At 40.0% G+C, this 72089-nt stretch overlaps 1 protein-coding gene across 1 annotated transcript; it reads left to right on the top strand.

Annotated features, from left to right (window-relative positions):
* The first annotated feature begins 38403 nt into the window (after positions 1–38403).
* Positions 38404–68574, top strand: LOC131487851 (fatty acid desaturase 2-like protein FADS2B). Its single transcript, XM_058688997.1, has 12 exons — positions 38404–39007; positions 47595–47705; positions 49333–49538; positions 51034–51130; positions 55569–55694; positions 58502–58562; positions 61263–61339; positions 61534–61631; positions 62617–62713; positions 65006–65085; positions 66413–66528; positions 67960–68574. The coding sequence occupies exons 1-12, from the start codon at positions 38681–38683 to the stop codon at positions 68013–68015; spliced, it is 1452 nt and encodes a 483-aa protein (XP_058544980.1). The 5' UTR covers positions 38404–38680; the 3' UTR covers positions 68016–68574.
* The last annotated feature ends 3515 nt before the right edge of the window (positions 68575–72089 follow it).

Below are 72089 nucleotides of genomic sequence, written 5' to 3'. Positions count from 1 at the left end.
AGAAGGACAAGTATTAACTCTTCGTTAAATGTCTGGTAGAATTCCCCTGGGAAGCCATGGACTTTTGTTTGTTGGGAGATTTTTGATTACTGATTCAATTTCTTCACTGGTTATGGGTCTGTTCAAATTTTCTATTTCTTCCTATTTCAGCTTTTGCAGTTTGTGGGTGTCTAGGGATATGTCCCTTTCTTCCATATTTTCCAGTTTGTTAGCATATAATTTTTTATAGTATTGTCTTATAATTGTTTGTATTTTGTGGTATTGGCTGTGATCTCTCCTCTTTCATTTGTGATTTTATCTATTTGGGTCTTTTGATAAGTCTGGTTAAGGGTTTATCAATTTTGTTTATTCTTTCAAAGGACCAGCTCTTGGTTTCGTTGATATGTTCTACTGATTTTTTTTTTGGTTTGTATATCATTTATTTCTGTTCTAATCTTTATTATTTCCTTTATTCTGCTTGATTAAGGCTTTATTTGCTGTTTCTTTTATAGTTCCTTTAAGTGTAAGTTTAGGTTGTGTATTTGGGACCTTTCTTGCCTCTTGAGATAGGCTGAATTGCAATATACTTTCCTCTTTGGACTGCCTTTACTACATCCCAAAGACTTTGGACCATTGTGTTTTCATTTTCACTTCCTCATATGTATTTTTTATTTCTTCTTTAATTTCGTGATTAACCCATTTACTCCTTAGTAGGATGCTCTATAACTTCCATGGATTTGAAGGATTTAGAATAAAGCTAACAAAAGGGGTAAAAGATGTATTCTTTGAAAACTATACAAGAGTTAAAAAACAAATTGAAGATGACACAAAGAAACGGAAAACCATTTCATGCTCATGGATTGGAAGAACAAACATTGTTAAAATGACACTACTACTCAGAGCAATCTACACGTTTAATGCAATCACTATCAAAATACCACCAGTTTTTGCAAAGCTAGAACAAACAATCCTAAAATTTCTATGGAACCACAAAAGACCCCAAATAGCCAAAGAAATCCTATAAAAGAAAGAGAAACAAAACTGGAGGCATCACAATTCTGGATTTAAAGCTATAGTCATCAAGACAGTATGGTACTGCTAGAAAAATAGACATATAGATCAATGGAACAAAATAGAAAACCCAGAAGTGGACTCATAAGTGTATGGTCAACTCATCTTAGACAAACAGGACAGAATATCCAATGGAAAAAAGACAATGCTCTCAGCAAATGATATTGGGAAAACTGGATGGCAACATGCAGAAGAGTCAAACTGGACCACTTTCTTACATCATACACAAAACTAAATTCAAAATGGGTGAAAGAGCTAACTGTGAGACAGGAAACCATCAAAATCCTAGAGAAGAACACAGGCAGCAACCATTTTGGCCTTCCTTTGGAAAGGAAGAACTAAAATTGTCACTGCTGATTAAATGCTTTTATATATAGAAAATCCAAAAAAAATCCACTGAAAAATTGTAATAACTAATCAACAATTCAGTAAAGTAAAGGTTACAAAAGCAACATACAGGATCAGTTGCATTCTTTTACACTAATGATGAAACATCTGAAAAAGAAATAAAGTATCCTATCCACAATAGCATCAAAGACAATCAAATACTTAGGAATAAAATTAACTAAGGAAATCAAAGATCTGGCAATGAAAAATACAAGACTGCTGAAAGAAATCAAAGAAAACACAAATGGAAAGAATTTCATGTTCATGGATCAGAACAATTAATATTGTTAATCAACCTATGGATGTAGCCCGAGTGTTCATTGATAGATGAATGGATAAAGATGTATTATATGTATACAATGGAATATTATTTGGCAATTAAAAAAATGAAATCTTGCCATTTACAATAGTATGGATGCATCTTGAGAGTATAATACTAAGCAAAATAAGCCAGCCAAAGAAATGACAAATACCATATGATGTGTAATTTAGAAACAAAACAAATGAACACAGAAAAAGATAGAGAGACAAAACAAAACAAAACAAAAAACAGACTCTTAATTATAGAGAACAAATGGATGATTACTGGCAGGGAGGTGGATGGGATAATGGTTGAAATAGGTCAAAGGAATTAGGAGTACACTTATCTTGATGAGCACTGAGGGATACAGGGAATTGAGTCGCTATATTGTTCGCCTAAAACTAATATAACACTGTATGTTAACTACACTAGAATTAAAATAAAAAATTAATATAAATAAATAAATAAATAGAAATTTAAATGGGCAGAACAACTAAAGAGACATTTTTTCAAAGGAGTCAACAAAATGGCCAATAGGCAAATGGAAAGATGCTCAGCATCACTAATTGTCAGTAAAAAAGTTAAAACTACTTTTATCTATCTAAAAGTAGATACCACCTCACACCTGTTAGAATGTTATCATCAAGAAGACAAGAGGCAACAGGTACTGGTGAGGATGTGGAAAAAAGGGAACCCTTATACATTGTTGGTGGGAATGTGAATTGGTCCAACTGCTATGGAAAAAAGTATGGAGGCTCTCACCTAAATTAAAAATAGATCCACCCTACAATCTAGCAATTGCATTTCTGGGTATACACCTAAAGGAAATGAAAACAGGATTTTGAGGAGATATCTGTACTTCTATGTTTATTGCAGCATTATTTATAATAGTTAAGATATAAATGGAAACACCTAAATGTCTATCAATAGATAAATGGATAAAACAAGATGTAGTATGGAGAGGGAGCCAAGATGGCAGAACAGCATGGAAGTTTTTTGTATGCCTTGTGTCCATGAAATACAGCCAGACCAACACTAAACCATCCTGCACACCTAGAAAACTGATCTGAGGATTAACACAACAATCTGCCCAACCTGAAACACAGAATTCAGCAGGTACACCGCACAGAGAGGTGAACTTGGGGAGAGAGAAGCCTTGGAGGGAAGGGAGGTGCTTTTGCATGTGGAGAGAGGATGGAGATGGTGGGGAGAATATGGGAAAAGCACCCCTCCCCAAAAGCAGCTGGAGAGAAAATGGAAAATTGGAAACAGCCGCAGGGACTGAACTAAAAAGGGAGAAAGAAGAAAGGATAAAGGATAAAAGAGAGGGTTTAAATTCCATTGAGACTATAAACAGGGGGAGTGCAGAGCCTGCAACTCCACAGCTCTATACCTGGTGGTGCTCTGGTCGGAAGAATGAATCCCCAGGAGCAGAGTGGGGTCTGGGAGATTCTTGGGCCACATGGGGGAGAAGCGGTTCCAATGCTGGAAGGACATTTGGTAGAGGCTGTGAGGCTACCTGGTCCCAGCAGACCCCAAAGAACAGTCACATTCGCTGGTGCTGGAACAAGGTCATTAAGGGTGAAGCCTGGTGCCAGATGCTTGTTGTGATTTTCCATAATCTCTGAGACGCTGCTGCTACACCATCTCATGAACATTTTCTGGGGCGGGCTGTCACCTGTCTGCAGTCTCCGGGCATCGGCAGTAGCATGGTCCTGTGAACTTTCCTGGGTGCGGCTGGTATTCAGCCATTGCTCCATGAGACACTCCTCAGAGGGGTGGAATAGGTCAAAGCCACAGTCCCTCAGAAGTAAGGGGCTAGTGAAAACAGCCCCATCTGAGACAAAACTCATGAGAGAGGTACTACCTGGGGCGTGGTCACGGATAGTGTAAAAGCGAGGAGTGGACAAAACCTGAAGACAAAGGATGGGTGTGCAATTGCTGATCAGGGAGAACACAGTTCGGATACTAGAGACTGAGTAGCTGGGTGGCGCCATTTTCACCACTTCCAGGCATGTGCACATGCACCTACAAGCATCACAACAATCCACCCCAGTGAGCTAAGCGGCGCCATCTAGTGGAGAACGGGGCTGTTACACTAGGCCCCTCCCAACTGGGCCAACCTCACTCTTCAAGAACAGAAGTCTCACTGCCTGCTTAGTTTATGGACTATAAAGTCTGACTTCTAGGGGAGAATGAACTAATTTCAGTCATATTTCAGTCTGTTAGCAGGTCCATCTATTCAATTTTCTTTCTTTCCTTTTTTTTTCTTTTTTTCTCTTTTTCATTCTTTTCTTTTTCAATTGTTATTAAAAATATTTTTCTCTAATTGTTTTGCTATATTCTTTACTTTTGTGTAATTTTTTTCAAATTCTACTTTACTTCCATTATTTCAATTTAGTCTATTTCAATGTATTCATTTTTATAAATTTTCAAACAATTTCCTTTTTTTTCTTCTTTCCCCTTTTTTCTCTAATCTATTAAGCCACTTTCAACACCCAGACCAAAACACATCTAGGATCTAGCATCATCTATTCAACTTTTTGTGTGTATTTTTAATTTTCTAATTTTAATATTTTTTAATTTTAATTTTTCTACCTCATTAATTAATTTTCTCCCTTCAAAATGATGAAATAAAGGAATTCACCCCAAAAGAAAGAGTAGGAAGAAATGACATTCAGGGACTTAACCAACACAGATACAAGCAAGATGTCTGAACCAGAATTTAGAAGTAAAAACTAATCAGGATGAAATAAAAAATGCTATAACTGAGCTGCAATCACGAATGGATGCCATAGCATCAAGAATGGGTGAAGCAGAACAGAGAATCAACGATATAGAGGACAAACTTATGGAGAATAATGTAGCAGAAAAAAAGAGGGAGATTAAGGCAAAAGAGCATGATTTAAGAATTAGAGAAATCAGTGACTCATTAAAAAGGAACATCAGAATCATAGGGGTCCCAGAAGAGGCAAAAAGAGAGATAGGGATAGAAGGGTTATGTGAGCAAATCATAGTGGAAAACTTTACTAACCTGGGGAAAGACACAGACATCACAACCCTGGAAGCATGGAGGACTACCATAGATTCAGCAAAAACCTACCATCAACAAGGCATATCATAGTCAAATTCACAAAATACTCAGGCAAGGAGAGAATCATGAAAGCAGCAAGGGAAAAAAGTCCTTAACCTACTAGGGAAGACAGATCAGGTTTGCAGCAGACTATCCACAGAAACTTGGCAGGCCAGAAAGCAGTGGCAGGATATATTCAGTGTGCTTAATCAGAAAAATATGCAGCCAAGAATTCTTTATCCAGAAAGGCTGTCATTCAAAATAGAAGGAGAGATAAAAAGTTTCCCAGACAAACAAAAATTAAAGGAGTTTGTGACCACTAAACCAGCCCTCCAAGAAATTCTAAGGGGGACTCTCTGAGGGGAAAAAAGATGAATATATATATATATATATATATATATATATATATATCAAAAGTAAAGAGATTAGAAAAGGCCAGAGAACACCACCAGAAACTCCAACCCTACAACTATCATAATGGCAATAAATTCATATGTTTCAGTACTCACTGTAAATGTCAACGGGCTCAGTGCTCCAGTTAAAAGACATAGGATAACAGAATGGATAAGAAAACAATATCCTTCGATATACTGTTTACAAGAGAACCACTTTAGACCTTAAGACACCTTCAGATTGAAAATAAGGGGATGGAGAACCATCTATCATGCTAATGGTCAACAAAAGAAAGCCAAAGTAGCCACACTTATATCAGACAATCTAGACTTTAAAATAAGGACTGTATCAAGGGATGCAGAAGGGCATTATATCATAATCAAGGGGTCTACCCACCAAGAAGACCTAACAATTGTAAACATTTATGCGCCAAATGTGAGAGTACCCAAATATATAAATCAATTAATCACAAACATAAAGAAACTCATCGATAGTAATACCTTAATAGTAGGAGACTTCAACATCCCACTCACAGCAATGGACAGATCATCTAATCAAAAAATCCACAAGGAAACAATGGCTTTGAATGACACACTGGACCAGATGGACTTAACAGATATATTCAGAACATTTCATCCTAAAGCAGCAGAATATACATTCTTCTCCAGTGCACATGGAACGTTCTCCAGAATAGACCATATACTGGGACACAAACCAGCCCTAAGTAAGTACAAAAAGATCGAGATCATACTGTGCATATTTTCAGACCACAATGCTATAAAACTCGAATCAACCACAAGAAAAAATTTGGAAAGGTAACAAATACTTGGAGACTGAAGAATATTGTACCAAAAATGAATGGGCTAACAAAGCAGTTAAAGAGGAAATTAAGAAGTATATGGAATTCAATGAAAATGATAAGACCACAACCCAAAACCTCTGGGACATAGCAAAGGTGGTCATAAGAGGAAAGTATATAGCAATCCAGGCCTTCCTAAAGAAGGAAGAAAGATCTCAGATACACAACCTAACCTCACACCTTAAGGAGCTGGGAAAAAGAACAGCAAATAAAGCCAGCAGAAGACAGGAAATAACAAAGATGAGAGCAAAAATTAATGCTATCAAAACAAAAAAAAAACATTAGAACCAATCAGTGAAACCAGAAGCTTGTTCTTTGAAAGAATTAACAAAATTGATAAACCACTAGCCAGTTTGATCAAAAAGAAAAAAGGAACGGACCCAAATAAATAAAATCAAGAATGAAAGAGGAGAGATCACAACCAACACAACAGAAATAAAAACAATAATAAGAGAATATTATGAGAAATTATATGCCAATAAAATGGGTAATCTGGAAGAAATGGACAAATTCCTAGAAACATATACACTACCAAAACTGAAACAGAAAGAAATAGAAAATTTGAACAGACACATAACCAGCAAGGAAATCAAATTAGTAATCAAAAATCTGCCAAAAAACAAGAGTCCAGGGCCAGATGGCTTTCTAGGGGAATTCTACCAAACATTTAAGAAAGAGTTAACACCTATTCTCTTGAAACTGTTCCAAAAAATAGAAATGGAAGGAAAACTTCCAAACTCTTTCTATGAAGCCAGCATTACCTTGATTCCAAAACCAGACAGAGACCCCATGAAAAAAGAGAACTATAGACCAATTTCCCTGATGAACATGGATGCAAAAATCCTTAACAAGATATTAGCCAATCGGCTCCAACAATACATGAAAAAAATTATTCACCACGACCAAGTGGGATTTATACCTGGGATGCAGGGCTGGTCCAATGTCCACAAAACAATTAACGTGATTCATCACATCAATAAAAGAAAGGACACGAATCATGTGATCCTCTCAATAGATGCAGAGAAAGCATTTGACAAAATACAACATCCTGTCTTGATAATAACCCTCTAGAAAGTAGGGATATAAGGAACATACCTCGAGATCATAAAAGCCGTATGTAAACGACCCAATGCTAATATCATCCTCAATGGGGAAAAACAGAGCTTTTCCCCTGAGGTCAGGAAAGAGACAGGGATGTCCACTCTTGCCACTGTTATTCAACATAGTATTGTTGAATAGCCTCTGCAATCAGACAAGAAAAAGAAATAAAAGGCATCCAAATTGGCCAGGAGGAGGTCAAACTTTCACTCTTCACAGATGAACATGATACTCTATCTAAAACCCAAAAGATTCCACCAAAAAACTGCTAAAATTGATTCATGAATTCAGCAAGGTTTCAGGATATAAAATCAACACACAGAAATTGGTTGCATTCCTATACACCAACAATGAAGTGACAGAAGGAGAAATCAAGGAATTGATCCCATTTACAGTTGCACCAAAAACCATAAAATACCTAGGTATAAATAATAAACAAACAAACAAACAAACCAAAGAGATGAAAAATCTATACACTGAAAACTTTAGAAAGCTTATGAAAGAAATTGAAGAAGACACAAAAAAATGGAAAAAGTTTCCATGCTCCTGGATAGGAAGAACAAATATCGTTAAAATGTTGATACTACCCAAAGCAATCTACATGTTCAATGCAACCCCTATCAACGTAACACCAGCATTATTCACAGAGCTAGAACAAATAATCCTAAAATTTCAGTGGAACCAGAAAAGACCCCGAATAGCCAAAGCGATTTTGAAAAAGTAAACCAAAGCAGGAGGCATCATAATCCCAGACTTCAAGCTATACCACAAAGCTATAATCATCAAGACAGTATGGTACTGGCACAAGAATAGACACTCACATCAATGGAACAGAATGGAGAACCCAGAAATGGACCCACAAATGTATGGGCAACTAATCTTTGACAAAGCTGGAAAGAATATCCAATGGAATAAAGACAGTCTCTTCAGCAAGTGGTGCCGGGAAAACTGGACAGCGACATGCAGAAGAATGAACCTGGACCACTTTCTTACACCATCCACAAAAATAAACTCAAAATGGATGAAAGACCTCAATGTAAGACAGGAAGCCATCAAAATCCTCGAGGAGAAAGCAGGCAAAAACCTCTTTGATCTTGGCCGCAGCAACTTCTTACTCAACACGTCTCTGGAGGCAAGGGAAACAAAAGCAAAAATGAACTATTGGGACCTCATCAAAATAAAAAGCTTCTGCACAGCAAAGGAAACAATCAGCAAAACTAAAGGGCAACCAACAGAATGGGAGAAGATATTTGCAAACGACATATCAGATAAAGGGTTAGTATCCAAAAATCTATAAAGAACTTATCAATCTCAACACCCAAAAAACAAAGAATCTAGTGAAGAAAGGGGCAAAAGACGTGAATAGACACTTCTCTGAGGAAGACATCCAGATGGCCAACTGACACATGAAAAAATGATCCACATCACTCATCATCAGGGAAATACAAATCAAAACCACAATGAGATCCCACCTTATACCTGTCAGAATGGCTAACATTAACAACTAGTCAACAACAGATGTTGGCGAGGATGCAGAGAAAGAGGATTTCTTTTGCATTGTTGGTGGCAATACAAGAGAATAAGCCACTCTGGAAAACAGTATGGAGGTTCCTCAAAAAACTAAAAATAGAACTACTCTATGACCCAGCAATTGCACTACTAGGCATTTATCCATGGGATATAGGTGTGCTGTTTCAAAGGGACACATGCACCCCATGTTTATAGCAGCACTATCCACAATAGCCAAAGTATGGAAAGAGCCCAAATGTCCATCGGTGGATGAATGGATAAAGAAAATATGGTATATATGTGTGTGTGTGTGTGTGTGTGTGTGTATATATATATATATATATATATATATATATATATGAGTGTTACTCAGCAATCAAAAAGAATGAAATCTTGCCATTTGCAACTACGTGGATGGAACTGGAAGGTATTATGCTAAGTGAAATTAGTCAGAGAAAGACAAAAATCATAGGACTTCACTCATATGAGGACTTTAAGAGACAAAATAGATGAACATAAGGGAAGGGAAACAAAAATAATATAAAAACAGGAAGGGGGACAAAACAGAAGAGATTCATAAATATGCAGAACAAACTGAGGGTTCCTGGAGGGGATGTGGGAGGGGGGATGTGCTAAATGGGTAAGGGGCACTAAGGAATCTACTCCTGAAATCATTGTTTCACTATATACTAACTAATTTGGACGTAAATTTAAAAAAATAGAAAAGAAAATTTAAAAAATGTAAAAATAAAAATAAATGTCTTTTACATCTTTATTCTCTAAAAAAAATAACCTAGGAGTAAACATTTTAAAAATAAATATAGAAATTATGTTTAGCATAATGAAAACATGAAATATCAAAGTAATAGGATAAGATAAAGCTGCACTTACAGGAAATTTCTAGCACTCACCACCAACAGAGAACAAGATAAAATGTCTTCAATCAATGATTTGAGCTTTTACCTGAGTAAGTAGCTCAGGAAGCACAATGTGATAATTAGAATAATGCCTCCTCCTCAAAGCTTTCAGGTCCTGATCCCTGGAACCTGTAAATGTTTCTTGATTTGGTTAAGGAGGTTTCACGATATAATTAAAGTGAAGATCTGAGATAAAGTAGGACCTAAATGCAAGAAAGTGCTTTTATAAGAGAGAGATGTTGAAGAGGTCAGAGAGAAAGAGAAATAGAAGGAAGGCAATGAGAAGACAGAGGCAGAGATTAGAGAGGTGTGTTCCCTGGGCCAAGAAATTCTGGCAAAGCTGAAAGAAGCAAAAAATGAATTCTCACCTAGAGCCTCTGGGGAAAGTATGGCCCCGCTGCCATCTTGATTTGTGCCCACTGGTGGTAATGTGTTAGTGTAACCACAGTAAACTAGTACACAAAAGAAAAGAAACAGTAAAAATCAGAGTGGAAATCAATTAAGCAAAAGCAAAAACCACTTTTGTAAAAGCAATGGAATCAAAACCAGGTTCTTTGAGAGACAAATAAAATCAATAACCTTGTCAAATTGATCAGAAAAAAAAAAAGAAACAAGTTGGGGCACCGGGTGGCTCAGTGGGTTAAGCGTCTGACTGTGGATTTAGATTCAGGTCATGACGTCACAGTCATGAGTTCAAGCCCTGAGTCTGGCTCTGCACTGGCAGTGCATTTGGGCTCAGGTTGTGATCTCACAGTTGTGAGTTCCAGCCCTGAGTCAGGGCTGTGAGCACAGAGCCTGCTTGAGATTATTTCTTTCTCTCTCTCTGCCTCTTTCCCATTCATCTGTGCATGCACACACACTCTCTCCCCTGCTCTCAAAATAAATAAATAAACATTAAAAAAAGAAAAGAAGCAGATTACCAGCAACAATAATTACAGAGGTGACAGCACCATAGTTTCCACCACAGGTGAAAGTGGCCTGCATTAAAAGTACGCTCAGACTCCTGAGATGTTGCAAATGGCCTGGCTGTTGTTAAGGAACCCAGAAGATGCAAGACTGGAAGAACAGAGACAAAGAGCTCTGGGGGTGAAGCACACGGATAGAGCTATAAGTGTGTGTCCAGTGGATGCAGATCTTTGTGTCTTATATCAATGCCACAATATCACCTGTTGGAGATATCACTGACCAGGTAGACAGGATGTCAGCCAGTCTGTGTCCTCGGTCACCTCACTGCCAGCAATGGACCCATGAACAGAGCAGCCATGGTGGAGTGAAGGAGGCTATGCACAAACCCAGCAGCATGAGCCGTCCCTCAACATGGCTGATGGAATAGCCTTGCTGGTACTGAGGCAGCTACTGCTGAATGTTCACCGTCACTGAAAGACTGATTCTGGGCCATTGATATGGTCCCATCCCTTGAGGAAACTAACCAGCCACCTGGAACTAAATTGGTTATATCAGACCCCTTCTACATTGTAATAAGCAATAAATGTTTTGATCTTATTGGGATTAACACAAATTTGAAATAAAAAATTGCTCTCCAAGGATGCTTTCGCTATTATCAGCTGACAGGTCACAGAATGTCTACCTTATTGTTATGGGATGCTGGTAATGGCATCCCAGTGTAAGGGACACATTTATGATGATTGGGGAGAAAAGGCAAATGACCACGAAGCCAACGTGACCTCCCTTATGTCACATCATCCAGAAGTTACTGACTGACAGAACATTGGGATGGCCTCAGGAGTAATGCTCAGAAAACAGCTTAGAAATGATAACCTAGCATGGTTAGGACACTTTTTCCCAATGGTCTGCATACTCCAAACCAACAGTCATTACATGGTGTGCAGTGTCCCTGAGAGCTAGAATACCAACATTGATAGTGGAATCCAAAAGACGAAAGAAGTAGCCCCTATCTTAAACACAAAGACCCACTTGGGGAGTTTATGTTTCCTACTACTTCAAATTTAAGACTGATGGACGTTGCATTTCTTTGCTTGAGGCCATTCACTGCTACCTGCCTGGCAGGTCCAAAGCAATGGGGGAATTAACAACCCCAAGAGCTGCCTCCAGCCTGTGGCTGATAGGAGTTGGTATAGAAGTAACCCAGCCCCTGGTCACTCCGAGGGACCACCTCTGAGGTTTGTGTTCTGAACAGGCTTCCAGCGTGTCTTCAACTACTGCAAGCTCCAGGTGCCCACCGTAGTAGCCTCTTTTTGGACAACCTCCTTTTTCTGTCTCAGTTCCTCACTCCTATACTGGTGCTTCCTTCACCTCCCAGATAAATTACTCAAACTCAAATCCCTGTTTCAGGTTCTGCTTCTAAGAAGCACACACTGGGAAACCAACCTGGCCTGAGACACAAGAAGATAAAAATAATAAAATATAGATGGTTACGAAGAAACAAAACATCTGTATTTTTTTCTTTGCTAGGGTATTTCTTACGTCTCTTTTCACAACCAAGAGGCAGGCGAACATCTTTTCCTTGACATTTAGGCTACAACTAAGCTTTGGTCTGTACATGTGCTTGCGTGTGTACGTGTCTGTGTGATTTTAAGCTTTTTATAGCTGCCTTTTAAGTTGACATTACATTTTGGGTCGTTTTGCTTGTTTTAAATGAATACTTGGCATACAATATCCTATTAGTTTCAGGCGTATGTTATTGTGATTCTGTATTTGTATACATTACACAATAATTCTCACAATGAATCTAGCTGCAATGTGTCACCGTACGATATTACAATATTGGTATTACAATAGTATTGGCTATATTCCCTACATTGTACACTAATACCCATGGCTTATTTATTTTATTTCTGGAAGTTTGTACCTCTTAATCCTCTTGACCTATTTTACCCACCCTTCTTCTCTCTCTGGAGATCAACAATTTGTTTTCCGTGCCCATGAGTCTGTTTTTACTTTGCTTCGTTCGTTTTAGATTCCACATATAAGTGAAACCATATGGTATTTGGCTTCCCGTGTCTTCCTTATTCCATTTAGCATAATTCCCTCAAGGTCCATTCACGTTATTGTAAATGGCCAGACTTTATTGGTTTTTTTTTATGGCTGAGTAATATTCCATGGTGTAGATATGCCACATTTTATGTATCCATTCATCTATTCTTAGACACTTTAGTTTGCCTCCATAGCACTGCTATTATAAATAGTGCTGCAATAGACACAGGAGCATAGATATCTTTTCAAGTTGGTATTTTCATTCTTTTTGGATGAATACCCAGAAATGCAATTGCTCTCTCTGCCCCTCTCTCTCTGCCCCTCCTCCACTTGCACTCTGTCTCTCTCTCTCTCTCTCTCAAAAATAAATAAATATTTAAAAACTCATTTTTAAAGTGACTAGATACTTGTGGGGCATTGATGTGCCTCTGGTGGTTTACAAAAGTTCCGATGGGACTTATGTCCAAGCTGCACAAAGCTGGGCTCGTAGTTATTCAGAGTGCCAATCCTTAGAAGGTCAGTTTACTGTCATCTCTGCCACGAAGTTTCCCCTGTGTCCAGATTGCTGTCATCTGCTGGGTACTTGACTCTTTGATATTCTAGCTTGACCCTTCTTACTGCAGACACCACAATGATACGTAATAAACCATATGACAAGTTACCGTTCTGTACTAGATAGAAGTCCCCTTCAGGGCTGGGTCTAATTTGGAATAGGCTCTGTATTCCTCTTCCTTATGCTGCCTAGTGTAATTTTTTGTACAAAAAAACCCTCATTCATATATATATTCTCAGGTGCTACCTTAAATGCCTTATGGCATATTCGTGTCTGCAGAACCAGGAAGAAAAACGAAGGGTGGGCCATTGTAAACACTTCAGGAAGTCGGAAATCAAGTAATGTAAACATTAGTGTCCTAGCCTATGAAATGGTAATAATAACAGTATCTTCTCTATAGGATTACAACAATGGTATGAGAGAACTCATAAAAACTCACCACATTTCTGTCAAGTAGCAAGTTGTCAATAAACATTAGCTATCATTATAACTAATTCATTAAGAAAAGAAGATGTAGAAAAACCAGAACTGGAAGCAATCTTTTAAAAAATATTTAGCATCATGTTCAAGGATATGTGTTCTTAAATCAGAACTTCCTAAGATCAACTCCCATCTCCATCACTTATCAAAAAGTTTGGTTGTTGGCTCTTTGTCAGTTTCTTCATTTGTAAGTGTATATAATTATTTGGCCTCAGTAACATAATACATATAAAGTATTTAATAAATATCATTTTATAAGCTCACTACACATTTGGGTTATTATGATCAATTGTTTGGTTGTTTTGCAAATGAGAAAACCACCATCCAAAGCAGTTGGGACTTGTTAAGGTCACAGAGCAAGTTAGTGTCATTGTTGGCACTAGAATCCAATTTTCCTGAATCCCACCCCAGTGGGAAACACACACACACACACACACACACACACACACACACACACTAAAAAGTCTGTTAAGATCTCAAAATAGGAAGTCATAAGTAGAATGAGTGTATATCCTCCGACCATATTAAGAATTCATGGGAGCAGCCTTCTAATCCTGACCAATGACAAGAAAAGACCAAAAGGTGGCAGTATATTCATGTACAAAGAGGTTGGTTGTATTGATTATCAATCTCTTCCAATGCTTTTCTTCTCAATGCTCAAAATCACAGGAGAAAATCTAGACTTGACTATTAATGTCCTGTGCCCACCCACAATGTTTCCTTTCCTTGTGTAAGCTTCAGATATCTCTAATTATGAACTCTGCTTACCGATTCAGAACAGAATTTCCCACAGCAGTTTGCTCCTGAAATCCTTATTGTTAATCAATTGATTTGTTGAGTCAATAACAGGCTTTTTAAGAACTTAAGGAGCATCACTGCATCTAAGGTTTACTCATTAAATCATTCTAGTGTTTGCCAAATAGAAAACATCACCTTACATTTTACAGGCATTTCAAGGAGGTAACATAAAGATGCCTCACTGCTACCTCCACAGCCCCTCCCCTCTAAAAAATACAATATTTGAAATATTAGGTTTGCCCATTCTGAGAGTAAAACTATAAGTGAGTGGAAAATAATTGAGAATAAAAATGTACAAAGTTACTTTTGAAAGATCTGTCCTGAGACTGGGCAGAAATAAGATTCAATTACTTCCTTATCTAAAGATGGAGTGCATCCATTAGGAGAGAAGTTTGCCAGTAATGCAACCACAAGAAAAATAGAAAGCATAAAAGAAAGCATGAAGACAAGAAAGCATGAAAGGAAGGAAGGAAGGAAGGAAGGAAGGCAGGCAAACTCTAAAAACATAAGCTAAATGGGGAAGTTCCTATTCAAATGTATTACATGGAGTGTAAGGAACTCTAGAGTATCATTCTTACGGTAGCTTAGCCAGATGCCACTGAATATTTCAATTTTAGTCACGAATTCTTTACACATTTCCATATCCATCAAGTTAGTTTCAAACTAGTATGTGGCACCCCACACACCCATATGTAGATATTCTCTGGGGAGCCTGAATAAATGAGGACCATGTGAGTTTCACTGTTTATGGAAACCAAATAGTTAATGGTGAAATCATAAACTTATATTCTACTTTTATCCGTCATTCTCTTGTGAGCTTTGGAGGCTTTTAGGTATCACTCGCCTGTGATGTTCTTTGGCGCAAGTCAGAACTCAACCCAATACCCTCGAGACCAAGATTCTGTACTTGAAAACCTAACTAATCCTGGACTCGAAGACGTGTTTGAAGTCTATGGGCAACCTCTTAACTTCCTGTCATGACATTTCAAGTCCATGGATTTAACTTTCAAACATCAACAAATCGTCTTCAGTGAATATTCAGCTTACTTACATATATAGTCCTGTTTTTGTTCTCTGGGGAGATGGAAATAAGTGGTCACCTCGCTCCTTTATAGACTTAGTGATGGCTCTTGCTGTGCCATGTAGCCTATGCCCCAGCCGTGTGGGCAGCTGGACAGTTGGATGATATCAGAAAACATGCTAAAGTCCACTGGTGAAGTATATTCCAAAAAGGAGCGAATTTGCTGTAATGTTGTTTTAAGCAAAATAAATTGACAAATGGAAATCTGTAGCAATCACACATCTGTTTTCTAATTCAAGTGACTTCTGAATCCTCCAGGCCATAGCTCATCTCTTCCATTTGCCACAGCGGTGAAAGGTGATTGATCTCCCTAATTTCACACAAAGTTCTGCCCTTCTTGGTCAAGGAATCTTGGGTGATTTATTTATTCGTGCTTATTTAGCTGACAGGCACTCTAGAGATCATAGACTCCAACTTCTTATTTTACAAAGAAGGAAATGAAGGTCTTGCACATGCAACATGACTCATGGTCACGCAACTATTCGGTGAGAGTTCCAGGCTCACTATAGAGGACACTGGTGCCATGCTAGAAATTCTCTCAATAAAAATAATATTGAGGTTTAATCCAGGGTAAGATTGATCCCAACTCAAACAAGTGAGTGTTCACTGACCTTTTCAGGTTCCAGAGTGCACTAATGGTCGCAGTAATCTACATGATACCATTTTAAGTTTCCATGAAGTCTTTGGGGCCCTATTTAAGAACATTTGCAAATACCTGATCGCTTGACCCCTACAGTCTGGCAATGTCTGACATGCCATGATTAGAATTGCATTACTGTAGCTTAAGCTTTTATCCAGCTATTACATTTGCATTTGCACCTATTGCATTGGCAAAGCAAATGTACCTGGGAGAAACATCACCACTCACTCAGCCCTCAGTAACTCTTCAAAGCGAAATAACTCCTTTATCTCTATATTTGTTAATTCATTGGTGTCTTTGATCATGCATTTAATGAGTATCTACTGCTATAAGACACTGTGGTAGGAGCTCGTGGATTTCATGGAAATGAATAGACAGGATTGTTGTCTTCACAGATTTTTCAGTCCATCAGGGAAAAAGGGATCTAATAAGATGTGACATGTCACAGCAGTTTTGTGAAAACATACTCCTGCTACCGCAGAGGACAGAGAAATAATTTTACTTAAAGGGGATCAGGTAGGGGAGAATTAGGAATGTTTCTTAGAGCAATCCACAGAAGGTCTTGATGGGGAATGTTAGAGAAAAATATGAGTGCATTCAGGGTCAAAAGGGGATGGGGAAAAACAGTGTGAAGGGAAGAGGAGAGGAGAAAATCAAGTCTGTGGGTTACTCAAAGGCTGACTTTATCAATTGCCCATGTGCCTTTGTCCAGCTTAACCTAGCATTTGCTCTAGACATGAGCTGAAAATATATATATAGACTTTTTACTGATTCACATTCCCGAGTGAATACAAAACTAACACAAAGCATTAATTATGCAGGGTTGAATGGTTGGAATGACTCATGAGGCTCCAATATAGCAGGAAAAAGAAAGCACAGGCAAATATCAGAGAGGTCCAGACTTCCAGACACGGATCACAGGGTGCTTCCCCAATCAATCACATAGGATGCACTTTTATATCTGAATCATGAACCACTAAGATATGTGCAGGATACCTTGGGCTCAGGAGAGCCATGGTCTTCTCCAATGAGTGGGTTTCAACTCCTCTGGTTATGTAGCCAAAGTTGGGCTTCATGACCAAGAACAATAGAAGAAACCAAAGAATATAATAGATTCTAATTGCTAACCACCTACTTGATTTTTTTTAACGAACAAAGCCGACAAACCAGTACAGATTGCTTACTGTGTCTCTCTTAGATGTTAGAACACGAATATTTAATTGCTTTCATTCTGATTTGGCCAAGAATCTGCACCTCAGCTCCAGTCATCCCTGGAAGTAAGTGTAAGATTCAATAGGTCAGCTGTTGTATGTATTTACACATATAATCTGCACTTCCTCAAACCAGAAGAGGACAATTAAGGGTAAAGTGCTAATAATACAATGATAGGAAAAACATCTTTTGGCTGCATTTCTACCCCTCATCCCTCCATTCTCCCTATCCAAATATTTCCCTTCAGCACTTGTTGGGGCCGGGATGATGCCTGAAGTCTTCTTGGCCACTGGATGCAATTGAGACTGGCACCTGCTCTCCCTCCTGGGGCCAGAATTAGTTTCCACTAAGTACATCCAATTAGTACATCCAACTTATGGCTGACCACTCCTGGATCTGTTGCTGAGGTGGTGGGTCCTCTCTCCAGCCTCAGAAAATATGCTGCTCTCAAGTACAAGAGAGAGAATCACTGCTTTCTCCCTGCCATACATAAACCATTTGATATTCTGTGATGAAAGTTAATCAAGTTAAGGCTGGATATTCTGGGCCCTGGCTGCTGATATACGGTTGGCCACATACAAACTCTAGAGCCACTGGTATAAATTGCCTTCCACTCAGATCGCAGGCATTCACATGGTGAACATGCCAGTGGTTGAAATGGAAAGGACTTTGAGTCAAGGTTAGAACTTCAGCAGATGGTGAAAACATTCACGATTCCATAGATGTCTCTGTCTGTGAAGTTTTGTTTGTGAGGCACTCTCCAAAGGGCTGTTGATGGACTCAAATCCACTAAAATTGATGCTTCTCCGAAAGACTGAGTCACTGTCCTAGAAACGGTGTTTATTAAGGTGGACGGCAACTAAGATTCAGATGATAAATTAGCAATTCAAGTCCTAACTAAACAACCACTATAACATGCCATTGTCCAACCACAAATAGAATAAATGCTTGGAAACTCATAAGTAAGCAGCTGAGTTTCTGACCGAGCAGTATAGTCAGGACTTATTAAACAATGCTGGGAATTATCCCTATGCCAAGAGCCAACTCATTTTTTTTCTGTTTTATTGAGAAATAGTTGACAGACATTGGTATACAAGTTTAAGGTGTGCAGTATAATGGTTTCATTTATGTATATTGTAAAATGATTAGCACAATAAGTTCAGCTAACATCCACCTTCTCACTTAGATAAATATAGAGAAAAGAAGGAAGACAGAAAGAAGAAAAGACCTTTTCTCCTTGTGATGAGATGTTTAGAATTTACTCTCCTAATGACTGTTCTATACATTGTATAGCAATGTTAGCTACAGGCACCATGCTGTTCAGAACCAACTGTTAATTGAATCTCAACTTAACTGGGGAACACAGGGAAGGAAATCTCATGCACAATAGGATGTAGAACTGAGGAATGAAATTCAAGGAGGTCCCTGGAAGGTGGAGATGAATAAATGTCATCTGCACCCCACAGAAGCCTGAGTGCAGGCTACAGACTTATGTCCCTGGTTCCCTTCCAGTGCAACATAGGCAGCCATAAAAGGGATGGTCAGATCACCTAGTGATTTACACCCACCCTCTGACTAACTGGGAACCCCAGAGGTCATGGACCAAATCCCAGTACTGCTGGGTTAGAGATGGATATCTACTGGTTGCTTTGTTCAACCTTGTTACCTTTCCTATTCATGGCAAAGAGCCTGGTCGTGGACAGGAAGACTAAATTCTAATTCTAATGAATTTGCTCCTGAACAAGACTATTCCCCAGCCTCAAGATTTATGCGGGAGGGACTGAGATGCCTTTGGAGAGGTTCCACTCAACAGTAATTCCAGAATCAAGGATACATTTATATTTCAGGAAACATCTAGAAGAGCAAGCTAGATATTTGATACCACTCCACAGGGATGCACAGAGATTGATCATAGTGAGAACATCCTCTTATTTAGATTTACAACCTTCTCTCCTCAGCTTCTCAACCCACCCACAGCATTTAGCCACAGCCTACTTAGTGCTGTGCCCTTTATTCTAACTCACTAAGAGGAAAGAAAGGTCAGAAGTGGTTTGAACAGACACTTGCAAGAAGAGGAGGCAGAGCGGAGAATCAACTCCCCTTTCCAAGGAGCTGGGACCGGGGAATCTAGATGTTGAGTGAACAGTTCATCACACAGAAGGCAATACTTGGACAGGAGACTACAGAAGGAGAGGAGAGATCAGACTTGGGATAGCAGAAATGAGAAGGAAAATTCTAAAGTAAAAACGAAATGGCTCCTGAAAGCTGTAAGTGCTGGAAAATGACAGGGCAGGACAGGGGAAGAATATTCACTTTAAATTTGAACTTGATAGGCTTTCAGTAAATGTTAAAAGCACCGTTCTTACCTTTGAAGAGCTGAAAAATAAAAATAAAAAAAAGGAAAGAAGAAGAAAAGTGAGATCGTTCAGAAAAGCTGAATGAATGCCTATTAACACACAAAAAGGGTGTTAAAACAAAATTTTGTTAAAACAAATAGAAATGTTCTAACAGGGAGGCTGGCTCCTGGTGCCAGTACAGACCCTAAAGGACTGATATGAAACTCGTCTTTACATCAGTATGAGAATAATGGACATTTCTAGAAATAAAAAAAAACCATTGTCATTTGGGGGGTCTGAGACTATAAAGACCTATCATAAGTTTTATGGCCTGTGGAACACATATTCTCCAATAGGCATTGAGATCATCAGGCAGTCTAGCCCACCTTAGGATACACAACCACCTTTAATTTTCTTATATCATGAATTTTTATCAGACTCTTTCTGCCTAAGCAGAATCACTTAGCTAGTGAGGAAGACTAGACATCTGCCCGTATTTATGAAGCTTTGTTTTATCTTCATTGGGAACATGGTAACTCACTTACAGGGATGAACCTCTTTTAGGATGGAGATGGGTGTGACTTTTTAAAATGGTTCTATCACGAAAGCCTGCTTTGGGTCCCCTGGGTGGCTCAGTCGGTTGGGCGTCCGACTTCGGCTCAGGTCGTGATCTCACGGTCCGTGGGTTCGAGCCCCGCGTCGGGCTCTGTACTGACGGCTCAGAGCCCGGAGCCTGCTTCGGATTCTGTGTCTCCCCCTCTCTCTCCCCCACTCCCCTGCTCACCCTCTGTCTCTGTCTCTCAAAAATAAAACAAAACATTAAAAAAAAAAAAAAAGAAAGCCTGCCTGCTTCTACTTTTGGAGATGGGAATGGAGAGGCTGAGAAAGTAATGGTTCTCAAGTAATAGGTCTGCTTGAGTGTAAAAGTGGAATATCAAATTTAGTGATAGCTTACATCTTCATATACCTTCTACACAACAGCAGGAGAACTTAACTGTCTCAGTGAAAAGAAATTACTCACCAAGTGAGAGACAAATTTGTGAAAGCTGAAAATGTGGTTTACTTGTCACACAAGGATAAACACAGGAAATAAATGCCTCTGGGTAGAAAAGTACTTCAGGTAAAAAAGTCAGGAACTCGCAAGTACACGTCCTTAAATTGTAAATGGTGAGGCTACTGTGAACATTCCCAATGTTTATCACTAAGCAATGGCTCCTGGGAATATTTTAAGAACCGGTTTTGCTTGTTTAATGTAAATCGAATAGAAGAAAGAGTATCAACTGACTTCCTTACCTATCAATTGTTTTTAAGTTTATTATTTTTTTTGTCCTAGATTAAAAAGCCAAAGAGTCTCATTATGGAGGTTATGGACCAGGATAAATGTTCAACACAGACCAAATATTTATATGAGATGAAAATGCTTTGGCACACAAAGATACCCAAGGAAAAAGGAGCTTCTGGGTTTAAAGTGGGTTTAAAGACCAACTAACTCATCTTCTCCGGGACAATTATGGAGGTTTGGTTGTTCAGCTGGAATTGTTGTGCTCTGCTGTGTTATTAAGTTTTTGTTTCTGGCTCACTCACTCCTTTGATGGACTCATTGATATATACCTATAACTCCCAAATTTATATGTCCAGTTGAGACCTCTCCCCAAACACAGACTCCAAACATCTACTCAACAAATACTCTTGGATTTTTTTGGCATTTCAAAATTGATACATTCAAAAATAAACTTCAGATTTTCCTCCCTTAACCTGATACACCCACAGCCTTCCACATCTTTTAAAAAAATTTTAGACTCTATTTAAAAATACATTAGTTTTGAGACAGAGAGAGACAGAGTGCGAGTGGGGAAGGGGCAGAGAGAGAGGGAGACGCAGAATCCGAAGAAGGCTCCAGGCTCTGAGCTGTCAGCACAGAGCCCGATGCAGAACAGCCTTCCACATCCTAATGGTATTTCCATTTCTCTAGTTACTCAAGCCAAAAAATGTGGAAGTTATCTTGATTTTCCTCCTCCTCTTCTGCCCCACATCCAATCCATTCATCAATGCTATTTGCTGTACTACAAACTATATCCATATCCATTTTTTCATACTCTCTTCCTTGCTAACACTCTGGTCTCAATTATTAATAACTCTTTCACTGGAATGATTGGTACAGTCTCCTAACTGTTTTTTCTGCTTTCACCTTTCCCCCTCAGTAATGGAGTCAAATCTCAGCACAGCAACCAAATGATTCTTTAAGGAAAGAAGTCAGACCAGGTCACTCCTCTGCTCAAGACCTCAGAGGCTCCCATATCATCTAGAATAAAACCAAAAGCGCTTTCACTGATTATGGTCCTTTATTTTTCTTACCTGTTTACAATTCCTTTTCTCCTGACTCATGACTTTCCCGCCCACTGACCTCTTTCCTGTTCCTTCAACATATACCAGATACAGTCCTACCTTCCACCTGGAAGTTTCTACTTCCAGATATCCACATGGCTCACTTCACCTCCTTCAATTTTTCCTTCAAATTTCATTCATTCATGAGAAGTTTCTTGACCAGATCAACTTCAACTCCACTCCCCACACTCCCTCTCTCCTCCGTCATTGCTTTGTCTGCAACAGTCATCACCAGTTAAGGCACCATATATTTTACTTAGTTATTTTACTTACTGTCTGACACTCATTCTTGAATATAAGCTACGTGAAGGTGTGCATTTTTTCTGTCTTTTTTCTTCTCCTAACCTCCCAACTCCCACTCCCTTGCTTTTTCTCTAGCACCTAGAATAGTGTCTGGCATACTGTAGATACTCAATAAATACTCATTCGTATTTTAATTGTTCTAAGTTCTCATACTACATTCACCCCATCTCTGAATTTGCAATAAGTTTCCCTGGGGTAGGTCAAGAGACTCTGAGGTTCATAAATCTGGGTCAAAACTAGATGTTCCTTACTAGCCAATATCCAGGCATTATCCATCCAGGATCCAAAGGCCCTCATGGCTGGCTAACTCAACTATATACAGAAACCACCTCACGCATATAGGCACATGCTGGGAAGTTGGGTGATGGGCACTAAGGTTTCAAGAGAGATGTGAAATGGTAGGACGGTGGGTAGTGGGTGCTCTCATAGGCAGGAGTAGTTGGAGATCTAGTTTGCTTTGACACTGAGGGATATTGGCCCCATAAATGGACTCAATCAATAGGTATACCAGAACCTTCCCAGACTCTCTGCACCTCTTCTTATAACTGACGCCATCATCGCCAACAAGACGAGAGTGAGACCATGAAGACAAGTCCACAGTACCCTTCCCATGCAAGAGATAAGACAACTGGTGATCACCAGCTAATGAAGAAGCCAGCAGCCACTAGATGATGAGAAACAAGTAGGTTGGTAGGAAAGGTACTGTCGCCACCAGGATGCCAAGAGGACAAGTTCCCATAGGTGACTCCAAGAGACCCCTCCTATTTCAATCACCTTACAGTCTGCTGAGACCCCTTCCCTATACCTCTAGAGGTCAACTTGGAAAGAAGCAGGGAGATGAGGCGTCTGGAAGACAGGACCTTAAAAGATCGGTTCAGTTGTGTTTAACTGATTGATCTCAAGTGTAGTGGTCACTGCCACTCAGCGGCATGTTGAGTGCTACTTAAGATGGAGTTGGTTACAGAAAAAAATGTCAAAATACAGATTATTTGTACATGTGGGTACACTGTAAATTGTTTCTTCCTTGCTACATTTGCCATTTACTTCCAACACCACAGTCTGGATTTCTCAAAGGGATCCTGATGGGTCTTCTGTCTGGGTCCTCTCTCCCAGGCTAGTCTCTCCAATCCTGAGGCGGGCCTACCTAGGCCATCATGCACGCATGCATTCATTCATTCGTTTGTTCATTTTCTTTAAATCACTCCAATAAATGAAGGCATCTGAGACATAAGAAGAGTCAATTTAGAGAGAAAAGAGCTGGTGCCAGGCCTCAGAGCCATTAAGCGTTACCTGCTCTGTGACTTGGGCAGTACCTTAACTTCTCTGAGTCTGTTTCCTCATCTGTAAAATAAAGATAATATACCCAGATTTAACTACTGGCATTTGAATTAAATTCCAAAGTAAATATGAAAGAGATTGGCGCATTTCAAATATGAAAGAGATTAGCCCATTTCAAATATGAAAGAGATTGGCTCATTTCAAATATGAAAGAGATTGGCCCATTTCAAACATGAAAGAGATTGGCGCATTTCAAATATGAAAGAGATTGGCCCATTTCAAATATGAAAGAGAGAGGTTCCGGAAGATGGCGGCGTAGGAGGACGCTGGGCTCACCGCGCGTCCTGCTAATCACTTAGATTCCACCTACACCTGCCTAAAGAACCCAGAAAACCGCCAGAGGATTAGCAGAACGGAGTCTCCGGAGCCAAGCACAGATGAGAGGCCCACGGAAGAGGGTAGGAAGGGCGGCGAGGCGGTGCGCGCTCCACGGACTGGCGGGAGGGAGCCGGGGCGGAGGGGCGGCTCGCTGGCCAAGCAGAGCCCCCGAGTCGGGCTGGCAAAAGCGGAGGGGCCGGACGGACTGTGTTCCGACAGCAAGCGCGACTTAGCGTCTGGGAGGTCAGAAGTTAACAGCTCTGCTCAGAAAGCGGGAAGGCTGGAGGACAAAGGGAGGGAGAGCTGCTGAGCCCCCGGACGGACGGCAGAGCTCAGCTTGGCGGGGAACAAAGGCACTCGCCAGCGCCATCTCCCCCGCCCATCCCCCAGCCAAAATCCCAAAGAGAACCAGTTCCTGCCAGGGAACTTGCTCGCTCCGCGCAAACACCCAACTCTGTGCTTCTGCGGAGCCAAACCTCCGGCAGCGGATCTGACTCCCTCCCGCTGCCACAGGGCCCCTCCTGAAGTGGATCACCTAAGGAGAAGCGAGCTAAGCCTGCCCCTCCTGCCCCCGTGCACCTTGCCTACCCACCCCAGCTAATACGCCAGCTCCCCAGCACCACAAGCCTGGCAGTGTGCAAGTAGCCCAGACGGGCCACGCCACCCCACAGTGAATCCCGCCCTAGGAGAGGGGAAGAGAAGGCACTCACCAGTCTGACTGTGGCCCCAGCGGTGGGCTGGGGGCAGACATCAGGTCGGACTGCGGCCCCGCCCACCAACTCCAGTTATACACCACAGCACGGGGGAAGTGCCCTGCGGGTCCTCACCGCTCCAGGGACTGTCCAAAATGACCAAACGGAAGAATTCCCCTCAGAAGAATCTCCAGGAAATAACAACAGCTAATGAACTGATCAAAAAGGATTTAAATAATATAAGAGAAAGTGAATTTAGAATAATAGTCATAAAATTAATCGCTGGGCTTGAAAACAGTATACAGGACAGCAGAGAATCTCTTGCTACAGAGATCAAGGGACTAAGGAACAGTCACGAGGAGCTGAAAAACGCTTTAAACGAAATGCAAAACAAAATGGAAACCACCACGGCTCGGATTGAAGAGGCAGAGGAGAGAATAGGTGAACTAGAAGATAAAGTTATGGAGAAAGAGGAAGCTGAAAGAAAGAGAGATAAAAAAATCCAGGAGTATGAGGGGAAAATTAGAGAACTAAGTGATACACTAAAAAGAAATAATATACGCATAATTGGTATCCCAGAGGAGGAAGAGAGAGGGAAAGGTGCTGAAGGGGTACTTGAAGAAATTATAGCTGAGAACTTCCCTGAACTGGGGAAGGAAAAAGGCATTGAAATCCAAGAGGCACAGAGAACTCCCTTCAGACGTAACTTGAATCGATCTTCTGCACGACATATCATAGTGAAACTGGCAAAATACAAGGATAAAGAGAAAATTCTGAAAGCAGCAAGGGATAAACGTGCCCTCACATATAAAGGGAGACCTATAAGACTCGTGACTGATCTCTCCTTTGAAACTTGGCAGGTCAGAAAGGCTTGGCACGATATCTTCAGTGTGCTAAACAGAAAAAATATGCAGCCGAGAATCCTTTATCCAGCAAGTCTGTCATTTAGAATAGAAGGAGAGATAAAGGTCTTCCCAAACAAACAAAAACTGAAGGAATTTGTCACCACGAAACCAGCCCTACAAGAGATCCTAAGGGGGATCCTGTGAGACAAAGTACCAGAGACATCACTACAAGCATAAAACATACAGACATCACAATGACTCTAAACCCGTATCTTTCTATAATAACACTGAATGTAAATGGATTAAATGCGCCAACCAAAAGACATAGGGTATCAGAATGGATAAAAAAACAAGACCCATCTATTTGCTGTCTACAAGAGACTCATTTGAGATCTGAGGACACCTTTAGATTGAGAGTGAGGGGATGGAGAACTATTTATCATGCTACTGGAAGCCAAAAGAAAGCTGGAGTAGCCATACTTATATCAGACAAACTAGACTTTAAATTAAAGGCTGTAACAAGAGATGAAGAAGGGCATTATATAATAATTACAGGGTCTATCCATCAGGAAGAGCTAACAATTATAAATGTCTATGCGCCAAATACCGGAGCCCCCAGATATATAAAACAGTTACTCATAAACATAAGCAACCTTATTGATAAGAATGTGGTCATTGCAGGGGACTTTAACACCCCACTTACAGAAATGGATAGATCATCTAGACACACAGTCAATAAAGAAACAAGGGCCCTGAATGATACATTGGATCAGATGGACTTGACAGATATATTTAGAACTCTGCATCCCAAAGCAACAGAATATACTTTCTTCTCGAGTGCACATGGAACATTCTCCAAGATAGATCATATACTGGGTCACAAAACAGCCCTTCATAAGTTTACAAGAATTGAAATTATACCATGCATACTTTCAGACCACAATGCTATGAAGCTTGAAATCAACCACAGGAAAAAGTCTGGAAAACCTCCAAAAGCATGGAGGTTAAAGAACACCCTACTAACGAATGAGTGGGTCAACCAGGCAATTAGAGAAGAAATTAAAAAATATATGGAAACAAACGAAAATGAAAATACAACAATCCAAACTCTTTGGGACGCAGCGAAGGCAGTCCTGAGAGGAAAATACATTGCAATCCAGGCCTATCTCAAGAAACAAGAAAAATCCCAAATACAAAATCTAACAGCACACCTAAAGGAAATAGAAGCAGAACAGCAAAGGCAGCCTAAACCCAGCAGAAGAAGAGAAATCATAAAGATCAGAGCAGAAATAAACAATATAGAATCTAAAAAAACGGTAGAGCAGATCAACGAAACCAAGAGTTGGTTTTTTGAAAAAATAAACAAAATTGATAAACCTCTAGCCAGGCTTCTCAAAAAGAAAAGGGAGATGACCCAAATAGATAAAATCATGAATGAAAATGGAATTATTACAACCAATCCCTCAGAGATACAAACAATTATCAGGGAATACTATGAAAAATTATATGCCAACAAATTGGACAACCTTGAAGAAATGGACAAATTCCTAAACACCCACACTCTTCCAAAACTCAATCAGAAGGAAATAGAAAGCTTGAACAGACCCATAACCAGTGAAGAAATTGAATCGGTTATCAAAAATCTCCCAACAAATAAGAGTCCAGGACCAGATGGCTTCCCAGGGGAGTTCTACCAGACGTTTAAAGCAGAGATAATACCTATCCTTCTCAAGCTATTCCAAGAAATAGAAAGGGAAGGAAAACTTCCAGACTCATTCTATGAAGCCAGTATTACTTTGATTCCTAAACCAGACAGAGACCCAGTAAAAAAAGAGAACTACAGGCCAATATCCCTGATGAATATGGATGCAAAAATTCTCAATAAGATACTAGCAAATCGAATTCAACAGCATATAAAAAGAATTATTCACCATGATCAAGTGGGATTCATTCCTGGGATGCAGGGCTGGTTCAACATTTGCAAATCGATCAACGTGATACATCACATTAACAAAAAAAAAGAGAAGAACCATATGATCCTGTCAATCGATGCAGAAAAGGCCTTTGACAAAATCCAGCACCCTTTCTTAATAAAAACCCTTGAGAAAGTCGGGATAGAAGGAACATACTTAAAGATCATAAAAGCCATTTATGAAAAGCCCACAGCTAACATCATCCTCAATGGGGAAAAACTGAGAGCTTTTTCCCTGAGATCAGGAACACGACAGGGATGCCCACTCTCACCGCTGTTGTTTGATATAGTGCTGGAAGTTCTAGCATCAGCAATCAGACAACAAAAGGAAATCAAAGGCATCCAAATTGGCAAAGATGAAGTCAAGCTTTCGCTTTTTGCAGATGACATGATATTATACATGGAAAATCCGATAGACTCCACCAAAAGTCTGCTGGAACTGATACATGAATTCAGCAAAGTTGCAGGATACAAAATCAATGTACAGAAATCACTTGCATTCTTATACACTAACAATGAAGCAACAGAAAGACAAATAAAGAAACTGATCCCATTCACAATTGCACCAAGAAGCATAAAATACCTAGGAATAAATCTAACCAAAGATGTAAAAGATCTGTATGCTGAAAACTATAGAAAGCTTATGCAGGTAATTGAAGAAGATATAAAGAAATGGAAAGACATTCCCTGCTCATGGATTGGAAGAATAAATATTGTCAAAATGTCAATACTACCCAAAGCTATCTACACATTCAATGCAATCCCAATCAAAATTGCACCAGCATTCTTCTTGAAACTAGAACAAGCAATCCTAAAATTCATATGGAACCACAAAAGGCCCCGAATAGCCAAAGTAATTTTGAAGAAGAAGACCAAAGCAGGAGGCATCACAATCCCAGACTTTAGCCTCTACTACAAAGCTGTCATCATCAAGACAGCATGGTATTGGCATAAAAACAGACACATAGACCAATGGAATCGAATAGAAACCCCAGAACTAGACCCACAAACGTATGGCCAACTCATTTTTGACAAAGCAGGAAAGAACATCCAATGGAAAAAAGACAGTCTCTTTAACAAATGGTGCTGGGAGAACTGGACAGCAACATGCAGAAGGTTGAAACTAGACCACTTTCTCACACCATTCACAAAAATAAACTCAAAATGGATAAAGGACCTGAATGTGAGACAGGAAACCATCAAAACCTTAGAGGAGAAAGCAGGAAAAGACCTCTCTGACCTCAGCCGTAGCAATCTCTTACTCGGCACATCCCCAAAGGCAAGGGAATTAAAAGCAAAAGTGAATTACTGGGACCTTATGAAGATAAAAAGCTTCTGCACAGCAAAGGAAACAACCAACAAAACTAAAAGGCAACCAACGGAATGGGAAAAGATATTTGCAAATGTCACATCGGACAAAGGGCTAGTATCCAAAATCTATAAAGAGCTCATCAAACTCCACACCCGAAAAACAAATAACCCAGTGAAGAAATGGGCAGAAAACATGAATAGACACTTCTCTAAAGAAGACATCCGGATGGCCAACAGGCACTTGAAAAGATGTTCAACGTCGCTCCTCATCAGGGAAATACAAATCAAAACCACACTCAGATACCACCTCACGCCAGTCAGAGTGGCCAAAATGAACAAATCGGGAGACTATAGATGCTGGAGAGGATGTGGAGAGACGGGAACCCTCTTGCACTGTTGGTGGGAATGCAAATTGGTGCAGCCGCTCTGGAAAGCAGTGTGGAGGTTCCTCAGAAAATTAAAAATAGACCTACCCTATGACCCAGCAATAGCACTGCTAGGAATTTATCCAAGGGATACAGGAGTACTGATGCATAGGGGCACTTGTACCCCAATGTTTATAGCAGCACTCTCAACAATCGCCAAATTATGGAAAGAGCCTAAATGTCCATCAACTGATGAATGGATAAAGAAATTGTGGTTTATATACACAATGGAATACTACATGGCAATGAGAAAAAATGAAATATGGCCTTTTGTAGCAACGTGGATGGAACTGGAGAGTGTGATGCTAAGTGAAATAAGCCATACAGAGAAAGACAGATACCATATGGTTTCACTCTTATGTGGATCCTGAGAAACGTAACAGAAACCCATGGGGGAGGGGAAGGGAAAAAAAAAAAAAAAAGAGGTTAGAGTGGGAGAGAGCCAAAGCATAAGAGACTGTTAAAAACTGAGAACAAACTGAGGGTTGATGGGGGGTGGGAGGGAGGGCAGGGTGGGTGATGGGTATTGAGGAGGGCACCTTTTGGGATGAGCACTGGGTGTTGTATGGAAACCAATTTGACAGTAAATTTCATATATTAAAAAATAAATAAATAAAAAAAATATGAAAGAGATTGGCGCATTTCAAATATGAAAGAGATTGGCACATTTCAAATATGAAAGAGATTGGCGCATTTCAAATATGAAAGAGATCGGTGCATTTCAAATGCAAGACATTGTTAGGAATACTAAAAGTACCATCACTTGGTTGCCCACTTATACTACTGCATGGTGCAAAGTTGAACAAGACACATGCCTTAGGTTCATCTGGCTTACCTTCTGTGTCTTGGTCTGGCTTGTTAGAAATCCATTGATTCATGCTGAAAGGCAGTTTAGACTGCGGCTTGGTTCCAGTTTCTTACCCTGGAATGAGTTACTTGACTGCATACAATTCCCTGATGCCTGGGATATGACACAGATACGCACACACAAGCACAGAGGGACCAAAATGGCTCTGTTTCTCCAAATTCTCACCTTGGACATCGCTACAATTGTCTCAAGTGCAAAGGGAAATCTTTAGAGAGTCCCTTGCATAATGTTGGTAATATTGCATACACATCTTCCAGAGGTTTTTTTTTTTTTACCTAATTAATTCAGTCTGTATCCATGTAGTGAGAAATTGAAGTAACCGACCAAATAATGCACACCTGAAAATTTGCTATTGTGGGGCTCGGAATTATCCACAGAAGCTGGTGACAGTGGGCAAAGTGGCTGGAAAATAACTTTTTCCATCTTACTTTGCTAAAACCACACACACACACACACACACACACACACACATGCTTATATAATGGTATATTAACATATGCTGAGCAAGAAGAGGCTGTAAAACAACCAAAAGTATTTATTTGGAGTTCAGGGATTGCAATCTGGGAGATGCAGAGAGGCCAGAAATTGAAAGTGTGCTCTGAATTGCAAGCGGTGAGTGCAGGCTTAGAAAAGCAGAAACCACGAGGTTACATAAGTTGGTTTGAAGGAACTAAGATTGGTGCTGACAGGGTTAAAATGACTCTCTAAGACACGATTGGCCATTTAGTGAACAGATGTTGTATTATCTCTGTTTCAGTCCAAATTGGAAGGATGTGTTCCAGGAGGTGGTCAAGGTGCAGTTGACAAGCAGCAAATGACAAAATTCACAAACCCGTGGTTTTTCAAAAATGGAAGCAGGGGAAGTGAATCCGTCCTGCTTCCTCAATATCCTCCCCACCTTATTCTGAATGATGCTCCTAGTGATGCTTACTTCACTTTTGAAGCTTTTGTCACACATGATGTAATTATTGTATTTTAATTTCATATTAATTTTGTATTAATTTATTTTAATGATATTTAATTAATATTAATTTTTAATTATTATATTCACTGTAAATGAAGCATGAGGATAAGCCTCCCATAAGCCCCACCATGCTTGGGTGTGGGTAGGTGAGTCCAAAGGAAAAAATATGTGAATTAGAATTCAACTTATACCACTGCACACATTTAATGTTTAAAGGTATAACTCCCTGTCACTCTAAATACCTATCTACAAAACCAGAAAACCATTTTTTTTAATATTTGCGCGCGCACACACACACACACAACTCAGATTTTATATATATATATATATGGGATTTTTCCCTCTCCTGCTTCCATCCCAAGGTTATATCAAGTTCAAAGATAGTACTTTTCTTAAGAGGAAAGAATAAGAAAAACACACACTGAATTTTCTCTCTAGAGATATTGCAGAGGGAGATAATTAAGCTCCTTCTCTCTGAAAGTTACAACTCTAGGAGAAGGCGTTTCAGCCATTTGTGCTTTGATATTCTTAGTACAATCATCTCCATTTGCCCACAGGGGTACATTCCAAGACCCCCAGAGGATGCCTGAAACCAAGATAGTGCCAAATGCTGTATATACTCTGTTTTTTCCTATACTTAAGTACCAGTAATAAAGCTTAATCCATAAATTGGGTACAGTAAGAGGTTAGCGATAACTAAAAATAAGAACAATGATAGCAATAGACTGTAACAGAAGTTATGTGCTGTGGTGTCTCGCCTTCTGTCTCTCTCTTAACATATCTTATTGTGCTCTACTTACCTTCTTCTTGTGATGATGTGAGATTATAAAATGTATACCTGATAAGATGAAGGGAGGTGAATGATGTAGGCATTGTGATGTGATGTTAAGCTACTACTGACCCTCTGAAAACATCAGAAAGGGGATCGTCTGATTCCTGACTATATTGACTGTGGGTAAGTGGAAGTACAGAACATGAAGTTTCAGATAAGGGGGCGGGGGGACTTTCGTATTAGTAAGTTACTTACAGTCTACGGTGGCCTGGCCTGAACTTGAGCCCAGCAGGATGTCTACTGTTGTGTTGATTTCTCGGGATGGTGACAACAATAAAATAATGAGCATTTATTGCATACCAGTCGCTAACTGTTCTAAGCACTCCTCATGTATGAGCATGCGTAATCTTTACAACCACACTGGGAGTTAGACACTGTTATTATTCTCATTTTGTGGAGAAGGAAATTGAGGCATGATGTTTCAAAAGATATCCACAAGGAAAAGTGTGACAGTGGGAAAAATGAGAGAAGGAGGACACAGTCATTATAATCAAGTAACTTTTGCAAACATATCATTGTGTGAGCACATTCCTGGGGTCCCTTGCAGGTCCCTTGCAGGAAGAGCTTCCTGGCAAATTGGCCTCTAATGGAAGGACTCCTTGGGAACCTATTTAGGTAGAGGTTTAAATGATGAGAAAGAAGCAAATCATGTGAAAATATGGAGAAATTTGGGAAAAGATTGCCCTGGCTCAACTAAAGCAAAATCTCAAAGCACGAAGAAATTTGAGATGTCTAAGGCATTGAGAGAAAGCCACCATGTATAGAATGTAACTTTATCTTTCTGGAAAACTCAGGATCATGAAAGCAAAAAGTAACTCAATGTGGAACTTCTGCCTGGAAATTCACGAGTCACTATGATGAGCTTAAAGAAATATGTGAGACGATCTAATAATCTGCAATGTCACTAGAATTCTGATATGCCTCGTAGAGCCCCAGAGATTGGAGGCAGGGAAGCTTATACAGAGGCCAAGCAAGATTCAAGCTTCTCACCCCAGTCTTACCACTGCATGTTTCATATATCTGTTTAAAAAAAACTTTAATGTTTATTTATTTTTGAGAGAGGGTGTGGGGAATAGAGAGAGGGAGACACAGAATTCGAAGCAGGCTCCAGGGTCTGAGTTGTCAGCACAGAGCCCAACGTGGGGCATGAACCCATGAACTGTGAGATCATGACCTGAGCCAAAGTCAGATGCTTAACTGACTGAGCCACTGGGGCACCCCTCATATATCTGTTTTATGTCTTGGATTCCTCACAAGGACTTACTTGAACCAAGGGCTCTATCACTGGGAAGAGTTGAAAGCCTACAGAGCCCCAACCTCTCCCTTTGATCGGAAGGACATTGAAGCTCAGAAAGAGTATATGGCTGTCCCCAAGCCACAGTTAGATAGGGACAGACCATTGCAAGAATTCCAACCTCCTGGTTCCCATTCTGGGGCTCATTCCAGTAGTCCATAAGTCACCCATCTCTAATCTTCAGTAAGTTTATTTTTTTTCTTCAGATATTTGATGTTCTTTTTAAATGCAGTGTCGCTGGGTTTTCACCAACTAATATTTTGTACCCAGCTAATGAGACAAAGCAGAAATCTGGACTACCTGCTCAGGGTAATAAATGCTGCATTTGACACAGTGTTAAGAAAGGAAAAAGTGAATCTTTGCAGCTGTCAATTCTACCAACTGGAGCTGCTACAAGCAATATTATTTCTTGATATCTCTACAAGAGTCAAGGCATGGTGCATGTGGTTGTGATGAAAATGCTAGGAGATGCCAACCTCCTTCCCCCTCTACTCTCACCACTCTTAGTCGTTTTCAAATCCTTATTACATTTCACCTTAATCCATGGTGCAAACCATCAGTGTTTTCTCGGCCTCTGGTCTTTCCCCATTCCAGTCTGCTTTCTTCAGTCTTTCCCAATTCGTCATCTTTCAAATAAAGCTCTTACAAAAACATGCCTCTTCACACACAATCTGAGGTTCTCCTACAGATAAAATTGTAGAAATCCCAGGATCTCCAAGAATGTGTGGATTCAATTACTCAAGCTTGGTATTCAAAGCCTTTTGTGATCCAAACCTTTGCAATAATTCCTATTTTTTCTCCAAACCTGCTTTTTTTTCATGCTGTGACCCAGAAAGTTTGAGTGTTCTTCATTCCCACACTCTGCTCTTTATTTTTGCAAACGTAGATATTTGCTTATCACCTGTGCCCATGTGTTCTCCCTGAGAACTGCCATTGGAGAGCTTCTCAGTCTTTCATGGTCTAATTCTGTGATATCTCCATTATGAAGGTTTCCTTTTTCATGGCAAACAAATAAGAATTCTTCCAACTTTGACTCCCCACAGTGGGTTTTATACCACTTTCATGGCAGTTGTAAGATGCTGTGTTATGGTTATTTGCAAAATTATTTTGTTCCTCTTATATATTGTAAGGGAAGAACTAATCTATTGATCTTGGCATCTCCTGTAGGGCCTCACACAATGCCATGGGCACAGTGAGTGTTTGGCACCTGATTTGGTGAAAGGACAGGACTGGGAGATCCTCAGTATTCCATTCCTCCAGTTTGAGATTGACGCACAGACACTAGGTCAGAAATTGAAGAGAAATTCCTTTATGACATATTCAAAGGCTCTGCCCAAACAGAGGGTGAAACACAGAGGGTTACCAGGATGCAGCCTGACAACAAACAGACATCCAATAAAGTTAGTTATAGACAGATGACACTGTGACAAAATAGAAAGAGCTTCAGCTGGAGCCATTTGGAGCCATGTCCAAATCCTGGTCAAGTCACTTTCTAGCTCTGTGACTTTGAACAGCTTTCTAACTATTCTGAATCTTTCCTGCAAAACCAGGCTAAGGGTCAGCTGTGGAAACTGCCTGAGAAATGGTAATTAACACTTTGGAACCTAATACTTCTGCCATAAAAAGTAACAAAACTACAAGAATCAGAAAATCAACTGCAGAGCTGAGTATTTATTACTGAAATCATTCCCCGCAGGCATGAAATAGCCATTTGCAGCAGCAAACACCTGTTAGAAACCCAAAGTTTGGGTCTTTGTCTTGTCATCTGAAGGGTTTTTTAAGCCTTCAGAAATCACCTTTCCTCCTTTTTTGCAGGCTTCCCATTTATCATCAGATCTAAAGATGATGCAGATGACACAAGACTGTGAAAAGCACATCCAAAAAAAACCACAACAGAAACAAAAACAAAAACAAAACAAAACCAAACAAAATGAACACACCTGGAATGAAAGACCTAAGGACACTTCTAATGTGAGTGGGAGAGAACAAGCAGGGACAGCACTGAAATGAGTCCCAAGGCCTGGCACTGCCAATATGGGAAGGGAGCCAGGCGTTAACTGAGACTTGCCCCGTCCATCACAGAGAATATATGACAGAGGAGAATGTGAACATTTCTGAGTCTTTGTTATCCATCGAGCCACTCATTCACTCTGTCCTCAAGTACTGAGGACTAGGCTGTGCCAGGTTTGAAAAATGCAGGAATGAAAGTGGCTTGTCCCTCAAATAACTCACAAACTCATGGCGGAAATAGACAACAGTTCAGTCAAGACGCAACAAGAGCTACGATCACACTGTGCTGGAGGGACGGGGAGAGCACAGAGGGGATCCAGCTCTAGCAAGGTGGATCAGGAAAAACTAAAAGTGCTGCTTAACCCGAGTTTTGAAGAATTAACAGGAGTCCCCGGGTAGGCAGGGTGGCACGCGCCAGCATGCACGGAGTCCCCTTTGTGAGTCCACACATAGTCTAGTGTAGGAACACAGAAAATACAAAAGGATAGCAGATGGTAAACCAGCGGTGGGCAGAGGTCACACGTTCACCCTTTCTTGTGGATCCTCCAAGAATGCCTAGTTAAATGTTTGCCACATATGTTCTCAGGAGAGGAGTTTTTATTATGAAATCTCATGTTATCTGTAGGCTTAATCTCCACATATGATAGAGCAGAATCGGAAGTGTGCTTCAACTATCGTCACAGAAGAGCATTGAAGAAATTATCACACCAGGGAAATCAGATATGGTTTCTTTTTTAAAAAAATATTTTATAGTTTTATTAAAAACTAATTGACATACATCACTATATAGGTTTAAGGCAAATAGCATGATGATGTGATTTACATATATTGCGAAATGGTTACCACAATAGTTTCAACATCCGTCGGTAAGGCTTTTAAATACAGAGGACAAACTGAGGGTTGCTGGAGGGGAGATTCATCAGGGGATGGGCTAGATCAGTGATGGGTATTAAGGAGGGCACTTATTGGGGTGAGCACTGGATGTTATGTATAAAGGATGAATCACTACGTTCTACTACCGAAAAAGAAAAAAGAAGTTTTTCAGACATGGTTTCTTTTTATCTGAGAGCTGGAAGGAACCTCAGATACTATCCAATATAGTATTTCTTGACATCCTCAAGTACTCTGTGAAGGATTCTGGTTTCATTTGAGTTATAAAAAATAATATGTGTATTAGGATGACCAACTTCTAGCAAATTCTGCTATGCAATTTTGGTGTTCAAGTGTTTTGTGTTTGTGGTCCTGAATATTTTGATACCAAATGATCAGCCAAAGTGATAGTTTTTGGCATCTTATTCTTTGGGATCTCCAAGTTCTCAAGTTTGAGAACAACTTTATCTGATGCAATCTCTCAATGTGAGGTGAGGATTTGGAGACCCAGAAAGGGAAAATGGCTTTGAAATGCATCCAGTTAATCAGTAATGGGGACTAGAAGCCCAGATGACTGGTTCAGCATTTGTTTTAACACAGGGCAGCCACCACCCCTCTGAACAGGCAGCCACAAGTCCCATGACCTTCAGGATCTCTAAATACACATCCAACTTCATAATTCACAGCAATGCAATTTACCTTTATGGCCAGAGAATCATCTTCTAGTTTATCTCAGACGAGGTCTGTGCCCCACCTCTCTGAGAAGCAAGCAGAAAAAGTCAAGATAAATTACTCAAGCTTGGGATAATTAAAATTGTTTTTTTTTTAAATCCTCACTCTCTGAGTCTCTCATATGATGGAATTCATGACTTCACATATATACATGAGAGACTTCTTATGTCTGATGAGATGAGACCATGAAACTGCTGATCCTAAAGTAGGTATTGCTATTTTGTTTGTTGAAGCAGGTAGTAACTGCTTTCCTATTAGGACACTTTTAAAGCAGAGGAAACAATCAATTTTTGCTGTGCTTTACACATATTTGAACTTCATAAGTATTCACTGAATGAATGGCAAATCAATGTTACCTCAAACACCCATTTAATAAAATATATAATCTAATTAGAACTGGGAGGTGAGTGAACTACTGGGTAGGGGGATTCGTGGAAACACAGGGCAAGGTTCATAAGTACCTGCTGTTCAGCAAAATTCTTTGGGGAACTTTGATGAAATCAGCTATGGTAGTCAAATAATCCTCCATGAGATATAAGACCTTCCAGGATCAAGGTAATTGGGACCAGATGTCCAGTTCCTTCATCCAGCTATTTCCTCTGCTTGGTGCCCTACTTGTTCAACCATTGAACAAATAATTATTAAATGCATACTGTGCTAGACCTACGGATACAATAGTAAACATGATACAAATCTCCATTTTCTCATGGAGCATGTGGTATCAGTCTTTGTAGTATTATGAGAATTCTATCCAGGAAAACTTCCAAAATTTATAACCTTGAAATTTTTTTCCTGGTATCTCCTTACTTTTTGCACTTGGTACGGACAAACGTTTTGGCTTCCCAGTCCAAATGATAGAAAGTAACCCTTGTTAATATCCTAAATTTACATCTCCTCGATTCAAGATATTAGACAATTCCAGAAGGAGATCTTGGTTCAGCTTAGGTTGGGTAGCTCTCCTGGATCAGCCTCTGTGGGCTGGAGGAGAGGGATGTGGTTGTTCCAATGGAAACACAGTGTATCCTTGAACAACACAGGTTTGAACTCTGTGGGTCCACTTATATCCATGTTTTTCTAACAAATGCAGTACAGTACTGTAAATACACTTTATCTTCCTTATGATTTTCTTAATTATTTGTTTTATTTAGCTTACTTTATTGTAAGAGTAAAGTATATGATACATGTAACATACACAATCTGTGTTAATGGACCTTTTATACTATCAATCAGGCTTCTTCAGTAGTAGGCTATTAGTGGTTACATTTTGGGAGAGTCCAAGTTTTATACGTGGATTTTCTGACTGTGTGTTGTTCAAGGGTCAACTATATCATTCAGACAGAGGTTGGGGCAATTCGATTACACAGAGATGATGGAAAGACAATTCAATACATTTCAACCACATGTGGAATTAACAAACCTAAATGTCTCTATCCACAGGCACGCCAGAGAGCTGGGGAACCCAACTCCATGGAGTGGCAGTGTAGGACAGCCCTGTGACCTGAGCCTTGCCCCACAGCCCTGGGGCAGGCCACAACTTTCAGACCAACTGTGATTGGTCCAAGCTCTTTACCAGGGGACATTTAATGATGAAAGAGGATGCTGCTAAGACATCAGCCAGCAGAGAGAAGGAAGGTGACCAAGCCTCTATCTGGGCAGAGAAAATCAGGACAGACAGAGAAGTGTGAGGCTGGGGATGAGCTCATTCTCAGGATGTGAAGAGATAACTAGGTTAAAAAGTTTTCTGTGCAGGCATCAGTAGTATTCTACTGCAGTATTCTACTGCAGTAGAATAAGAAGGAAGGAAAAGTGTCATTTTATGGTCTAATCAGAGGCAAATATTAGAAATTTCAGGAGCCAACCTAGAAATCAGAGGGGTACAATGACGATGAAGCTTGAAGACAAGCATGTAGGTAATGGGAACCTTGTAGGAGAGGGTCAGCCATACCTGGGTGAGAAGTATCAAGCGAATGGGAAACCAGTAGCAAATGGGAGAGGAGAGATCTCTGTAAAGCAGGAGGCAAATGGAAAGTGTGGCATGCCCAGAAAAAGCCTCAACATGTACAGCTGGCAGGAGATCCAGAAACACAATCAGAAGGCTGATCAGTGGCTGGTGATCAATCGCAAGGTCTACGATGTTACTGGCTGGGCCAACAAGCATCCAGGGGGGAGCCGAGTCCTCAACCACTATGCTGGGGAAGATGCCACGGTAAGGAACTCAAAGCTCTGCCTTCTCTCTTCTGACTGGTGGGTGGCTGCGACTTGGCTCTCTTTCCCAAAGCATTTGAGTACGTGCTCAAACTCCACAATTGCTCATCTCCTCCCAAACCAATTTTTCAGGATTCCTATCCTGCAAGAACCTGAAACCAAATAAGCCTCAAGGACTAGCTCCTATTTTGGGATGGGCTCAGATGCTGACAGTGGATACTGTTTGTGTATTTTGGATCTTGTTTTCTCTTGGTGTTGTGTTTTGAATTGGAGTCACTGTTTGCTTCCTGGTTTAGTATAGTTGACACACAACATTTCATTAGTTCAAGTGTACAATATAGTGATTCAACAACTCTATACACTAGGCTATGCTCACCACAAGTGTGGCTACCATCTGTCACTGTCTTTTAAGAAGAAAGTTACAAATGCATGAGTAAAATTTGGGAAAAATCACGTCTGTGCCCATCTAGAAATTTCTCAGACTCTTATAAATGGAGTGTGTAAAAGGAAGACAGCAATTCACATGATAGGCATCAAAATGTTAATAACAATAACACAAACCTACAATTATGGATAGTGCTTTTCTAACCCAAGTCACAGGATCAGCTCAGATGATGTGTTGGCAAAGATGCAGGCCTTCAACCACCTTGGAAATAACTGATAAACTCACTCAGCTTGAGACAGCTGAGCTGATGAATCTTTAATTTTCTGATGATGTTTATCTCTAAGAAGTTAGGGAAAAAAACATGATTCCACATCCAACAAGGTAGAATTAATTAATAAAATAAAACCATCAGGACTTTAGGATAAAATACCCATGCCACCTTGGGATTCATATCTTAAGAATGAAAATCCTGAGTGTGGCCAGCCATGTACCCTAGACTTTATGTCAGTAAATCCAAAAATGTTTGCAGAAAAGATTCTTGCAAAAGAAGATGGTTCAAGAAGAATGGGAGGCTCCAGAGGAGTTCTGACAAATGTAATACCCCATAGCTACTCAGAATTCAGGGAGCCTGAGCTTGGCAACTGGATACACGAACACGGGAAAGTTGTTGAAATGCTCGCAGCCTCTGCTTCATCATTTGTAAAATGGAAATGACCTTACCAATCTAACTGGTTTATGGTAAATGGGACTAATGCTTGTAAAGTGTTTAGCACAATGCCAAACACTTAATAAAGTTTCATTAAATTCTAACTATTATGATTTATCTCACTGGCATCCATAGCCTCAGAGGTGTGATTATTATTTCCTGTTTACCACCAGTTTAGAAATCTTGATTATATTTGGTGTCATCTGATTGGGAACAGAGGAGCCCATGGTGGAGAAGTATCATTCTCTCTAGTGAAGGAGGGCAGGACATAAAGGACCTACAATCAGAGACTTACTCTACAACACCTAAGAGGTGTTTGCAGGTTGTGCCCTGAAAGGCAACTGTGGACCAAAGAAAGCATAGTCTCTGTTAGCTGGCCCTCAACCCATGACTGCACCTGCTCAGTGAAGAGCACCATTCCTTTATTTACATGGAAACTCTCCTTGAAGCTTCTACTTTCCTCATAAACGCTGAATAGTGATAGATCATTAATTCGTTCATTCATGTAGTCAGCTATTCTAAAACCCTTGTTAAGGGTCCAGCGTAATGATTAAGAGTACAGGTTTGGGAATGGAAAAGGGTTGGCTTGTATCTGAGCTCAACTACTTACTAAGAATGTCTTGAGGAGGTTGATGAAACTCTTGAAGCCTTGGCTTCCTCATCTAGAAATTAGGGATAATAATACCTTCATCTCGCTTGGCAGAGATTAAAAACTAAAAAAAAAAAATAGCAGTGCTTTTGTTTTATTATTACTTAGTTCTGAGATGGGTTGTAATTTTCTCCAAAGAAAAGGCAAGGCAAATAAATCCACAAAACAAAATGGGTACATAAGTTCCCGTTATTTCCCATATGAGTTGTCTGATTGTTTTCAAACTATATGATTTAAAACTAATGGCATGGTGGTAATAATTAGAGTCTAGGCCCAGTATTTTTACCTGAGAAGAGTTCACTGGGGAAAGTCAGAAACAACCTGTAAGTCCAAGAAGAATTGATTATATAGTTATCAATATATCCATATGATGGGCTATTTTGCAATTATTAAAATAGGGTTACAAAGCATTTGAGGATGAGACATGCTTATGAAACAGTAGTGGGCACAGTCTTCATGTAAGACAACAGTGTGTTCTGGGTTCCATGAAAGGCATAAATGCAACCTTGTGATACAAGGACATGAACAAAATATCTAGAACAAAGAAAACAAGTTTGTATCCTAGTGCTGTTCAACCCACTTATTATCTCTGAAGTCCCCACTCTAAGAAAGACCCTGAGAAGTTCAAGTTCTTTCTCATGATGGCCAAAGGCCAATATGACAGGGAAAGGATAACCAAAACTTAGAGGAAATATAGAAAAGTTCATCCAGCTATTTGGAGGACTACCATGTGGAAGTCAGGGGAGCTGTATGCAGTTCAAAAGAGTGGCATGCAGTCAGTGGAGGTGAGGTTAGGGCTGGAGGAAGAGAGGATTTTTCACAGAGGTGGAGTGAAAACAGGATTCACATCAGGAGGAAACACCCAGCCTGAATGGGCATCCCAGCTTAACCACTTCTTTTGCTTAGCACAATATTGGCCCATGGCTTGGCGTCATTGACTATCGTGGCATAAGGAGGACAGAATGTGAGAAAGGAGAGGTAGAGAAAGAGAAAAGAGAAAGGAGAGGGAGAGGAAGCTTCTTGAGAGCTGAGCCATGCCTTCCTCTTCTTTCTCCTCTTCCACTACACATAATAACACTTCCCTAGCACAGCATCCATCCCCATCGGCAATCACCAGGACAAAACCAACCCAGATTTCTAAGCATTAGTGAAAGTGAAAGTAGTAATCAGTACGAGTAGTTACATCTTCTCTGGTTTGTCAACATTTCTTAAATTATCTGGTTCTCACCAGAACAATGATTCAAGTAGAAAATAGGTTGGAGAAGTAGAGAAAGGGGGGGGTGCTGAGGCACTAAAGGTGAAGATGGGCCATGAGGACATGCTTTCTTTCAGAAAGGCCAGTCTGGCAGCTAAGTGATGGCTGCACTGAAGAACAGTCAGCCAAAATGAAGGAGGGAGCCCAGGGAACATGTTGAAAGTCCTAACAAGGCACTGACCACAGGAATGGAAAAGACGGGGTAGCTGCAAAGGATGTCTAAGAGACATAATTTATAAAATGTGATGAGTGACTGGTTGAGTAATCGTGGAGAAACAGTCTGTCTGACTTGTGCATATGTGACATAGTGAACTGGGTGACTATGTCCATGACAGAATAGGGAAGCCAGGAGGATGAGCAGGTTTGGGAGGGAGAGCAGAGAGACAGAGAACTGGGGCTGGAGCTCAGCAGAAAGTATGGCAGAAAAAACCTTGGTATAGGGAAGAGCTTTCAAATACTGAAAGTTCTCAAACCATGAAATGAGTTGCAGTGGAAAAATAGCCCTTTGCTTATTCCTGTGGGTGAAGGGGAATCTGGGTGACTTTAAGTGAACATTCTCCATTCCGAAAAGGCTTTCTCCCAGATAAAGGGCAAAGACGGCATTCTCCTTACAAACTGACCTATTCATAATTCATGTACTACCCAGAATATGAGGGGACTTGTTCTAGCCTTTGCCTTGGAGCACATGAGACCAGAGACGGGTAAGCATAAGAGAAATTACTCAAAGATGTGGTAATGCATATGTGGTTGGGTGTTGACTAGTCTGGTGAGCTTTTGTGAGGTGAGTAAATCAAAATCCATGTTCTAGTTACCTTGTTTTGTGACTGAGTGTATATATATTTCTCACTGGTGTTTTATTTCCAGAATTTCTTCCCCCAGACAAACTAAATATAATACAAAAAGTGCAATCACTTATTAATTTATTTATTTGGTCTGGCTTTCAAAACCAAATCTCTTAGCTACTAGGCTAAGATAAGATCCTCAATAAGGTTTTATAGAATGACTGAATAAATGAATGGAAGCATTAGTAAACCCATTAGGCAGAGTGGGTGACATTATTATCCTCATTTAGAAAAAAAAACCTGAGGCTTGAGAAATTAAGTAATTTCCCTAATATAAGGCAGCTTAGTCCTTTGCTACCCTGCACTGTGCCTTAGTGTGAATTAGGAAGGCACACTCCTTGGGTGGTTGCAGCACAAGATTTGGCAAACAGAACGTTTGCTGGATTTCAGCCCATACCTACCCTCTTGGATGGGTGCCTTTGTGCAGGGGACAACCTCCTGATAGTACTTAAGTTTGTAAATGCAGGGGTTTGTCTCAGGCCTGTGTCGAAATAACCCGTTTTGAAATGAATGTTGGTACAAATTTATGAATAGATTAAGGAGTAGAGATTATGGTTAAGAAGGGAGCCAAAAAGCTAACAGATGAAAATGGGAGATGCTGGGTAGGGAAGAGACACTGGTTCTTAAGACCTGTATCCTCTGAGCTCAACACTTTTGAATGCTCCCAACTTTTTCTTTGTTAGAGAAAGCTTATATTCATCTCTTCATTCCTCCTTTCCCTTACTCATGAGGCATCCACTGAGCCACATGCCATATTCCAGGCAAAACGAGACAGTAGGAATAATTTAATCAATAGTACATGGCTTTCGTCTTCAATAACTCTAACATACGTTGGAACAAATTTATCCAAGAAGGTGAAAGACCTGCACCCTAGAAACTAAGACATTAATGAAAGAAATTGAGGAAGATACAAACAAATGGAAAGGTATTCTGTGCTCATGGGTTGGAAGATTTAATCTGTTAAAATGTCCATTCTACCTAAAACAATCCACAGGTTCAATGCATTCTCTATCAGAATTCCAATGGCATTTTTCATGAAAATAGATTAAATAATCCTAAAATTTGTATTGGAACCATAAATGACCCCAAATAGTCAAAGCAATCTTGAGAAATAACCCACCTGGATTCCCTGATATCAGTACATACTACAAAGCTACAGATGAATGTATAAAGAAAATGTGATGCCCATGCATGCGTGCACGCCCACACACACACACACACACACACACACACACACACACCTGATAGAATACTATTCAGCCATAAAAAAGAACAAAATCCTGCCATTTGCAACAACCTGGATGTTCCCAGAAGGCATTATGCTAATTGAAATATGTCAGACCGAGGAAGAAAAATAGCATATGATTTCACTTATATGTGGAATCTAAGAAAGAAAACAAAATATCAAGCTCATAGATACAGAAAACCAATTGGTGGTTACCAGAGGCAGGAGGTACCGGGTGGGATAAAAGGGTGAAGGAGTTCAAAAGTGCAAACTTCCAGCTACAATAAATAAATCATGGGGGTTGTAATGTTTTGCATGGTGACTATAGTTAATAATACTGTATTGCGTATTTGAAAAGTGTTGAGAGATTAAATCTTACAAGTTATCATCACCAGAAAAAGAATTTGGTAACTATGTATGGGGGCAGATGTTAACCAGACTTATTGTGGTGATTATTTTGCAATGCATGCAAATATCAAATCGTTCTTTTGTACACCTGAAGCCAATATAAGGCTATATGAATATTATGCTAATTTTTAAAAAAGAAAAACACAAAGACCACTAGAGAAGGGGGCAGGTACACAGTTTCATTATAATATAATTTGAAAAGCTCTAGGGGCTACAGGAGCCACAGGAGATGGTAAATAACTTTCCTAAGTTAGGTGGAGGCATTATTGAATCTGAATCTTGAGGGGTGAGGAAGAGTATTTATAGAGAGAAAATGGAGGAAGGTAGTTAAGACAAAGGAAACAGTATGTGCCAAGCTTCAGAACAATAGATAGGCATGGAATGTTCATTGAATGGGAAGATGTCTGGTGGACAAATGGCTCATGAAGGGTGAGGTGAAAGGTAAGCCTGGAGAGGCAGGTTGAAGCCAGAGGCAAAGCAATTCAGGGGATTAAAACCTAATATGGAGAGGTATCATTACTATATGCCCAGCAGATACATACAGATTTTTGCATCACCCCAAACTATCTGGCATCACTTCTCTCTTGAGAGGCCTTTCAGAAAAAGAATTATACATGTTAAGGATAGAATAAATTGTTACAGCTTCATGGCTTTAAAGTCACATAGACTTTAGTTCAAATCCTGGCTCTACTATTTACCTATTTGCTGTGGCATTTTGGACAAGACTTTCTCTCCTCAAAGACTTGGTATCTTTATCTTTATAGCACAAATGATGGAACCTCACAGATCTAAGGTGATGATTATGAGTTGGCCCATAGATTGTCTGGTACACAAGATACGCTCAACAGAAGTTAGCACTATCCCGTCTCCCCTTCATTTTACCCCCTCTCCTTCCTTCAGCACGAATATACTCGCCCAAGTGTGTTGATATGATAACATAGCCTGTTTTTACAGGTGTTCCAAAAAGAGGATTTCACAACTTCCACAATATCCAGACTCTATTAGGAAATTCTTTTACATTGAATATTCTAAGACTATGTAAACTCCTTTGTTGTACGGCTCATCAGTACAATGAAAAGAGGTCCACATGGCAGGGCAAGGCTTACTATTCTGGAAAAACTCTGTTGGTCTTTAGGATCTGTTATTGCAGTGTTGCCTATGGATTTTGCTGTGAATCAAAAAACAAACAAACAAATAAACCCCCACCAAAACCAACCAACAAAACAAACAAACAAACAAACAAACAAACAAACAAACAAACAAACGATGAACCCAGAAGAATGTTTTTGTCAGCACACTGCTCCAGGTTCTGAATGACTGCTCACAGCAAAATGAAATTTCAATGGCTTACCTTTCTTCTACCTTCTTATCTTGGTCCACCAGAATGTTTTCCATCCTATCTGCTCTTAAAGAACAGGTAGAATATTTTGCCAATATGGATCATTCTGAAATACTTAATAGCCTTCTTAATCACTGGATGGCTGTCTTCCTGGCTCAGGAAACTAAGTTTTAAAGTTGTAGAATGTGAAATTATATAGTATAGCATTTCCAAAGGGGGTCAGAGTAAGTATACAGAAGCAGAATGGAAAGTAGGGACTGGACTGGTTCTAGCAAATACAAAGCCCTTTTTATATCATTGAACCTAGAGACCATAAGGAGAAGTAAGTCTAAAAAGCAGATATTGCACCCTTCTAATTAATGTTATTCATTACATAAACACCTTCTTAGAAAGTAGGCTTCTACGTAGTTCTTAGATGTATCTAAAGGTGCTTTGCACTTTGAACATGGAAGTTTCATTATTTTCACTAAAATAATTCAGAGTTCATTACACATTAAGCATTGGAGTATAGGAAGAAAATCTCTGAGGTGCTGTATTGAAGAGAATGTAGATAGTAAGTTCTTAGCACTAGAAGTATACATACAAGAAAGATGGCTAATATGTTGACTCGCTTAATCCCTAAAGTAACTTTATGAATTGGTTGGCTATTGTCATCACCCTTGTGTTAGAGAAAACAGAAGCACAGACAAGGTCAAGAGACTTGTCCACAGCTTCATAGCTCCACAGCTAGTAAGTAGAAACTAGAATTTAAATGAAGAAAGGCCACTCCAGGGTCCATTTTCCTAGTCAGTACTAGGGGATGCCAGCACTTTAGAGTCGTGGGTGTGGCTTCCACGTTTTCAACTTATGATGTTGATTGTATTCCCTCACTTTTAATAACTCCTGTACCCAAAGTCATATTAGCAGAAATCCTAGAAATTCCACCTCTTGGAGAATTTTCCTTCCCCAAAAATGGTTTAAATCCCTGGAAAGAAAGAGAATATCTTTTAGTTCCAAATATAAGGAGGATATAGGAACCACCACACTTCACATAGCCTCTATCCACAAGGTGCTGCTTAACACGGACCTGAGATGGGGAAAAGCAGTTGGTCACCTCTATGCGCCTGGCTGTCACAACCCTTGCAGAGACTGCCCTAGCACTGTTTAGAAAGAGTGATGAGACCCCTCCAGTGAAAAACTTTGTGAAAAGCGTGTACTTTAGACAGCTCAGACCTCAAGGGCTGTACTCCCTTTCTCTCCTGTGCATTAATCCTACACTATCAACGTCAACTTTAACCAGTTTTTTAAAAAAAATAACTTAACTCAAATGTTTCATTCCTCTTGGCTTTGGCCAGGAACCAAGAGGGAGATTTGATGGGAGATGTGCTTTTCACAGCTAGTCATGGTTGCTGCATGTTTCTGTGTGGGCAACTTCCACCAAGCCTGATGTTGGACTTTAAGGATTCATCATGGCTTATTAACTCCAGCAAATTAATTCTTCTGGTGCTCAATAAAGTAAACAGTGATCCCTTCCAATGATCAGGAATATTCTGGCTGTGTTGGGCTTGCCTAATGAAGCAGTGCATCAAGCTGGGGGATCTCCAGCATGAAGCTTTCACAAAGTATCTCCAAGGGTAATTTTGATTGTTCAACTGGAGACATCAACCTGGGGTTAGAAGAAATCCTCTGTAATAGAGTCTGCTGATTCCCAAGATGGGCACAGGATAAGGTAAGGAAGGGGACTATTCTGTAGATAAGCATGTGTCTCCTAAGCCTCTATCAATTCTCTGTGATTTACAGGATGTCTTCAGAGCCATGCACCTGGACCTTGACATTGTAAAATTGTACCTTAAGCCGCTGCTCATCAGAGAGCTTGCCCCAGAAGAGCCTAGCCAAGAGAGACACAAAAGTGTGAGTGGGGTCTCAGGACTCAGAAACATGCGGAGGGATGAGGACAAAAGCCAGTTGAGTGATTCCTGACATATCCAAGAATTGATCATTTTCTGTGAGATGCCTGACATCACGGCTGGGTGAACCTGCTATACCATAAATGAGTAGCTTCTACATGTTACAAAATAATGTCATCCTCGTTAGACACTCAGAATTCTTAAACCTCTGTGTAAAAAGGAAAGAAATGTTTGGTCCTGTACCAAACAGAATTTCCATGTTTCCAAGTACCTCTTTTTTTGCCCAGATATATCTAGATACAATTTTTGTCCAGTGACTGTTTATAAAAATGTTTGATGTCTGTGTCTTTTAAAGTGAGTTCCATGAGAGCAGGGAATATCTATCTATCTATCTATCTATCTATCTATCTATCTATGTATCTATCTATGTATCCAAGTATCTATCTATCTATATTGCTTATCTCTGTGTACTCAAGAACCCCCCTGCACAGGATCAGACATATAGTACAGACTCCATAAATAGGTATTGAATGAAAGACGTGAATATATCATAACAGAAGCCTTTTCTACATTTGGTGAAACTATAGTCCAAGGAAAATAAATTGCTTTCTGAAAGTCCCATAGTTGGTGTATCAGAAAACTGGGATTCCAAGTCACTTATTTCTGGCCCCAATCCAAATTAAAATTTTGCTTCTAGAATTATGTTCATAGCTTTTTCTTTTTATGCTACAAATTTCTCTCCTTTTGTGTATCTCCTTGAACAGTCTTGTTTTCTTTCTTATGCCCTGGTCGCTGTGTCAACTGTCCTGGTTTCAAACCCATTAGTCGTTAAGCTAAGAGATATTTCTTCCCATCTCTTGCACTGACTCTCCAGTTTGATTGGCAAGCTTGTAAACCAATACTAGCCTTGACCATGCACACACATGCACATATGCATGTCACACACACATAGGACCGGGAAACTTACCGTCCCACACATACACACAGACACACATACACATCAGCACACACACACTAATGCCACAAGAGATCCTGCTTTGTTCCTAGGGGCCCATCAAGCAGCTCACAGGAAAGTCTTCCTTTGAACCAATTTACATGAACTGCATTTTTCTATTTTGATCATCTTTAATGAAAGGGTCCTTTGCAAAACTGATCTGATGATGAGGTAGAAAATTCTGTGTAAAGTGTACCATTATGTATGGTAACACAAGTCCATATAGACCACACAGTTCCCTGAAGCATAATCGGTGATCAATCAATACCTGAAACAATACTGATGATTTAAAAGACAACTGTGAGACACTACTCCCCTAACAACTGTTAGACAATAACTCCTAGACCTCCCCGCCAGACCCTACTGTTTCTGAGTTCCAAAACAGTTTGAGGACAGTTTACAAATCACTACCCATTTTTTCTCTTCTCCTGAAAAAAAAATATTATCATAACCTTTTTAAAAGGTTTTGTTTGCTCATAGTTTTATGTTTTTAATTTTGCTCAATTAAATTTGTTAATATCCTTAAATTTCTATTCATAAAAGTAAGGTATTAATAAAGTAATAAAAGAGATTATTAATTGTGTTCATTTGTGTTCCCTGAGGGAACTAATTCCTTCCTTGAACATTTATTTCTCAGTCCCAGCTGGTGGAAGATGTCCGAGAATTGCGGAGAACATTAGAGGCCATGAACATGTTCAAGGTCAACCCAGTGTTCTTCTTCCTTCACTTCGCCCAGGTCTTGATTTTAGAAACTCTGGCTTGGCTAATAGTGTGGCATTTTGGCAGTGGCTGGCCTGTGACAATATTCATCTCCTTCCTTCTCACAATTTCCCAGGTAAGCACGTACCCTAAAATCAAGCAGTGGCTTTAGGGGACGATTCAGAATTGTCTCCTTCTCCCTTTAGACCTGCACCAGCTGCTTCCTGACACTTCCTGGCAAGCTACTAATCCACATCTGACACCAGCAAGTTACCACATCTTGCCAGGCCCCAGTCTTTTGTCTGTAAAACGGGATAACAATCTTTATGTAAATATTCTCTACTAAAGAAGTTAACGTGTAAAACACTTAGCACAATGACTAGCACATAGGAAATATTTAATTTATGACAGATGCTCATCTTTGCCCAATTGTATCCATACCAGTTCAGTAACTGAAGTCGTTTCTCAGCCATGTAACACTCACCTTTATCTTTTATTCATCTTCCAACCAATAAAAAGAGAGAAAGGCAAATCAAGAAACAGAATCTTAACTACGGAGAATGAACTGATGGTTACCAAAGGAGAGGGGGTGGGGGGATGTATGAAATAGGTGATGGGGATTAAGGAGTGAACTTGTCACGATGAGCACTGGGGGTTGTACGGAGGTGTCGAATCACTGTATTGTATATCTGAAACCAGCATTACACTGTATGTTAACTAACTGGAATTTACATAAAAACTTAAAAACCTGAACTTATGGATTCCACCATAAATTGTCATCAAACTGGCACCAGCAGAGCATTGGATAAATCTTTGTTGAATGAAATGTGAATCTCTGAACACGGCTTTCTGTGAGCACAACACTGTGGGGGGGACATGAAAGGAAATGCACCTGGTTCCTTCCCTGGGGAAAAGAGTCTTCCACTGGGGAGACCGATGTTCAAACTGGTAAACATTCTATGTGACAGAATGACATCGGTGCCAAAGAGAGGAACCAGCATATGCTGTTAAAGCAGAAAGAGGCATTTAATTCTCATGGGGATAACTGGGGAAGGTTTTATGGAAAATTAATGTCCAAGTTAATTCCAGAATTTATGATATGTTATTTATTTATTTTTTGTAAAGTCAACTTGCTTTATTCCTCGAAAAGCAATTCTTTTGGAAACTGGAAAGGAAACAAATATTTGTTTGGTGCTTAACATAAGCCAAGCACTTTGGAGGTATTTAAGTTTGCCAACAGTCCATGAGTAAGGTATTATTATCCCTACCCATCAGATGAAGAGCTGAGGTTCAGAGCTACTGAGTAACCTGCCAAGATCTGTGCAACACATACATGGTAAAGAACAGTTGAGAACCCAAATCTGCCTGACTCCAAAGGCCATACTCTTTGTCCTCCTCACTGGAAGATTTGACAGTGGTAAGGAAAATGTTCTAGGCTGAAAGAACTCAGTTCACAAAGGCACACAAGTGGGAAAGAATGCAATGTGTGGGAAATAGAAAGTGAACTTGGCTTGGGGCCAGATGAGATCCCCCACCATTCTTCTCCAATGGGCTCCTGAATCTATGGGCGGGCTCATTGATTAATTTCTTCTTAACTCCTCAACCTCTCTAACAACAACTTAATCTCTTCTAGGTTCAGTGTTTTTTTTCTGCAACATGACTTGGGACACACTTCTATATTTCCAAAGTCCAAGTGGAGCCGCTTGATGCAAAAAGTTGTGATGGGTCATCTCAAGGTACAAGATGTTCATGGAGCATGATGGAATTCTCAAAACTCATTTCCTCAGACTATGGTTACCAAATTTGTGTGCTGATCGGAGTAAAAAAAAGTGTTTGTGCATAGATTTGCAAATAAATATAAATATAATAAAAATGTAGGTACTATATATATATATATATATATATATGACATTATAATATATATGTTAAAATTAGAACTTGGAATTTTTATGAGGGAAGGTTTATTTTTATTTAGTAAATTCCAACAGTTTTTTTTTCTTATACTAATAAAGTCTTTAGCCCAGTCCCTGGTACCCAATTAAGAAACCACCTTGGAGGAGAACAATTGTACCTTTATAAATGAAGAGGTGCTCTGTAAAATCATGAATGGGAATGTTTCTAGAAGGAATCTGAATATTTACTGCTGGGAAGCTACAGGAATTTAGCAAAGCCCGATTTGTCTTAGAAAGACAGGGCTATGAAGAAATAGGAAAGGATGCAGAAGAGATAATAGTGAAGAGAAAGAGAAAAAGTGGACAAGACAGGTCAGATGGCACTGTTCAAGAGTCAAGGGCTGCAAATCCCAGAAGGCTGGAAACAGCAGTGATGATGATGCCAGTTGGCCTTGTATCCCTGCCCAAACTCCAGGAGAGCATATACTTTGTCCTATGTGCCACTATGCTGCAGCACCTAGCAGAGTGCTTGGCACATAGTAAGCCTTCAATAGCATTTGTTGAGTGGATGGATGGATGGATGGATGGATGGATGGGTGAACCAAGGTAACAGTACAGGACTGCTAAGAGTGGGTGCTAGATCTGACTCTGAAAAGGCCCCTTGTGTGATCTTGTCTGATATCTGACTCTCCATGTCCTTATCTCTAATATTAGGAGTTAAACTGGATGTCTGCTTTTCTAGGACATTCTAGGATTTAGTGACTATGTACACTGGCCCAGACAGGGGGGAAATGCCTCTGAGCCTTCCATGAAGCCAAATATTGCATTCAAGCCAGCTCATTTTAGAAAAAACTCATAGGCACTTTTGTTTTGTCTTAACACTGTTGTTTTATACTTAACTGGAAGATACTTAAAATCACCATCTTATCTATCCTCTTTCCAGTCGAGCAAACAAAGTTTAAGTAGATTCAGTAACACTGAGTGGGATCTGGGTTCCTATTAGAATTATGTCTGTTACTCAAAATTGTTAGAATGAATAACATATTGTCATTTTATTTGATGTTTTATTTAACTGGGAAATTCCTGTAGGTGCACTGTTCTGCCCTCCATCCACTAGTGCTAAATTGACACTGTTTCTGTGTTCAATCAGAAATCTTTACCACAGAATAAAAGAAGGAAATCCCACACAAAGAATTAGGTAATGGACCCTCCCACTCTCCTTCCCCTGTTTTGAGGAAGTCAGAGGGAAAAGGAGACTCATGTGACCTGGAGATAATTGACAGTTGATCTGGTGTCAGTATATGTAATATTTCAAGCTCTACCCTTGCTGGTGCTTTAAAAAAAATCATTGCTTTTCCATTGGTCCAAATTTGTACACTGCTCTTTCTCTATGACTTGTGTTGCCAGAAACAAGTTTTGCACTAGTTGAAATGAACACAACCTTGATAACTCATGAACAGAGGAAGTAAATGGGAAATGCTCTAAAAGCTAATTGAGTGCACTGGGCCTTTTGCAGGCAAAACCAGCAATTTGTGAGCAAAATGAATACAGGCTTCAATCATCTGCAGCAGAGTAAACTACCTAGGGGAAGGAAAGTTGGGAAGGAGGGAGGTAACAAGGAAAATTGTAATGGAAGCTGCAACAACTTCATCTTCTACATACATTACAATTTTAAATTTCAAAACTTGATTTCATGCCAATTTACCCTCCCCCATGGAAAAGCATAAATATATATTGAGATTTTGTTGGAATATGCTTTCACTACCTGTGCTAGTAATGGTGTATGTCTGGTCTTTGCTTTTTTGTGTGTGTGTGTGTGTGTGCAGCAAAAGAGCCCTTCTGAAAGTACACTCTGAAATGTCTGCACACATTTTGGACTTCTGTGCAATGTTCAAATCAAAATGGACTCCCTGTAGCATATTTTTCGACATCCCCTCCCCAACACCCAGCATGCCCAGTTTGAAAACTATAAGAATCAAGTGTCATTATAGGGACAAAGAGATAGAATATTTGATATTAAGATCTGCCTTGAAAATCTGGCCTATCCTGTTTCCATGACTACATCCTAAAATAATTTTTTGGGGGGGGGAGTGTCAAGTATGTTATTTCCTGTAACATTTTTCTCCTTCATTTCACAGATGAGGAAATTACCCAACGCCACATACACCCAGTAGCAGGGATTTGAATTCAGCCCCCAAATGGCTTTAGAACAATGTTTGGAATCCTTATAATGCACCAAGAAAGGACCTAACATGGAAATGAGGAATGACTTAGGGTGGTTCTTATATGGAATTTGGTACAGGGGCAACCTATTTGCACGTAGCTGATTATCTTCACTTTCAGCTGGATCACTATCCCTCACCTCCAGTAATTGTGGCTTCCAGACCGAGGGGTGAGGGTAGAGCCAGCTGCCTTATCATACCCATAATTACTCTGACATTACCAGTTTCCACAGATAGTCATTGACTGCAAGGGTACAGTCAAAATGTTAGCTCACAAAGGATTAAACTAACAAAGTGAATCATTGTTTATCACAGTGCCCTTGTTTCTGTATTGCTCCTGTTGGGTTGTATGTTGCATAAGTGTGGGAGCTCCATTTTATCATGTCTAACTTTATACAGCAAATACTTGGCTCAGTGTCTGATGCATGGGAGGTATTTCAAAATAAATAATGAACGGATAAACAGAGAGAAAGTGCACAATTGTAAGGGTGAGTGGGTGGTATGCAGCTTGGTAGGAGACGAGCAGAGTGCAATGGAGACCCCACAGGGGGAATAAAAATTGATGAGTACACCTTGAGTTTGACATATCATGAACCACCCACAAGGAAATGTTTGGAAAGTGATTTCCCTTTCACGCATGAGATTCAGGGAAGAGATGTGGGATGCAGGAAGAGAGATTCCACCATAAGGATGGTAAGGAGTGTTAGTGGTAAAAAGAGACTATCACTCAGGAGGGATGATAACACGAGGGTTTGCTAAGAGAGGACTCTGCAACAAGACTAGAAGGCAATGGTCACATGATTTTCAAACATTCCCTTCCCCCTCTACCATGGATGTATAGTGTCTAGATGAGTATAGCCCAACAGAAATATAATTCTAAGCCACATTAAAATGATATAAATCATTTTAAATTTTCTCATCGCCACATCTTAAAAGATAACTTTATTACCACATATATATTCAAAACATTATAATTTCTACATGTAATCAATATGAAAGTTGTTAATATGATATTTTACACTCCTTTTTTCATACCATGCCTCAAAATCCAGTATTATACACATACAGCCATCTTAATTCGACTGGTCACACTTCAAGTGCTCAATAGCCAGGCTGTGGCTCATGGCTACCATATTGCACAGTGACGATGTAAAACATGTATAGGCCAGTTATTGAGATATATCAAATATGCAATAAAAAACAAATACTGCTTATTCTTATGTAATAATCTATGTAATAGGGGAAAGGAGAAGAAATTGAATATCTCAATATGCCAACATTTTACATACATCATCTCATGTCTCCCCAAACAACCCATGAAGGTAAATGTCATTACTGCAGATGGAATAGAGCCTCAAAGAGGGTGAAATTTACCCAGACCACACAGCAGTATTTATATATCCAGGGTATGAAACCACATTGATGTGCTACCAAATCCTTGCTCTATTAAAACCTTTATACTGTCATTGAGAGAAAGAAAATCATAAGCAACCTAATCAGAGATGATTTGAACTCGGCATCAGTTAAAATATTTTTATTCTCATTTATATTTATATGAGATCATTGAAGCCTGAACATGCAAGAATCTGAGCCAAGCCCCCTACAAAATCATTTCAGATCCATGATTCTTTGAAATACTGATTAAAGCAGGATTCCCAGGACCGTTTTTTTCCCGAGAGCTAATTAAAGTTTTAGAGTTGAATTTTCTTTATTTGTAAAATAAGAATACTAAATGCCCTTCCTACCTTCAGGATTTTTTAAATGAGGACCCCCACCCAAAATAAAGGATGGAAAAACATTTCATTTTACCAGTTTTTGTGAATTTTCATGATCAGGAGTTGCATTAGCCTGAATTTGTGTTCCTGGATCCCATGATTATTTGATTGTAGGCTTTGAAAGGCTCTGTCCAATGAGCCATTCTGTGACCCAGCAGTCAGGGAACAAGTTCCAGAAGCTCAGATATCTTACTTTGACTTTGGAGATGCATGCAGAAAACTCTGAGAGCGAAGGACATCCCAGGAGAGAAATCTTGCAGCTAATGAACCCTCTCTTCTCCTCAGGGCCTGTCAACATGCTGGTGGAATCACCGACACTTCCAACATCATGTAAAAACAAACATCTACCCCAAAGACCCAGATATTAATACAGACCCACTTTTCGTGAATGGATATTTGAAGCCTGCCCAGGTATGTTTAGAGCTGCTGCAAACATGAGAAATATTCCTGGAAGTGGTTCCTGGAAATGTCTATGGTCTTGTCCTGGAAAGATCGAGCTGAGGGTTCCCACTTCAAGCATGTTCTCAGAACATATCTCCTTCTTTTATGTCCGGTATAGAGATGTGAAGTAACTGATTCTGGGGTTGTATGAATAGAAGAAGATGTGAAGCATGGGACTCTGTGACTTGAAAGGACATGTCGCCAACCTCCAACAGCAGGAAATATGATAACCCGTATCACTCTGCTTGAGCAATCCTGGTGATAGACAGATCCCTGCCCAGTGGCCCTCACTACTTGTAAGGCAACAAAAGTTAATGTTAGGTAGTGAAACCACATGACTGAGGTTGGCAATGACTTTCCAAAGTTGGACGAGGATGAGACATTCGCTCAGAAAAAAACATATCAGTACATCCAATAAGCACTAAATCACAAATATCTGAATAACTAGCTATCTCAACTAAGTCTAGCTCAGTGAGGAAAGGCTGTGCTGGTATTTTTAGTTCATGTTCATTTTGTTCATTTAAACATGAACCACAGCCCAAATGTTTTCTAAGACACTTAGAGATCTCACCTCTCATTTGGACTTGTTAAACAATAGAAAAGGGAGGGTAAAGTCAACTCCAGAATTTTTCAGTTATTGATTTTATTTAGCCTCAACTTAAAATCATCATGTAAAGGACTATTACCAATTTTTTTAAGGAGAAAGTCTTACTTCAACAAAGGAGGTATGAGGATAATCACAGAAAGATCTCCCCCCTCTAGGGAAATGGTAGATCCCGAGATTCCGGTGCTTAGGAAGAGGCTGCTATTTCCTAAAACAACTTAGGAGTTTTATTAAAAGTAAGAATAGCTCTGTCAGTTGCTGCCTGTGCTTTGTGCTACATAAACCAAAAGTTGTGCAACTTTTTGAAAATAAGCTTTCCCAGCTTTGGAAGACCCAATTTTCTTCTCCACTGAATTAGGAAACAATCCCTTGACTAGATTTTTAAAAGTCTCTGAGGGTGCCTGGGTGGCTCAGTCGGTTAAGCGTCTGACTTCCTCTCAGGTCATGATTTCATGGTTCCTGAGTTTGAACCCCCACATCAGGCTCACTGCTGTCAGCAGGGACCCTGCTTTGGATCCTCTTTCCTATTCTCTCTCTGCCCCTCCACTGCTTGTTCTGTCTCTCTCAAAATAAATAATCTTAAAAAAATCTCTGGCTGCCGTCACAAATCAGTTGCTTTTGACAATGGCTCCACAAACAACTTGGACTTGCCTGATGTTTGTGGACTCCTACGCTCATCAACAAAAGTGTGATACTTTGATTTCTCTAATCACCCCCACAGAGTAAGAAGGGTTTGTCTTACTGAATTTTATGAAGCAGGCTGCCCCTCCCCAGAAGTACTTCCTTCAGGCTATGTTCAGTATACATGCTGCCTCTTCACAAATGGTGGAGGTCACCTCTCCAAGTTGTACAGTTGCTCGTCAACATCTCCCTAGACCCTAGGGCTCCATTTAATACAGTTGCAGAGCTACTACTGTCCGAGACATTGCTTGAAATTATTTAAACTCTAAAATTCAGTTGTTTTACATAAAAAATGCTTCTGATGAGCCCTGAACTTTTTCTTCATTCTCATTTTACTGTCATATTTCTACCATTTTCTTCAAACATTCTACTTTCCAGGTTCTGTGCTCATGTTCTGAAAGACTTAGAGTCCTCCTTTGGAGTGATACTCAAAATCAGTCCTCTGTTTAGGTGTGCCAGCTCCCAGGAATTTCCACCTGCTCTTTTCCCCATGTTTCCCACTACTTAAATGTCTGCAGATTTGAGAGTAACTGGAAATGGTTCTTATTACATCATCATTATGCTATTTATTTTTACCTATCATAGTAAGAGAAGAAAAGGTCAACCCTGCCATCCAAATACAAAAAGATATCTATATGTAGGAGGGAAGGTATCAGCAGAATGGGGGACAGCAGAAATCAAACACTTCCCATAGTATTGTGACCAAGTGAACATACCATAAAACTATAGAGCAGATGTAAATTTTGATTCATTCATTCTTTCTTTCAACTGAACATTAATTGTATGTTTACTAGGTACTGGAAGTTTAACCATTACCTCTATGCCTCCCCTCAGGGTGTTTGCTGTCCTTGTGCACTAAGCATACAATAAATTAACTAACTAAGGAGACTCCTCTAGAAAGTGAATCGAATTACCAGCATTAAGATTTAGTAATATCATTGCACCTTATAAATAGTCCATCACAGTGTGAGATCCACAGTGAGAACACAAAGGAGAGAAGATGGGACAGATAAGAGGGGCCATGCCTATATCTTCTACACATGACTATTTGACAAATATCTGTTGAATGAATGAATGGAGATGGAGACTGAGCTTCAGGCAGACTTCTAAACACCATAGTGAAGAGAAGCTAGGAAAACCTATCAGAAACATTCCCTTTTGATCACCACTCCACTCCATAGAAGGACAAAAAAATTTCAAAATGGCTACCATAGGAATTTTTAAAAAAATCACAATCCCCGTAGTCAAATGCAAGAATTACCCACATTTAATTAAAGAAAAAAGATGCTGCAATATTTTCTCTTATTCCAGTTCTTGTTCTTCTAGTGCCTCAACTGTGACAGCCCACAAATTCTGACCATATGGCTCTTTCCATAGAGATTTTAAACACACACACACACACACACACACACACACACACAGAGCAATGTTCTTGAGTATTAACGACCACAAGCATTGTCTCTTATTTTAGTTTTATGCTCTCTCCTTTCAGAATGGCAAGAAGAAAATCAGTTACATCAACTATGAAAAGCAGCACCTGTGTTTCTACATGGGTGAGTCCTTGGAGCCACTTTCCTTATCGTACCGTGTCCTTGAAGCAAGCTGTTGTCAAGCCAGACGGCACAACAGCAATGCTCTCACAGACAGACCAGGCCATGTTTTATTGTGACTTGGAAAAGTAGCATGTCTTATTTCAGACTTCCTGGGGGCAAAAGTCTGAAAAGGAAAGCAAAAAAAGCAAATAGGTATTTAAAAAAATTTTTTTTAATATTTATTTATTTTTGATAGAGAAAGAGTGAGACAGAGTGTGAGTGGAGTGGGGCAGAGAGAGAGATGGAGACACAGAATCTGAAGCAGGCTTGAGACTGAGCTGTCAGCACAGAGCCTGATGCAGGGCCTGAACTCACAAACCATGAGATCATGACTTGAGCCCAAGTCGGAAGCTTCACTGACTGCACCACCCAGGCATCCTGCAAATAGGTACTTCTAATGTGCATCTAATGAGATAGTTCAAGAGGGATGAAGTCAGGATGCCAATCTAAGCCTTGCATCTGAGACTATCATAGGAAAACTAAACACCTGTCAAGAAGAAAAGAATAATGGTATTTTGATAGGGAGGAAAAATAGGAAAAGAATGCCAAAGCACTGACATTATGAAGCCAGAGAATATAGAAGCTCAGGAATAAAAGGCACCTGAGAGCTACTGTGTGAGAGGAAGCGGGTTGCTCCCATGGTCTACATACAGCTGCAGAATGTGTGTGTGTGTGTGTGTGTGTGTGTGTGTGTGTGTGTGTGTAAGGTAGTAATTAAAACTACCCAAACAACAAAATGTATTGATATCCTAATACAAACAGTCTAAATTATCATGATAAGTTTTTTTACAGAAAGCCAGTATTTGAACAACCAACTGTAAAGATATTTTAAAACACAAATGAAACCTTCCATCATTCAAAGATATTTTGTAACATAAAGGGTTTTTAATTTCTAAACTGGTATCATGTGTATCAAAAAGCTTTCAGGGTTCCTGGCTGGCTCAGTTGGCAGACCATGTGTCTCTTGATCTCGGGGTGGTGAGTTCGAGCCCCATGTTGGGTACAGAGATTATAAATAAATAAACCTAAAATTAAAAAGCTTTCAAGAGGAGCAATAATAACTGTTAAGACATGTGTTCAGTTTCTCAGTGGAAAGTACAGGGCATTTCTAACCAATCTTTGAGGTTCAGTAATCCTGCAAATGTTTAAATGCCCACTTCATAAACACAAGTCACATGGAGCACCTGGTTGGCTCAGTTGATTAAGTACCCAACTCTTGATTTGGGCTTAGGTCGTAATTCCAGGGTCATGAGATTGAGCCCCAAGTTGAGCTCTGTACTGAGTGTGCGACTGCTTAAGAGTCTCTCTCCTTCTTTCTCTGCCCCTCCTCTACTCAGGTGCTCTCTAAAAATCAACAACAACAAAACCACAAGTCACTGGAAATCTTTTATGATATTTTCACCCAGTTTAAGTGAAAATCATATGTATGTACAGATATATATATATATATATATAATATATATGCGTGTTCAGGCTTGAAAGAAATATATATAAACCTGAATATGTGTTCTGGCTTGAAAGAAAATAGGGAAGCTAAATAATTCTGACTATGATAAAATATCATAAGCAAAAATACTTTGCTCTTAACCAAAATCAAACCCATACCAACTCACAAAGAAAGTTTTTGTGGAACCCCAAGCTATGCTCGTCCTAAACATGCTTACGCATTTGAGAAATGAGACAAAATTAGGGCAGGCCCCAAACATTTCCTTTAGATCAGTGGTTCTCAACCAAAAAAATACTGTCCTACTGGGACATAGACAAAAATGTCAGGTTATTGCCCCCCGTACAGAGGCTGGGAGATAGGGTCCTATCCTGATTTTACTACATTCAAAGGAATGACTCTCAGGTCTTTGATAAAGGCATTTATGGGTTGTAGAAGATCAATCGCAAAGAGTCAGAGAAAGTATTTTACAATTGTAAGTTTTCTAACAGAAATAGTCTAAGCCTGAGGCCTGCAGTCAGCTTTGGCTAGAACAAACAGTAAATTCAGTTGACAACGTTGAACTTTCTCAGGCAGAACTGTAAGGGGGCTGGGGTCATCCCAGAGGCATGGCCTTGAACTGTTAAAAACTATGCTCATGTTTGTTGAAGTATCTCAGTGTGGAGGTTGGACCAAATCATTCATGCTAAGAGTTTGTAGAGTTCGAGAGTCAGAAACCCAGTATTGAGACCTAGTGGAGAAAGAGGGCTCGACTAAAGTCAGGACTCCAACACACTGCTTTGTGCTCTAGACAGCCCCCCTGGTCCTGGAGAAGCAAGTAAATAACCATCCGGTCAGAAAGTGAGTACAGGTTCTGTGTTTCTGCCACCTTGACATATTGTGACAGGGCCCATTCCTAAAATTGTGATGATGATGGATTCCATGGACCTTGAGAAAGCTTGAAATTTTGCAGCAGAAGCTCTTCTGGGTTGCTCCATCAAGAATGATTCAAATCTTCAAAGCTTCCTCTTTCTTAGTCTCTTTGAGAGAGCTTGACCCAAAACCTGGTTCAGCCTCAGAGACTCAAAGAACTCCATGGACTCCAGAAAGTGGTTGTGGATCTCCACTTTGCATCCCTTCTCAGGGGCAACATTCCAGAAGTAGCATGTTAAGGAGATAGATTTCTGCTTACTTACATCATCTTTTACTCACCATCTTTTCTTTGTGTTCTTTTTCAGTTGGGCTTTTTCTCCTAATGCCTGTGTATGCCAACCTGATGTCCATGGAAATGATGTACCTCCAAAAGTATTGGGGGGTGAGTAACTTGACTCATCCTCTGAAGCTAGATCAGGTAGAAAAAGGGGTGGAAAATGCCTGGCTCCTTCTAGATGCAGCTTCCTTGAGCAATAAGGCATAAGATTTAGCCAGTATGAGAAGGGGCCCTAACCTGGGGAAGGGGAAATGAAATTGTGTCCAGAGCATTTAACTGTCAATTACTTTTCTCTGCAGGAGTTTGCCTGGGTCAGCAGCTTTTATATCCACTATTTTATCATGTTTGGCCCTTTTTATGGAATCTTCGGAACCATATTGCTCATATTTTTGGTCAAGTAAGAAAGCAAGAATATTCTTTTATTCCCATAACCTATATGATTCTCCTACATTCCTTATCTGAGATATTTGTGATTAGCAGAAGATTGGAACACCATGCCCAAGCTCCGTAGCTGAGACATTTCCATAAAAACGTTTTTTTTTTTTAAGTTGAAATAGTTGAATAAGAAGAGTCGTTTGAAAAAAGAGTTTGCCAAATCTTGTCCTTTTCTTCCTACATACTTAATTCTCAATTGAAGAATTCCATCTGATCCCCAAGTTCTTTAGAATTGTAATCCAGTTGGACACCATAACCTCGCCAAGAATAATGGAAGGACAGTCTTTATGACTAGAGATTTCCCCAAAACTAAAATGGATTCAGACTAAACAGCTCTCTTCAACTTCCCAATTTATTCCTCTCCCATTCTTTCACATTATTATCCTAACTCTTACATAATAATGCCATTGACAACTACTAGGCATCACAACTTTGATAAAGGATTTACCTGCATTATATTATTTGATGTAATCCTTGCACCTCCCTGTAATGTAGATAGCATCATCTTCATTTTTCTGCTAAGGGATCGAAACCTCAGAGAGTTAGTTAGGTCATTTGTCAAACTTACAGAGCAAGTAGGGGCCAGTGGCAGGGCCACACCAGAACTTGAGCCAAGTTCTACCTGATGGCAAAGCCGAGGCTGTCGATCACTTTGCATATGCCCTAGGTATCCTTTGATCCTTGCACCAATGCTACAGAAAACTTTGGGGTCACTGCACTCATACATCAGGCTGCAAGGCTGGTTTTGTGCCCAAAACCCAGGGTGTCATCTCTACACATAAAGGGCCTCCAAAGAGGAAAACAAGTGTCCTCCATTTTATTGGAACCTTTGATTCCCTTCCATTTCCTCCATTGCTCAGCCAGATCTTCCAGCAGTTGTGCCAGCCCAGTGTTGGGAACTGAAACACCCCAAGAAGTCATCACTTTCTCCTTTTATTCTCTGAAAGGTTTCTTGAAAGTCCCTGGGTAGCATATGTTACCCAGATGAGCCATGTACCTATGAGAATAAGCAAAGAGGAGAACCGGGACTGGCTCAGTACTCAGGTAATGGTGGAGTTCCTGGGAAAAGGTCCTTCCAATTATACTGATTTAGAGTCTAGTTACCTCAGATGATAATAATTTATGCTTATGAAATGCTTGCTAAGAGGCAGGCACTGCCCACTGCTTTGCGAGTGCTATGATTATTACCACTTTACAGATGGTAAAACTAAGGCATGAAGAAGTTGAGTACCTTATATGATATTGCCCAGCTAATAAGTGGTAGAAAGCAGGTTTTAAACCTGGGCAGTCTGATTTCAGAGCCTTTGCTCTAAACTAAGGGTCAGTAAACTACAGTCCAAGGGCCAAATGGAGCTCGTTGCCTGCTTTTGTAAATCAAATTTTATTGGAACACAGCCGTGCTTGTACATTTACATATTATATATGACTGCTTTCATGCTATAAAAGAAAAACAGAGTAACTATGACAGAGAAGTAAAATATTTACTGTCTTGCACTTTATAGAAAACATTTGCTGACCTGTCTCCCACCCGACCCAGTCTTTCAAGTGAATCTGAGCTCTTAGAATCACAAAATGAATTTTACACCTAGATGGTCCCTGGAAGTCACTTCACGTCATTTTATAGGTAGAAAGACCCAGAGAGGAGACATGGCATGCTCTTTGAGCATGCAGTTAATGATTAACAGAGTTATGATCAGTATAGAATCCCCTTGACTCCTAAGCCTTCCAGTGGTTAGGCCATGATTATACCACTTCCTTCTCCAAGCTCATTCCCAATTCAGTGGACCTTGCATTAAAGCAGAGTATTGGTTCTAAAACTTTTTGGTCATGGACCACCTTACACTCTGCAAAGTTATACTCGTACAAGTTTTTGAGGACCTCAATGAGCTTTTTTTTTTTTTTAATGTGGGTTATAGCCATTGATATTTACTATATTTGAAACTAAAACTGAGAATTTTTAAAAGTTTATTTATTAATTAACTTTAAAACAACAAGAATAAAGCCAGTACATTTTAAACATCAAACTGATGATGCCATTCTAGGTTTAGAGTCCTCTGGAAAAAAAAAATCTACTGCACAAGCATCAGAAATTGGAAATGAAAAATGCAAATGCTGTATTAAAGGTATTCTGGGAGTAGTTTTGACTTTGCAGATCTCCTGAAAGGTTCTTAGAGAACCCTGGGGTGCTCTGAAGTACACTCTGAGAAACGCTGACATAGAACAACCACAAAAATGACATTCAAAATAGCGACAACCCCAACCTTAGAAAGGCAGCGAATAAAATGGCAATCATAAAGATTCTTAATCTTGGAAGCCTAGAGAAGCCTATGAACTCCTTCTCAGGATAATGGTTTTAAGTGTGTAAATAAAATACATTAGATTTCAAAGGAAACTACTTCTACTGAAATGCATATCTATTCTCAGAACCCATGGTCGAACAATTAACTGCCTTACTTCTCACTTAGAAGTCCTTCAAATGTACTGTATGGAAATGGTATTCTAATCTCTACAGTCTCTACCCAAATCCTACAATCCCACTTCCCATTTGCCAGTCATCATTCGTGACACCTTAGCTTTCTATATCCAAGGGCTGATGGTGACTTAGCCCCTCAAATCCCACATACTTCTTCATATCTATTGCATTGCATAAACTTCTTAGCAATATGTCTTATCATCTTTTTATTTATTTTTTGAAAAAAAAATTTTAACGCTTTATTTTTTGAGAGACAGAGAGAGACAGAGTATGCACAGGGGAGGGGCAGAGAGGAGGCAAAGAATCTGAAGCAGGCTCCAGGCCCCGAGCTGTCATCACAGAGCCCAATGCAGGGCTTGAACTCACGAACATGAGATCATGACCTGAGCTGAAGTCAGACGCTCAACCGACTGAGCCACCCAGAGGCCCCTCTTAACACTTTTTTTAAATTATAAAGCTATAATTAAAAGCCTATATAAATCATAAGCTCCTTGAGACCTGACACTGTGCTTTTTTTTTTTTTAACGTTTATTTATTTTTTGAGACAGAGAGAGAAACAGTGTGGGTTGGGGGGGAGGGACAAAGAGTGAATACCAAGCAGGCTTCTCACTGTCAGTGCAGAGCTTGACCAGGGGTTTAAACTCATGAACCGCGAGATCATGACCTGAGCTGAAATCAAGAGTTGCACACTTAATGCGCTGAGCCACCAGGGGCCCCACTGTGTATCTTTCTTATCCTTCAAAGTTTCTTACAGAAAATAGATACTTGTTGACTAATTGACTTAAAGAGAATAAATAAAGGTTTAATTTGTTTAATCTGACACGTGGGTTTATTTACGTCTAATGTAAGCTTTTTCTTTGCAGGTCTTGGCCACCTGTAATGTTGAACAGTCCTTTTTCAATGACTGGTTCACTGGGCATCTGAACTTCCAGATTGAGCACCAGTGAGTGATAGAAACAGTCCATGATAAAAGGCAAAGGCTGTCACTTATAACAGTCCCCCACCCTCCATACAGTCCAGAACAGAGCCCTAGACTAGGGATTTCAGAGGGAAAAAATGAATCAGAATTCTCTAAATTCTATTAACTTCCAAGGTAAGAAAGTGAAGAAAGAAAAGCAGAAGGTGTAATAATTGAGTAAATGGAGGGAAATCTTGGAAAAATAACAATGACTCAGTTCGTAGATTCCCAAGGACTTAGGAATTGGTGGTTGTTTTCTTTGCATGTGGTTTGTTGGCAAAACCCAAGAAAAATCATGATACTTGTGTAACAAAGTTATGTTGAAATTAATTTTTATTTTTAATATCAACCTGTATCTATATCTTTAGAGCCAAGGTTACAAAACAATCAACTGAAATCCAGTTTCTGTTGCAATTTCCAAATGATATTTGAAATACTTTACCAATAGGTAGTTAGATGCACATGTACCAAAGGAGAAAACGATAGTACTTTGAAAGTCAATCTCGGCAGAATATTCAAGGAAGAGACTTTCCTATTCATCTTTCCTCTTCATCTAAGCTGTATCTGTGATAGAGAAGGAAAAAGTTCTTATACCTATTCATGGGATTTTCTCATCCTTTCTCTCATGGTATTCCTTTAAAATCTCGGCAAAGCAAGAAAGCTTATTATTCATATGTTATCAAAGTAAAGTTTAAAACCTAAAAAGTTCACCTGGCTGGTAATTAAAAGCCTTGAATAAAACCCATCTCTCCTCCCTTCTTATTCCTATCTTAGAACTTTCCCCCATATACCTTGACTAAAACTTACTGAATACTCACTTATTTATTGTACAGGAGTTAGAGGTATCCACAGAGAGAGACAGAGACAGAATTGGTGGGGGGGTATCTCCAGCTCACTAGGCAATTAATTGTTAGGTAATCTCTACACTCAATGTGGGGCTTGAACTTACAACCCTGAAATCAAGAGTTCCATGCTCCACTGACTGAGTCAGCTAGGCACCCCTCCAGTTCTCTAGATAATTCAGAATGGTAGAAAATCTTATACTTTCATATGACCTGGTCAAATTAATATATTTGATAGAGGTAATTCTCTTAGGTCTTCCCAAACATTAGCCACCCACAGGGCTTATAGAGGGTTGAGAGATAAGATTGGAGTGTTCTGGCAACAGATTTTGAGCTTTCTGGAACAGAAGTATTGTACAACGTCAAGGTCTGCATTGCTAATAGAGTTTTATCCAATAATAGGGGACCAAAAACTCCTTCAAGTCGCTCCTTTGATCTAAGTTTTGTATCTCCTGTACCTGTTGCCCTAGTCTGTTTCCCACAATGCCACGCCATAATTATCACAAGGTGGCACCCTTGGTGAGGTCGCTGTGTGCCAAGCATGGATTGCAGTATGTGAACAAGCCCCTGTTGAAAGCATTTGGAGATATCACCAGGTAATTACAGAGTCTCTCAGCTCATAGCTCTCATTTCCCCCTCAATGCTTGTCTCCACACTATTCACTGGCTTGTGAATCACTTACCCATAAGCTATTTATTAAGGGACATCTGTATGCCCAGCATGGACATGAGACCCTTCAGGGAACATCAACAATGCAATGTTAAAAAATAATTCTTACCATTTACCTACTGCCTTGTGGGCACTTCTTAGTGAAAATGCCTTGCTACCCTACTACTAAGTATCAAGCTTCTTAAAACCAGGGCCGCATGTTATTTGACTCCGTATCCCCTACAGAATCTTGACCTGCTTTAGAATTTATGTGCTGGGAGGGACTCTCAAATCATGGTCCAGAGTTGCAAACTACAGGCACTGCCTACAGGGTCCAGGGACATAACTGTATGGATCAGGGAGGGGTGACTGACCAAGAGCAGAGAAACCCACCAGAACTGAAAGTCAGTACTCATCTTGGTGCATTCAAAGCTCCACAGAGAACATTAACAGCCTATGATCAGACTTTAGTAAGTTTCCCTGTCTTTTGGAATTAGGAAAAAAATTGCCAGTGTCTTGAATGAAGCCAACTAGGCCAGGCCTGGCCTGATCTGACCCTTAGATGGTGCTCCAGTTACATACTCTTCACCATGCCCATCTTACTTTTCTGCCCTCCGGAGGTCTGGCCCTTCTTCAGTTGCTACAGAACTCCCTGTCCCTTGCCATCTCCTGTCCTTTGTCCCCTTATCTTCTGCCTAGAATGTTCGTCCAGTCCATGGCCTCCCCTTATAAAACCTTGTCGATTTCCATCCCTTCTCCAAGGCTCATAAATGCCTTTTCCTCATCTTGGTCTTTCCTCAACCCCAGGACTCAACCTGTCACCTGCTTTTGCAGGTGCTCTAGCACAAGCCTCTCTTCACTTGTGAGCTTTATCACAATCATGAACAAATAACATCGTGGGTAATAAATTATTTAATACGTGTCTCCCAAGCTAGACGAGGAACTCCACATAGGTGGGACTTAGGTTGCTCCTACTCACTGCTGTATTCCCAGAGCCTAGAAAAACACCTTTCACATTGTAAAATATGGTGAGTGTGTAACAGGATGGGTTGGTATAGAGGTATATGCTTTATCTTACAGAGATTCAGAGAAGCTTTTTTTTTAATGCTAGGGAAAAGGACTGTTGATAGTCTGGGGTACAAAAAAGAATAAAATGAAAGAAAAACTGAACCCCCTCCCTACAGGAAATGTGAAATCATCTGCTAACATGCAATGCAGTGTATTTGTTTCCCTCCACTGGGCAACAGAAAAGACATCTTTCAGCCATAACTGAAAATGACAACATTTCCCTGAGCCAAGTAAAGGAGTGCACGGTCCATGGCACATCTCCATTTACATTAAAGTCTCACCTACTGATGATTTTGTTTACCTCTCCCACAAGGCCTTGAAGAAATCTGCAGCCCTCTGGATGGATGCTTACTCTGAAACATGAAGCAGAGCATCAACCTTGACACACATGTAGCTGTGTCTCTGAAGGGGGTTAATCAATGTGCAAGAGCTCTTTCCTGCTTACCTGCTGGTGCCATGGGCATACCTGCGGTGCCAGGAGTGTGAATCCCAAGGGCACATGATAACCCCCTCCCTGAAGGTTTTCTCTGCAATTGCAAAGCAATGGAAACACAAGATGGTTAGGGTACCAAAAGGGAAATGGGAGCCAATTTTCTTTATTTCTTCTATAGAATCTTGAACTTAGTCCTACTAATAGACCTAATCAGATCATCTCCATCACTGGGGCATATGCAAGGGAACCAGGCAAAAGTCTTACTGAGACACTGGGTATAAGAAGAAGTGGGACAAAAGAGAGACCTCTGATGGACACTTGGGAAAACAGCACGGTTGCCCTTAGAAGAGAATGGTGTATTTAAGAAATTTCTGTTGACCATACAAATTTTTGCTTATTCCTTACTTAAATGTGTGAGCCTCTTTTTTCTCTAAAAATTAAACATAATTAACATTTAAGTCTCCTTAAATGCTTCAAGCGTCACTTTGGATTTTTCTTATTGTAATGGCATATGTGTAATTATGGTGTGTATGTATTTTTCTTCCAACTTATAAAATCTCTTAAGGAGCTCCCTACATCCAGGCCCAATATCCACTGACACAGGAGGTTAAGCTTCCGTATTTTAGCATTACTGGCCTTCTGCTAAAGCGTAAACTGGTCCTGAGTTTAAGACTGATTTGCCTAATTCCTACCCACAAGAGCGGAAATACTGTGCCTTGCTATTGAGTAACTCTGATGAAGGAAAGAGATTTGTTTTCTGTAATGTAGGCCCCAGGCTGTGTCAAGGCATTTTCCAAGCTTAGCACCGAGTTACGCATTTCTTAAGATAAGAGAGTTTCAATGCTAGAAGGATGAGTGGACACTCTCAAGACCATACTGCTGTCTGGCTTTGGTGCTTTTGCTCATCTGTTCATGGGGTCATGTTGGAGCTCACCCTAGCTGTGAGGAGGGAAAGCAAACAGTAGAAACTTCCATCTGCAGCTCCAGGCAAGTCAGCATTAGGGATTTATCTGTTGTCTGAAATGCTACCAGGAAGCATTTCATTCCCTCACTCCAAACCCTGCAAAATACTCTTTTTCTTTGTTCTTAATTAAATCCCCAGGTTCAGGAGCACAGATCCTGTGGCAGAAGTGAGTGTTATGACTTGAAAGAAGCCACTGGTGCTGAAGCAGAGGGAGCAGGCGCCAGAGAGGTACAAGATGGGGCAATGAAGGACAGTATGTGAAGTGACTCACAGGTCCAGGGGAGTTAACCATGTATGTCAAAGCCAGGAAAGCAAGAACTGGTGGGGGGGGGGGGCGGGGAGGAGCATTGAAATGGTAATAATATTGAACAGGGAAGTTAAGCAGAGGATAGAAAGGAAGAAAGGCTTTATTGGTTTTATGATTCTTTATAATATAAGCCCTAATGGATATGGCCATAACCCATATTCCACCTACTGGTGGATCTATAAGTGATTTCTCCTGCCGGAAATCAGGGCTGCAAGTGGGTGTGGGGGACAGTGGTTGTTTTCTCTGCCTCATCCGGTTCAACCCCCAGAGGTGCTCAAGTCCTGTTTCTCCTCCTGGTCACTAGAAATAGCAAGTTGACTTCTCCCTGGACAGACTCAGGAACTCAAAGGCATCCCTCTCTGTGTTGAGACCAGACCACTTGGCAGTTGCCTGAATGGAGTTGGTTACTGTGGGACTGAACACATCTGGGAGGTTTTGACACATTTTGTAGGGAAAGCATGTGAAATTAGTTCAAGCAAGTTGCTAGGTAAGAATAAAAATTTACGGTGGGTAAACTTTAACCTGCTTAAGGCGTCCCAAGTCAGCATAGTAGTCATTTTCGTGAACTACCTCAACTGATTTCTCTTCCTCACCCTGTGCTGACAGGTATTTGCACTTGGTGAGGAATGTGACTACATTTTATTACCTGTTCAACAAGCCTCCTGGAGAAGGAGAACCAAAGCCTGTGACGTTCACAGCTTCCCACAACACTGAGCACTGAGGGAGAATCTAGATGGTCAGTCCTCAGGGTATTTCATTTCTGTCGTCTCTGCTCTATGGCCGCTTGAATGAAGGTGGCTTGCCGGGCCAGACTTCTGCGTCTTTAAACTAAATGACTCCTGAGAATTGAGTTACAGCCTTACCTGAAACTGTTCAATGGGTTTTCATGGCTCTTGGAATAAAGAGCCAACCCTCAGATGGCCAACAGACTTTGCCTACATCGGCCCCTCCCCATTGCCCTCCCCTACCTTGTACCAGACTGGCCCTTGTTTCCTCTGCTTCGGCCCCAGTGGCTTCTTCCAGTCATGACACTTGCTCTGCTACAGCGTCTTTGCCCCTAAGCCCAGTGTCTGAACCCTTCTGTCACCCTCCCTGCCCTCACTTCTTCTCTCCTGGTTACCTGCCACTCACCTGCTGATCTCAGGGCAGCCTCCACAGTAAAGGCCTATTGTAAATCAAGACCTATTGTTATACACTCTGTAGCAATTACTACAGGTAAAATTGTACATTCGTTTGTGTGATTCATTAATCTGTTTGTCTTCTACCCCAGCCTGCAATATCCATGAGAGTAGGGAGTGTCTGATCTGTTGGAGACTCATAACAAAGATGTGTGGAAGGAAGGGAGGGAGGGAGGAAGAGAGGGAGGGAAAAGGAGGAAGACAAGTATGTGAATGTAATTCTTTCTAATTTGATAGAAAGGAAAAAAATGTCATATATATGAAAAGCATTTCTATATTCTAACTCTGAATTATTAAAATTATCATCAAAACATAAGAACATCTACTAAGCAGTAAGTACTGAGCTACCCCCTTTGTGGACATTATTCCATTTAATCTTCATAATAGCCCCTTGGGGCAAGTCCTATAATTAATCTCACTTTATAGATGAAAAATTATTTTATTACACTTTTAGGGGTCAGAAATGTGGACACTGCTTAACTGTATCCTCTGAGATGCTACAATAAGGGTGTCAACCGGGACTGGGAACTCATCTGGAGACTCAGCTAGGGATGGATCATATCTAAGCTCCCCAATGTTATTGGCAGATCTCATCTCCTTGCAGTAGTAAGACTGAGATTCCTGCCTTCCTCTTGGCCATCAGCCAGAGGTTGCTTCCAGCTTTTAAAGGCTATCCACAGTCTTTTCTGTGTGGCCTTCTCCACAATTCCTCTCATAACATGGCAGTAACTTCTTCAAAGACAAGAAGCCATATACAGTTAATCAGTATATATAACATATTACATATACCATATGAAGCAACATATCTTTTTATGCCCAAATCACACTGCTACTTTAAGAGTCAGTCTCTCCCTGAAGTTTTCCCAGTTTAGCACATGTTTACTGCCAACTTCTACCCCTGGAGGTAATTTCTTTTTCCACTGAATACCCACAGGGCTTTCTTTGTAGCAATAAATATTTTATACTATTTACCACTTCCTATCTAAATTATTTACTTACCTCTAAGATGCTCACTATCTTTTATAAGGTAGCTAAACTACATTGCATTTCTATGACATTTCAACATCTGATATAGAGCCTCAGACACAGTAGGTATTCTATAAATATTAATGAATAAATGGTGATAAAATATAATAATATGGACAGCTTTCTAACTGGAATACATTATCTCATTGACCTTTAACAAATAACAAATAAAATAATCCCCATTTTCAAATTATGAAAAACCAGTAATATCTATTTTCATGTTATGTGACTCAGAGAAGTTTTGAACAGGTTTATTCAAGCCACATAACTAAGTGATGGAACCGGGGTTTTAATTTCAATTCCAGAGACTGCACTCTTAGTTTAGATGTACACACATTTCATATTAAGCAGTCTGGACTATGAGAAGAGGAACAAAGTCCATGCAAATACCCTAAAACAGCTAGTGGGTGAAAACTTATGAACCTCATGGACTCTCAGGAGATCATTTGGGGTCACTAGCTGTTTTAAACAATCTTTTCACCAGTTCATAATGTTCTTCCATAAGGCCCAGCATGACCATCTT

This window comes from Neofelis nebulosa, chromosome 10, assembly GCF_028018385.1.
Source record: "Neofelis nebulosa isolate mNeoNeb1 chromosome 10, mNeoNeb1.pri, whole genome shotgun sequence".
In the NCBI taxonomy this organism is placed as follows: Eukaryota; Metazoa; Chordata; class Mammalia; order Carnivora; family Felidae; genus Neofelis; species Neofelis nebulosa.
Note: the sequence above shows the minus strand (reverse complement) of the source record. Positions and strands in the feature narration are given on the sequence as shown.

Coding starts and splice junctions, on each gene's coding strand:
- LOC131487851 (XM_058688997.1), top strand. CDS start 38,681: ATGACGATGAAGCTTGAAGACAAGCATGTAGGTAATGGGAACCTTGTA. Junction 39,008..47,594: donor ATGCTGGGGAAGATGCCACG/GTAAGGAACTCA, acceptor TGTGATTTACAG/GATGTCTTCAGAGCCATGCA. Junction 55,695..58,501: donor GATATTTGAAGCCTGCCCAG/GTATGTTTAGAG, acceptor CTCTCCTTTCAG/AATGGCAAGAAGAAAATCAG.